This window comes from Lissotriton vulgaris, chromosome 1_2 (assembly GCF_964263255.1).
Source record: "Lissotriton vulgaris chromosome 1_2, aLisVul1.2, whole genome shotgun sequence".
NCBI classification, from domain to species: domain Eukaryota; kingdom Metazoa; phylum Chordata; class Amphibia; order Caudata; family Salamandridae; genus Lissotriton; species Lissotriton vulgaris.
The window spans coordinates 213,011,051-213,083,139 of NC_141686.1; the positions used below are offsets into that span (position 1 = coordinate 213,011,051).

General features: G+C 45.5%; 2 protein-coding genes and 1 pseudogene across 2 annotated transcripts in view; 2 read left to right on the forward strand and 1 right to left on the reverse strand.

Moving 5' to 3' along the window:
* Positions 1 to 3,614, forward strand: part of LOC147735018 (olfactory receptor 5AR1-like) — a 5,722-nt gene extending 2,108 nt beyond the window's left edge. Inside the window, exon 2 of the mRNA XM_086953742.1 lies at positions 2,683 to 3,614. Coding sequence (XP_086809868.1) covers positions 2,683 to 3,614 — 932 coding nt within the window. The remainder of the gene's footprint in view (positions 1 to 2,682) is intronic.
* Positions 3,615 to 14,332: 10,718 nt separating this feature from the next.
* Positions 14,333 to 16,468, reverse strand: LOC147735019 (18S ribosomal RNA; annotated as a pseudogene).
* A 26,084-nt stretch (positions 16,469 to 42,552) lies between these two features.
* LOC147735020 (olfactory receptor 5J3-like) lies at positions 42,553 to 43,503 on the forward strand. Its single transcript, XM_086952566.1, has one exon. It carries the CDS (start codon positions 42,553 to 42,555, stop codon positions 43,501 to 43,503), a length of 951 nt encoding a protein of 316 aa, XP_086808692.1.
* The last annotated feature ends 28,586 nt before the right edge of the window (positions 43,504 to 72,089 follow it).

The window sequence follows — 72,089 nt, forward strand, 5'->3', positions numbered from 1 at the left end:
TGAGGACATTTTCGATTTACTCCTGGACAAGCCTGATAGGGAGAAGTTGAAATGTGCATACTCCAGGAAATGTGGCCACTGGCCGTACAAAAAAGGATAGAAGCCATAGAAGCCAATACTACTCTTTTTGGAGATACTTATTTGCTTCTTTTTTAGGTCGTTTCATAATGACGTTAGTTGCGTAACACACATTGTAAACTTAGTGATTGTTCAAGGTAGTGATGTTTCTTGTTTTTGGAATAATGAATGATACATTTCATATGAATCAAAAGTAAATCCTTCAGAAGAATGCACATCCCTTCTAGACATCAATTTAGATGATAGTTTACATTTTCAGTTGTGAGGCATGTTGTTCTAAATAACTCACAAAACCATGAGCACTAAAGCGTTTATTATTCGCAGAAAAACAAAAATTCCCGAGTCACTAACAGTGGAAAATGGTTGCTTAAAAGTGCTTGTCACACATGAAATTAACCTTGAAGCTTTTCTTACACTTCACAAGTAGAAATAAAATGATAACTTGGGAAAGAATCACTTCAAACGTATAAACACACGTAACATATAAATATAACTAATATACATACAAAACTCTTGAGGTTCATTCTAGAATAGCTTTCACCTCAAAATCTGTCAACAACAATTATCGCTGCATGGCATAGGTTGCCAACTATGATTTTGAAATTGCTCATTTATATAAATAACCTACCTTTGTCTAAAAAAGCATATGAAATTCAGATATGTCGCTTCTCTGTGAATGAAATGGAGTGTGTCACCAGCCTAATAAAAGGGATGGCATGCTCTTAGGGCCCGATTCACAGAACTAACTTAAGACAAAATCCTAAACTTACTACCTTTTGTTTTCACAGAAGTTAGGAGTCTGTCTTAAGTTTGTCTTAAGACAAACTTAAGACAAAATCCTAACTTCTGTGGTTCAGGATTTTGTCTTAAGTTAGTTCTGTGAATCGACCCCTCCGATACTGGTAAACGCACTGTTTCACACAGACAATCAGTCAGTAGACTAAGATAGAGATTCTCTTAGTCTTTAAATTTCCCTGTTTGTAGTTCTTACAGGTTTTCAAACCAGTTGTGCAATAAGTGATAGTGAAAATGCGTGGTTGCCTCGGAGCCACCTCTTGTTTTATCAATGTAATGAAATTGATATCCTCTCATTGTCATTTTGTAGATATAATGAATTTTTTATGTATTGTGCTGCCAAGTATGGATGCCCATTTCACAATTATTTGCAACCATTTGAATATATATCAGTTGTTCAATATTTCTATCTGTATTTCTATCTATTTTTGGACCATTTTCTTGGTACTTATCCATATTTATTTTAAGTTTTGAGAATAAATGGAGTCATAAAATAGTATATTTCCACATTTATTTAAGTGCTAAACATGCACTACTTTGATTCCTGTCGCGTCTTAGCAAATTAGCAGCCAAATATAACAAAACACTACACTGACAGGTAAATATTAGCATTATATACAAATGTATCTTAACAGATGCCTGTATTTAAGGGATTATCAGCTTATTTTTAAATCCCCTGGGTGTCTATCTGCTCAGCAGTTGGTCCTAAATCTTTGAAGAACAACAGGGAGAGCCACTGACAAGAAGCACACTTTTCTGTATTACTCCACTTTTAAAAATAAATACAAATGGGAAATAGACTGTTTTCTGTCTGTATGTAGAAGTAAAAATCAGTAAAAATGGGAAACTGGAAGCCTTAATAATAATAATTTTTTTTAATAAAAAAAAATACTGTTTGGTGCATGTTTGCATCAAGTTGACGGAGCCCTGTAGCAAACAGTGATTTCCATTGCCAGAAACCACCATGATGGTGGTTCCTGCCAATGCTTTATAAAAGACCACCAAAACATGAATCAGGGACTGTTTGCTGATATTACTGGACTAGATGATGTACAACATTGTTCAGGTTCTGGAGTTCTTGGAGCAGGAACTGGTGAAAGGGAAGCAGCACCCATCCTCTCTCTTATAGGAGGTGTCAGGGATGATAGCAAGGTAGGGCACGTGGTGGGCCTGTCAATGCGAACATGGCATTGACCAGTTGGATGCAGCAGTTAATTACTTTTCCATCACTGGAAATCATCTAATGTGAATGTTGTGGTCGTAGCAACAATCAGAGAATAGTATACCTTTGTGGGGGGAGGTTGGCAGCATTTGGTCAATTGTAGTTTCAAACCACTCAGAAAACACAAATGATAGTGAGAAGCGTCAGAGAGCAGCATTAAGGGAATAAGGAGCCTTAAGTATGATGCATGCACGTTCAATGTAAAGGCACACATTTTTTATTGTGACTACCACGTGCTTAGGTCATTTGCCAATAGTGCCTTTTAGTGGCAATCATAGGCATGTCTGTACTTTAACTGAAAGCATTTCATGAACACAAGATAACTTCTACCTGATCACTAAATCATATCTTTTCTCCTTTTCATTCTGTGTTGTGTCTTAGTAAAGCTACCCAAAAACAGAAAATATATACTGCAAGGTAGTGACTCACACCCTCTATGGTTTCCACAAAGATTCCTTAATACCTGGCCATCTTCAACAATCTGATCATCTTTAATTCATTGAAGAAGAACTCTGCTACTCTGGGGATATCTGGAGACCTATTCAACTGCACAATCCTGGATTGTAAGTGGCCTAACTAACATCAAGCAATGGAAGGTGGGAACCAAACATGGCTGAGGGAATTCATTCTCCTGGGGCTTACTGATGAACCACACATTCAAGCTTTAGTTTTTGTGCTCTTCTTTGTGATTTATGCTGTCACAGTGCTGGGCAATGCTGGAATGACTTTTCTAATAAGGACTGATTCCCAGCTCCGGTCACCGATGTACTTTTTTCTTGGTAATCTATCATGCGTAGACCTATGCTATTCCACAGCAGTAACTCCAAAAACTATGGCAAATATTGTCACCTACAACAAGGCCATCTCTTTTGCTGGCTGTGCTGTCCAGCTCTTCAGCTTCTCCGTGTTTGCATCCTCTGAATGTTTTCTCCTTGTTGTAATGGCCTATGATCGATATGTGGCCATATGTAACCCTTTGCATTATTCGGTTATAATCAATGGATACGTCTGTGCACTGCTAGTGTCTGTGGCTTACAGTGGAGGCCTTCTCCTAGCAGTCATGCATACTGCCTGTACCTTTAGTCTGTCTTTCTGTGGCTCAAATGAAATCAATCATTTCTTCTGTGACATGCCCCCTCTCTGGGAGATATCCTGCACTGACACCTCCAGCAACCAAGTGCTTATCTTTGTCATTGCCACCTCTCTAGGTGCTACCTCTTGCTCCATCATAATGACCTCCTATGGTTACATCATCAGCACAATCCTGAAGATTCGCTCATCTGAGGGCAGACGCAAGGCTTTCTCCACCTGTGCCTCCCATATTACAGCTGTCTCCATCTTCTTTGGGACCATCTTCTTTATGTATTTGCGACCATCCTCCAGCTATTCTGTCACTCAGGATAAGGTGGTTTCAGTGTTCTACACAGTGGTCATTCCCATGCTCAATCCACTGATTTATGGACTCAGGAATGAAGAGGTCAAAGGAGCTCTCAGGAGACTTGTGCTTTATGGCAAATAGATTGGATCAAGTGATAATGTCAACCTGGTTTAAAATGGGGTGTAATATGTCAAATAATTAGGAAAAGGAGTTTTTCTTCTGCAAATAGGTAAAGTTTAAAAGGCTATCATAAGGTGAACATTGCGGCAAGAGCTGAGACAATGAAAACATCTTATCAAATGTAGGAATGTAGTAATAAACAATAGTTTGCAGAACTCAGCATTTGAGGGTTTAGCACCTGAGGAACAATTCATTCAATTACTTTTAAAACTGATCTGTAATTAAATTTAATCTGATTTGATTTTACGATTTGTAAAGGGCGACTGTCTCTCCTAAAGGAGCATCCTAGTGCTATGCGGAGGAGGTAAAGTGGCGACTGGCAGACATGTGAACCATCCTAAATAAATGAGTGAAAAACAAAGTGCATCAGAGGACCCAAAGATCCAGGTTCTCTGAGCTTTCCTATAATGTGTTTCTGATTCTATCAGCCTTAGTTGTGTTGGCTTGAGGTTCAATGTTCTGGTTCCTAGTACTGCCAAAGATGTACCTCCTTTTCTTCTGGATCTGTAGGCAGGTGGTTTAATGAGGTCCACTGAGCTGGATCTGGGGGTCCTAACGGTGGTGTAAGGGGTACATTTGGTTGCTAGCTATTATTTAAAAGCTCTGAAAGGGATGTATGTCGTTACAACGCATACTTTTACTCCGCGTACCATTACAACGCGGTATTTACAACGCATACCGCTACAACGCATAGCGCTTTGGGGTGCTGGATAGTGGTAAGTATAATTTACTATTCTAACTCCAGTCCCCGTGGACCCTAGGGAAGGTGTTGGATAGTAAATTAAACTTACCTCTTATCCTAGAGCGCCCCCCAGCGCAATGCGTTGTAACGGTATGCGTTGTAATGCCCGCGTTGTAGTGGTAGTGCGGAGTAAAAAATGCGTTGTAACAGGTGAATACCTCTGAAAGTAATGAATAGTACCTTAAATAAGATTCTTTTATGAATAGGCAGCCAATGAAGGCTTTTAAGGGCTGCCGAGGCAAATGATTTGTGGTGCAGTTTTAGCACTACTTGCGCCGCTGCATGTTGTTCAACCAGTAGTTTTTTTAAACTTGTTTATTAGCTACTGCAAATAGGCTGTTGTAGTAGTCTATTCTGGACAGGATAAGTGTTTCTGCAAATTTCGTTCTTGTAGTAAAAGGAATGGAATCAAAAGCTTCTAAAGGGTTTTAATGAGGTGGAAGCATGTCCTAGCAACTGCAAGAACCTGAGGCCGAAATGAAAAAGAGGTATTGAATTTTACCCCCAGATTCTTAGCCATTTCCACTGTGTTATGTGGAGCAGGAGCGTCTTCAAGGCCACCATTGCATTCGTTTAAAGGGATTGTCCTTCCCTATTAGCAGAATCTTGGTTTTGAGATGATTGAACTTCCTCCAACAGATTATCGCTTTTAGGTATAGCTTAAAGTTGTGTGCTTTATTATCATCTTTATCTAAGGACAGGATCAGCTGTGTGTCATCTGCATAGGATGTTGTTTTGATGTTAAAGGAAGATATTAGCGAAATAAGCAGGGCAAGTAGACGTTGAACAAAAGATGGCTAAGGGATGAGCTCTGTACGATGCCTGAGGTGATGGAGCATTCGATTGAGAGGAATGGACCTTGGGCTACTGCTTGTCTACGATTAAAGAAAGGATTTTATCCAGGCCAACGCAGTGCCTGATATGCCTTAGTTTTTTATCTGGGTAAGGAGAATGTCGTGTATAATAGTGTTGAATGCGGCCGACAAATCTAATAAGATCAGCACCGCATTTTTCCCTTTGTCCGCGGTTAATTTCAATGTGTCCACTATTTCTAATTATATTAAATGCTTGGGTTGAAAGCCTGACTGGCGGGGTGAAATATCTTGGCATTCTCAAGGAATCTGTTTAGCTGTTTATAGACCAGTCTTTCTATAATTTTGCCCAGGATAGGAAATAAAGATGTTGGGGGAAGGTTGGAAATTGTTGACGGGTCAATTGTCTGTTTTTTCTGAAGGGGTTTGCCGATTGCCAGTTTCCATTGTGCAGGAACTGTTGCTGCGGCCAGAGATGAGTTAACTATATTGATAAATACTGGATTGATGATGTCCATGACCTTATGAATTACCAACGGAGGGCATGCATCAAGGTTTACATGAAGTAATGGCTTGATGCGCCCAGTCAAATCAGATTTCTTCAAAGACCTGAAGGAGTGGTCCTGTATGAGTGAGATCAGGCTCAAAATCTTGGGCCAGTGTGCGTAGGGTGGAAAATTCTTTTTTGAATGGTGAGAATTTTTTGCTCGAAAAAGATAGAAATCTGATTGCATAAAGTCTGTGATGGGGAGATTTTCTTGATTAACATTTTTGGGTTAGTGAAGGACTTTACAATTGATAAAAGCATTTTCTGGCCGTTTTGCACATCTAAAATCTTTTTTGAGAAGTACTCCTTTTTTTGCTAACTTTATTTGATGATGGTATTTTTTTCTACTTATCTGTTGATAAATAACGAATATTATACAGATTCTAGACCCAGCCCCCACTTACCTGTGACCAGTCTTTTGACCAGTTAAGGCTCGTTATGGCCCTGCATCTGCTTCGCTCATGTGGCTTTTTCACACCTACTACCTCTCTCTCTCACTCCTTCTACTCATCCATTTTTTCTTTCACACCTTTTTCTTCTGCACTCTTTCTGGGCTTAGCTCAGGTTGTTTTTCCCATGCTACAACCCGTTTTCTCCTCTAGCCTTCAGTGAAGCTTGTTTACCCTTTTCAACTCACATTTTGCCTCCACTGTAGCTCTTTTGATCTTCCTTCACCTTGCTTTTAGCATCCACTAAAGCTCTTTGTCTCTATTTTCACTCCTCTTTTTGTCTCTACCGAGAGATCTCTATTTCACCCTGCTTTTTTCCTCCCCATAAACCATTTTGTTCATCGTTATTCCCTCTTTTTGCCTCCATTGTAGCTCTTTTGCTATTCTTTTACCCTACTTTTATGTATCCGCTATATATCACATATGGGCTATATACAGGGCTTGGGGTTTGTACTCACATAAGACTTGGGCTTGATTAAGATCTTGGTGGTACTTCCATTGTCCCTCAGCGGTTGAGTTTACAATTACTCCATCAAGCTGATGGATTTCCGCCCGCCATATTTTGATGTTGGTTGGCTGAACCACCGTCAGCATTGGCAAACTGTTTCACATAAATGGTACGTCGTTGTCAATGCTGTGGATGCTCTTCCTGCTAACATCACTCCATCGCCATCAGCGTTCAGATTTCACAGTTATGCTGAAGTTGTCCTAGCAGCGGATTGCTGACAAAATAATTTCGTTACAAGAGGCGTTCAAAATTGTACTATTCCTGTGGCTTATGAATGGATGCTAGCATCACACACATGATCTTTTGTCTAATTATTTTCACCTGCAAAGCACACTCCAGTTCATCAGAACTTTGTCAATGAAGTCAGAGAAGTGTGGCTCACTGGTTAGAGCAGGCAGACCCTGAAGCAGAGGTCAGACCCGGGACCAGGGTTCAATTCCCGACGCGGCAGGGTCTTGAGCTCAAATGTCCATGGACTCGATAATTCTCGCTTCGGTGCCTGACCTAATCATGGGTTCACACTCTGCAACTCTGGGCATTAAACTTGCTTAATCTCCACAACGGCCCCCCCGTGGCGGGATGCCTGGCTTTCACCTTGGGGATGCCCTGTAGGGGCTATCTCACAGGGAAAAGCCAGGACGGGTTCCCAAGGCAAGCGCGGAGATACCCCTTCGGGGGTCAATTCTGGCGCTATATAAGAAACATAATAATAATGATAATTTTTGCTTTCTCTATTTCTTGTCCCATTTTTTTTTTGTTTATCATAAAATGTAGTTCAATGATTAGTTTTATAATGGCAGGGAGGAGAAATCTCCATTTTGCAGAGGGAGAATAGTCAGCCATGGTGGATGAAGTCAGTGGAGTTGAAACTCGATAGTTTGTAGCCCAAGTACAAAATACAACCATAGTCCAAAAGGGCAATTGGGGACAAGAAAAGTTCACAGAGTAAATGCTGTAGCAAACAACCTACGCACAAAGGAGGAAATTATGAAGAGGTTTAATGACCTATAGGGGAGAGTGTGTTCCCTGGCCTCCAAGCATCACCTCGAGGTCCATAGGACTGGTGGTGGTTCCCTCATTTTCCCTGGGAGGAGAAGGTTTTACAGATTCTACATCCTGCAGGCTTGACAGGAATACTTTCTTTTAGTACACCACTGAAAGTTGGTTGTGACATTCCACCAGATACTGCCACCGTGTATTGGAATGTTCCTGTTGGCACAAAATCAAATGCTGACAAGATTGTCACTATTGGTGTTATTGCTGTGGGATTCCAATTGTGGGGCAGATCTGGCTGTAGCCGATGGCACACTGTTTTGCCTATTCAATCGGAATATTTTTATAATATCCTGTTTTTCCATGGTCAGAAGTACCGGAAATGGTTAAAACACTTGAGGCTGATGTTACCTCTCTCTCTCTGGATTCATATATCTGCATTAAAACATTTTTAACTTTTTATGACATTTACAAACATATATTTTAGGATATATAACACAAATGCCATGTCATTGAAAAATATATGATATGTTTCTTACCATAATTTTACACAACATTAATTACTGTCATTTTTGCTGTAAAAATATAATTTTTGACATGGCTGTTTGTAAGAAATGAGTAACTAATACAGAATCAATTTTATTCTGCCAGAATTTCACCCATAAAATCAGCATACAAATAATAATAAAAACATAAGATAAAGAAACTTAATAAAATAATATGTATCAGTTAAAAACAGCAGCATAAAGTGAGACAGAGTTAGCTGTATGATTATGATAGCAATGTGCCCGGGCCCTCATGGAAAATTTTGAAAAAGGAACCAACATATATTGTGACTTCTTTATATGAACATTGTAATAAAAAAGTAAAAGCTGCCCTGCAGTGCCTGATGTTATGACATTTCTTTTTTTTATGGAATTAAGAACAGTCTTCTGTATTTAAACTAAAACGTGCGAAAAACCATAAAGTGCATTATCGATTGTCCTTTCCCATCGCACAAGACATGAGGTACCATCTAGATTCTTCTTAAAACCAAGAGGGAAGCACAACAGATATTTAACAGTATCAGCTCCTAGGTGAAACATTAATGAATGTTTCCAGTGCCTCTATGCTTGCCAAAAGTAACTAATAGGGCTGTTCAGTGCTATCAAGGAGTGATGCACCGTATTCTAAGTCTTCTATGCGATGTTGCTTAGTGAAATCCCTTTTTATTGAGATTATTACTTGTATCTGCCTCACCAAAGGCACTCTGCAAAGCAGTTTTACCAAATACAAATTTGACATTCGCCAGCCAGGGAATTTGATGGCCATTATCGCAGAGAGGCAGTCCGATATGATGTATTTAGATGAAACAGCCTCCATATCACTCCAGTTGCCAGCCATAATAGTGTTGGCTGGGTTCTAATGCGATACTTACATGACACAAACCCAGCTCCTCATAGCAAATAAAATGAAAGATTGAGATCAGAACTGAGAGGAGCTTCCTGCAGACCTGTTTTCTTCACATTGTAACAGGTTGTAGTTACAATGCCCCACACGCCAGCTCCTATATTCAATAGAGGTGAATTATAACATATATCTGAAATAAAGGTGCCAAACCACCCCCCCACCCCAATATTGTGGAGGATTAAAAAAGAAACCAATTGCCTATGAAAGTTGTGTTCTGCAATGGGCAATGTTGGGAGTCTAAGGTTTTCTGTCAGAGGGCCTATTCTATGGAATTTACTCCCCCCATATATCCGGAAAGAGGAAAGCTACATGAACTTCCGTAAACATGTAAAAACCTGGCTGTTCCAGAAACAACTGTGTTAATACTACCACTCAGCATATTCCTTCTATCCAACTTAATGTCACAGGCGCCGGGAAACCCTATTTGGGGAGGTGAGCGCCATACAAATGGAAAATATAATAATAATAATAATAAGGCCCAGTGGCTGAAAAAGTTACTGGAAATAAGGGAAGCTGCTTACACAAGTCAGATGGTTGGTACCAACTGACAAATGTGAAAGCTGACTGCGCTTAGGGCCACATGCCATGATGTGAAATTTAGAGAATTTGGTATGTAGGTCCCAAGCAGCCATAAACTCCATAAAACCAAGCTCTAGTTGAAGCAGTCGTCTGCTGTGCGAGTACTAAGCACTGCAATGTCTGCATATAGAACCATGGGTCAAAATCTGCCCTTAATATTTGGTACATTATGAGATATTTGAGTTAAAAAGGGATGGAGCTCGTTGATATATAAAATAAATAAAAGAGGGGGCCATCACACACCCTTTTCTCATACACTGGTGAATATCTAAGTAATTAGATACCTCGCCCTTGTAGCTAATTCCGATCCTGGCTCTCATATCTATGTGCAAATATGCAAGAAAGTGCACAAGTGCTACATCCAGCCCTCGTGATGAGAGAATTTCAATATCTTGGGGTGGCTAACATAGTCAAATGCTGCAGTCAGGTTCATAAAAGCCAAGTAAGGAGAGGTTTGCTTGGCAACAATGTACTTATGAAGCACCAAGTTCACATAGTGCAACTAATACATTTTAAATGTATTTACACATTATCTATCAAATCTTCGGTCAGTGGAAGTATAAACAAAACTGCATAACTCGTGCATTTAACCACAGTAACTCACTACATAATACAGTTTTTGTTTTAAAAAAAGAGTAACAGCATTGTGTATATGCAACCAAACTGGCCACCATTTTGAGTGGTGGTGACGCACTTAGCATTTTAAATGGTGAGCACCTGACCTCGTCATCATGACATTTGGAATTAGATGCCCCCGGCAAAAGTTGACCAGGTAGTGGATGTAAAACTCCATGACTGACACTGCCATAGCCTAACATGTGTGAAAGCAACATATGACACATTGATGTGTCCTTTTCCATTGGCAATCACATACTTCATGTACTTGTATGCAGCATTGCAAAAAAAGCTCACTTGCCTCCTTGCACTGCAGGCAACAATACCTCCTCAAATTCTGCAGCTGTTTCTGACCTGTTGGAGCCACGATGCCCAGGAAAGCAGGTAACAGGGCCCAAGCCGTCTCACCAGAGGAGCTGGAGATGCTAGCTTTGTAGGTCCTGTCCTTGTAAAGCCAGCTGTATGGCTCACCATAGGAATTGGTATATTTTTAAAATTAATATGTAACAGTTTCAATTAGTCAATCAATCAGGGGCTTGTAAAGCACCACTACTCACCTGAGAGGGTCTTAAGGAGTGGGTGGCTGCTGGTCCTTCTGGGTGTAGGATCATTCAAAGAGCCAGGTCTTGAAACCCTTCTTGAATTGGGTCAGTGACAGGGATTGCTTGAGGTGGAGGGGCAGGGTGTCCCAGATCTTGACGGCGAGGTAGGAGAATGAATTTCCACCGGTTCTGGTCTTGTAGATGCAGGGGAGGGAGTCCAGGGCGAGTTGGGCAGAATAGAGTTGCCTGGCTGGTACTCTAGAATGGAAGGCGATGGTTCAGGTGTGCTGGTCCTTTGTTGTGGAGAGCTTTGTAGGCATGTGTGAGGCGCTTGAATGTGTTCTTGTTGACTGGGCCCCAGTGGAGTTGCCGGATGTGTCGCATGATGTGACTGTGGCATGGAATGTCTAGGACCAGTCTGGCTGCAGATTTTTGGATGTTCTGTAGTTTCTTGTGCTGTTTCTGGGTGTCACGAGCATAGAGTGCATTGCCGTACTTGAGTCTGCTGGTGATGAGTGTGTGGGTAACCGTCTTTCTGGATTCTGTGGGGATCCATCTGATTGTCTTTCAAAGTAGGCGGAGCGTGTTGAAGCAGACCAAGGAAACTGTGTTAATTTGGCAGTTCATTATGAGCGAAGGGTCCAGTATAATGCTGAGGTTACGAGCATGGTCCGTCGGAATGGGAGTGGGTCTCAGTGTGGCTGGCCTCCAAGTGTCATGTAGTTCCTACAAATGTATATAGGATCTGCACGTTTAGACAACATAAACCAAGGGATTGATGTTCAGATCGATTCCAGACATCCCCAAAAGATATGTTGGTCTGTAGACCAGCTATCTCACAGTGCCACTAAAAGCCCCCATACCTTGATCGTGCAAACCGTACAGCACATTTCACTCAGCTACTCGTGCTCACTTTGTCTCAGAGAGATACACAGAATAAAGAGTGGGAACATTTTCAATAAGTATTTATTGAACCTGCGACATTCTATTATAAAAAAGTGTGCTGCAACAACCCTTAGACAGAAACATATATATACGATTACAAACACCAACAGAGTAAAATAAAGGGTAGAATTCTACCATGGTGCTAAAACATTGAATATATGCAGGTATAAAGATACGTATCATGCGTACTCCTAAAATGCTAATCCTAGCTAAGTGTACCACCATGTATGTAGATGGAAAGCCAAGAATCCCCCGAGGAAAGAGCCAACCACATTACCCGACGGGAGAGAACAAAGATCCCTGTCTTGGTCTTAAGTTGGACACCCCACAAGGGATTTCAGACCACTGTGTGCTGTAGTGTCTGTGTGCAGGGACTTCAGGGTCTTGTGTCAGCATGAAATCTTCTCCGCTGGTTTGCCCAGCGGTACTTATATACCCGAAAGGCACTCTCAGGGGTTTTACCTAGATGTGTCATGGCACTGTGGGCCTATTAACCAAGAATAACAAGGGGGTGAAGGATCTATGAGTATTCTTCAGTGGTGCTAGATGGCAGGGGGCATGGCATCAGGTTGAGGGCGAGAAGGGTGCTGGCGTCATACTGGTGGCAGGTCCGAGAACAAAGGAAAAACACCGGTGTGGGAAGGGACACTGGAGGTGGTGGGCCGCGACGGATGGCAGGGGGCAACGAAGGGGAAAACAGGTGAAAAATGGAAAATGGAAAGCCCAACACAGAGGCAGAACAATTAAAAAGAAAAGATGAAGCAGAAGGTTAGACCAAAAAAGCAGAAAGAGAGACGTAGGGCAGCCAGGAGTTCTCCCTGTGGTAATGTTTCTGACACCTCCTGCTTGAAACCCAAAAAGTCAGAAAGGATCATGAGGCCCCGCTTTCATGGTCTGTATTCATACTGAAAATCGAGATCAAGCGAGCTCTTGTCCTTCTGCTCTGCAGGAGATTTCTGTCCTCCCTGAGCTCGCCTTAGGACACCAGCGTTATTGTTTGACAGGAGTACCGCCCCAGTCAAACTGCCCACCTGCCACTGTCCCCAGAGCGGGGTCTGACTTCCCTTACCTACATTGTTCCAACATGCCAGAGGCTGTTCACCTTGGAGAACTGCTGCGGATATGGGTACAGTCTGGTGCAAGATTTACACCATCTCCCCCGGATTTTCAAGGACCAGCGAGAGCTCACCGGACGCCGCCAGAACCGCAACGCTTTCCAAGGATCAGGCCCCTCTCTCGGGGCAAACCCATTCAAGGGCACCCTGCCCTTCACAAAGAAAAGAGAACTCTCACCGGGGCTCCCAGAGGCTTAACCGGGATAGTTTGCAATACTACCTTTTGATCGGCTGAGAGCAACGGAGGCCATGGCCCGTCCCTCCCGAAAGACGCTCGCCAATCTCCCAGGATGTCTGACCCATGTTCAACTGCTGTTCACATAGGGGAACCCTTCTCCACTTTGGCCTTCAAAGTTATTGTTTGAATATTTGCTACTACCACTAAGATCTGCACCTGCGGCAGCTCCACCCGGGCCCTCGCCCGGGCTTCTGTGCTCACCTCAGCGGCCCCCCTACTCGTCGCGGCTTAGTTCCCGCGGCTCTCAGCGCCAATGACGGGCAGGTAAGGGCCCGACGCTCCAGCACCATCCATTTTCAGGGCTAGTTGATTCGGCAGGTGAGTTGTTACACACTCCTTAGCGGATTCCGACTTCCATGGCCATCATTCTGCTGTCTATATCAACCAACACCTTTTCTGGGGTCTGATGAGCGTCGGCATCGGGCGCCTTAACCCGACGTTCGGTTCATCCCGCAACACCAGTTCTGCTTACCAAAAGTGGCCCACTAGGCACTCGCATTCCATGCCCGGCTCCACGCCAGTGAGCCAGGCTTCTTACCCATTTAAAGTTTGAGAATAGGTTGAGATTGTTTTGGCCCCAAGACCTCTGATCATTCACTTTACCAGATAAAACTTGGGGCTCCGAGCACCAGCTATCCTGAGGGAAACTTCGGAGGGAACCAGATAGAGCCAGGAGGCTCTCCATCCTGCATGCCTCCCACCAAGAGGAGCGGGGTCCCTTCGCAGGCCCTTGGCCCCTTCTCTTCCAGGGTGCCCTGCCACGTGAGAAGGGCAGCTCCTCAGTCGCCCGGACCCAGTGGGGCTGGGATTCAGGTGCGGGACGGCCCAGCCGGTGCCAAGGCCTTTTGAGGGAGGGGTGGTACCAGCCCGGGATGCATAGCCATTCGGTTCCGTCTTGGAGAGGAACAGGGGACGGGGGCTGCCCCAATGCCCAGTCCCTCACGCGTCGCTTGGGCCCTCCTGCAGGGTAGGAAGAGGCCCACCGAAGTCCCGGTCCTTACCCGAGCACCCCATGTGGCCGCAGAACGCTCCACCGGCCGGGGCGCACCAGGGCAGGGTCAGGCCCTGTGCCTAGGGTATGTGCTTGCAGGAGGTGGCCGAGGGTTTCCGGTTGGGGCTGTCGGTCGCTTGGGCCGCTCCATCGTTAATGATCCTTCCGCAGGTTCGCCTACGGAAACCTTGTTACGACTTTTACTTCCTCTAGATAGTCAAGTTTGATCGTCTTCTCAGCGCTCCGCCCGGGCTGTTGCTGGCCCAGGCCGGGCCGATTCGAGGACCTCACTAAACCATCCAATTGGTAGTAGCAACAGGAGGTGTGTACAAAGGGCAGGGACTTAATCAACGCAAGTTTATAACTCGCACTTACTGGGAATTCCTCGTTCATGGGAAATAATTGCATTCCCCAATCCCCATCACGAACGTGGGTTCAGCGGGTTACCCACATCTGTTGCGGAAGGGTAGACACACACTGATCCGCTCAGTGTAGCACCTGTGCAGCCCCGGACATCTAAGGGCATCACAGACCTGTTTTTGCTCGGTCTCGTGTGGCTCAATGCCACTTATCCCTCTAAGAAAATGGACGCCGACCGCTGGGGGTCGCATAACTAGTTAGCATTGAGGAGCCTCATTCGTTATCGGAATTAACCAGACAAATCGCTCCACCAACTAAGAAATGTAAATTGATGCATGTATAGCGCACTACTCACCCGCAAGGGTCTCAAGTCGCTTGTACGAATACCACTGTGGAACCCATCCTGGCTTTCCCTGTGAGGCGTCCACTCCTGGGCAGCCCCAAGGTGGAGGCCATTCATCCTTAGCGTTGTGGGGGCCGTTGTGGAGATTAAGCAAGCTATTGCCCAGAGTTGCAGAGTGGGACTCCATGATTGGAATAGGCACAGAGGCGAGAATTATCAGGTCCGTGGAATTTTGAGCCCAAGACCCTCCGAGGCGGGGAATTGAACCCTGGTCCCGGGCTAGGCCTCTGCATCAGGGTCTGCCGCTCTAACCATTGAGCCACACTTAACATTGGATACCACAGAATCGAGAAAGAGCTATCAATCTGTCAATTCTTTCCGTGTCCGGGCCCGGTGAGGTTTCCTGCGTTGAGTCAAATTAAGCAGCAGGCTCCACTCCTGGTGGTGCCCTTCCATCAATTCCATTAAGTTTCAGCTTTGCAAACATACTCCCCATGGAACTCAAAGAGTTTGGTTTCCCAAAAGCCGCTCAGCGGGTCATGGGACTAACGCTGCCGGATCGCTAGTCGGCATTGTTTATGGTCAGAACTACGACTGTATCTGATCGTCTTCGAACCTCCAACTTTCGTTCTTGATTAAAGAAAACATTCTTTGCAAATGCTTTTGCTTTCTTTTGTCACCTCTAGCGGCACAATACGAATGCCCTCCCTCTTAAACATGGCCCCAGTTCCGAAAACCAAACAAAATAGAACCGGAGTCCTATTCCATTATTCCTAGCTGAAGTATTCAGGCGACCGGCCTGCTTTGAACACTCTAATTTTTTCAAAGTAAACAGTTCGGACCCCCAGGACACTCAGTCAAGAGCATCAAAGGGGCACCGAAAGGCAGGAGCTGGGACAGGTGGTAGCTCGCCTCGCGGTGGACAGCCAGCTCGTTCCCAAGATCCAACTATGAGCTTTTCAACTACAGCACCTTTAATATACGCTATTGGAGCTGGAATTACTGCGGCTGCTGGCACCAGACTTGCCCTCCAATGGATCCTCTTCAAAGGATTTAAAGTGTACTCATTCCAATTAAAGGGCCTCGAAAGAGTCCTCTATTGTTATTTTTTGCCACTACCTCCCCGAGTCAGGAGTGGGTAATTTGCGCACCTGCTGCCTTCCTTGGATGTAGTATCCGTTTCTCAGGCTTCCTCTCAGTAATTGAACACTGATTCCCCGCTACCCATGGTCACCATGGTAGGCACAAAAAGTACCATCGAAAGTTGATAGGGCAGACATCCGAATGTATCATCGCCGTCACGGGGATGTGCGATCGGCCCAAGGTTATCTAGAGTCACCAAAGCCGCTGGGCGAGCCCAGATTGTTCTTGGTCTGATAAATGCATGCATCCCAGGAGGTCAGCGCTCATCGGCATGTATTAGCTCTAGAATTACCACAGTTATCCAAGTAACAGATGGAGTGATCAAAGGAACCATAACTGATTTAATGAGCCTTTTGCAGTTTCACTGTACCGGCCGTGTGTACTTACAAGGGCATGGCTTAATCTTTGTGACAAGCATATTCTACTGGCAGGATCAAACAGGTAGTGGCACAGGATCCGCGTGCCCATCTCCCCGACTGGCAACCTTTGCGCGCCCCTCCATCTCTCACTCACCTGGGCGGGAGGGCTCGCTGGAGGGGTGTGGAGCGGTGCGGTTGCACGGGCACCGGCAGGCCCAGCCTTCTTACCAGGGAGGGAGAGGAGGTGGCACCATTCCGAGCTGCTGTGGAAATGTACTGGGCAGGGAGAGGGGTGATGGTGTGGCGCGCACCCGCCTACAGACCTGCTGGGCAGCAGCATCCGAGGGCCTGGGGCCACCCGACCCCTCCTGCTCGGGTAAGACCACTGGGGGGCACGAGCTGCCGGGGCCACTAGGCCTTCGCTCTGCTGGGTATAGGGCCTCCCGCCAGGCAGCAGGCCGTCGAGACAGACGGTCCATGCGGGGTGGAAGATCTTTGCTTGAAACAGCAGCCAAGGCTGCCAAGCAGTCCTTCCCTAAAAGTACAGAGAGTGCCCAATCAATCAGAGTACAGCCGGGGCATCCCTTGCAGGCCAGCCTGCGCAGGGGGTATGGTGGCTTAGCATCCCCTGCCTGCCTGCTCCCAGGACAAGCAGTGTTGCAAAGTCATCCTGTGCCCTGGGCACACCCCAACTTTTTGCTGACTGGAACTGGTGGTAACTGACTCTGACTGACCCTGGGCTCTGTTTAACCAGGCACAGTGCCAATGCCAAGCTAAAAAGAACACATTAGAATACAGTTAGGACAGAGGATTGAAACTACCTAGAAGTCTCCAGTATCCTGGGGTAGGGCAGTTTAGAGGCCAGCAGATTTTCTGCACTGGCACTAGCATGTGTGAAGTGCTGAAGCCTGAGGTCAGTTTAAAAGCATCTCTTGTGGCAAGGACAGCTTTTAAACCTTAAATTGTGCCAAACTTGACTTTGGGGTAGGGGCCCTTAAAAATGAAAACCTACCAAATGTTTGCATATTAGGGACCCCAGGGTCACCCCTAGGTATCCCAGGGGTGGGGGGTCAGTTATCTATAAGGAGCGCCCTTATAAAATGAGTTTTTATATGCCTGGGTAAAGTGACATTTTACATGTCACTCCCCATATTGTGCTAAAGAGCTGCTCAAATTTGACTTTGATGCTAGAAGAATTGGGTAAGGATAATCTGCATGATTTCTTCAGATTCAGAAGCCCTGAAGTCTCCCCTACTTGCACAGGGGGTGGGGGTCCTGTAGAAATTAGGGAAATACTTATTAAATATGGTTTTATAAGTCCTGGTTCTTGAAAAGTGGACCAAGTCATTTTTCATTTTCCCCATTGCAAACCCCATGGCCCATAGGTTAACATGGTGGGAAATGATTGATTAATAAATATTGATAGGAGAGGACTAGCCGGACCATTCAAAGATTTCCTAGAATGGTAGTAGTAAATCCAACAATATTATATTGTAGAATTTCTCCTAAAGTGTACATACAAGAAGTTATGAGACGTTATTGTTTGTAAGTCCAAATTCAGCCTTTCAGTAGTCTGCCCTGATTGGTCAGAGTTCAGTGGAGTAACCAGGCTCCTGGGAGGGCAGTGTGCTGGTCTATAGGAATGCCAGGCCAGGAGGTGGCGTCGTAAACTATGCTCTTCAAAGGCAGTGGGGAGGTCTGGGTTTCAGTCCACTCTGACAACCTTGACCCAGAGTGAGGGCTAGGCTTAAGGAAGGTAGGTGCAGATGGTAGGGGGAGAGTCCATGGAAATAAGCCATCCCAGGGGGTGTGTTTAGCCAGTTCTTACCTCCTTGCTGGAAAATCAGCCATTATGGATTTTGAAAAATGATGCAATCTGGGACAAACTAATGCCACACTCTACAGGATATGGTCATAACTATGAGGAGTTGCCCTGCTCTCATTGGTCAGCAGTGACCTGGTGCTTGACCCAGAGAATTTTGAATATGTATCTGAGAGAGGCAGAGCCCTCCAGATCTGCTGCTTGAAACTGAATGAAGCAAGAAGTGCCCTGCTGAAGATTTTGCTGTGCAAGGAACTCTAAGGCCTGACCTATGAAGACTACACCATCTGAAACTACAGCCCTGTGGATTACCTTGCTGCCAAAAGACTCAAGAGTGGAACTCCCTGCAAGCTACAGGTTAACAGAGCTCACCTGGACAACCCCACAAAGAATTTAAAGCCTGGAGTGCCAGTGAATTTGTAAGGGTTTTGTTCAAGTGGATTGCAGAATTGAAGTTTCACACTTTCAAGGACCCTCTTGGAGATTCCAGAACCTTGGATTGTGTGTTGGATACTTTGGGACCCACAAGCAGAACGCCAGGAAGGTGTTCTAACTGAACCCTGCTTGCTGAAGAAGGCGGCCCACTACAGTGGTGAGAATTCTTCAGAACAATTTATAAAGGTGTGTCCCTGACAGAGAAAACGAAATGACTTAAAGGGGTGCTGTTGGTTTCTAAGCACTAGAAAGTGACTAATCTTTCAAAATTCATATCTCCGGTTCCCTAGAGTGGATTAATTTTGTTTTGGTGTCTTTTAAAAGGTAAAAATACTACCTATTTTTATAAATTGGTGTTGGATTTTTATTTTGTGTTGTGTCTTAATTATTTACTGAAATGGTGTTTTTAAATGATTTACATACCTGTCTTTGAAGTTAAGCCTGTCTTCTCGCAGCCACGTAACACAGTCCTATCATGTGTTAGTGGCCTTATTACCAGTGGCTGACCTACATTTGCCCCTACCAATAACCCACTTTCCGACAAGCAGACTCATAGAAAAAGGATCATCAGGAAGGGGCCCGAGAGGCAGGTGCGTACCCAGACCGCTGGGGGGCCCAGCAGGCGGGCCCGGGTGTTGCCTTCCCCCGTCTTGGTAGAACCAAGCTTAAATTAGGTCCCAAAATTGGACAAAATAGACCCTAGAACACAGGTGCTCTTTCCTCGAGTCTCGAGTACCATCTTTGACCTCTTTCCTGGCTAGAAAAGTAAATTAGCTTGAGGACAGTCAATGCAGTAATCTGCCCTTGCCCTATTCCATGGTGACAGAATTTAGTAGGACTTTCTCCATTTGACGTACTGTTTATTCTGCTACATGTACCTTATAATCACTGTTTGATTTAGTTTTCTGAGGATGATGCACTGTATGTGAAAGTTTCTTTGCATTGTACATAACTGTTGGGCACATTATTTTATGTAAAAAAAGTCACCAATGTATATATACAGATAAGAGAAGGCAAGGAAGCCTTTGTATAGTTTGTTTACTGACAGGTATGAATGTTTTGTAAATCAAATATGAAAAAAGAAGAAAAATATAAATGAACATATCCCAAAGATAATTAAAAAATCATTTGGGAAAGAATTACATTTGTTTGATTAATGGTGGCAGAGGCAACTTGTTTTTTGTTCATGTCTTCCTCCGTCTCGGCATCTCAAGGAGGTCTGCCTGAGCAAACTCAGAGAAAAAAGGACTATTGGGAAGGGGCTGAGAGGCAGGTGCATACCCGGGACACTGGGGGCCCCGGCGGGTGGGCCCGGGTGCTGCCTTCCCCCATCTCTGCATTGCTGGACCTCACGGAGGTATGCCTGAGCAAACTCAGGGAAAAAGAACCATTGGGAAGGGGCCAAGAGGCAGGTGAGTACCCGGGCCCCTGGTGGCCCCGGTGGGCGGGCCCAGGTGCCGCCTTCCACTGTCTCGGCATCGCCAGACCTCATGGAGGTCCAACTGAGGAAAAAACCTCGAAGAAAAAGGACCATCGGGAAGGGGCTCAGAGGAAGGTGCGGACCTGGGCCCCTGTGGGCCCCGGCGGGCAGGACCGGGTGCTGGCTTCCCCCGTCTCAGCATTGCCCGAACTCACGGAGGTCTGCCTGAGCAAACTCTGAGAAAAAGGAACATCTGCAAGGCACGTGCGTACCCGGGCACCTGCCTTTCCCCTGATTCAGAACCTCCGGACCTCACGGAGGTCTGACTGACCCTCTCCCTAGTAATCCAGAGGAAAATTACCCCCCTTTCTTATAATCCGTGCACACGAGGTGACAGAGGAGACCCAAAGCGCAAAACCTCCTGGAGCCCTCGCTGGGATTGGGGAGGCAAATGATACCTGATCGGGTCTTCCAGGGAAGTTCGGCCATCTGGTCACCCCCTAGGAAAGCATTGGGTGTGACCAGATGGCCGAGGGGATTGGTGCGACCAGATGGCCGGGGGAATAGGTGCGACCAGATGGTCGAAGGGTATCGGTGCGACCAGATGGCTGAGGAGAAAGGTGCATCCCGATGGCCAGGCATGAAATGGCCCCAATGAAGGAGTGAGCGGACGCCGGGCATGGGGGACCAGAGGCCCAGGGCTCCAGCTAGACCCCAGCCATGGAGGCTGCGAGGGGGACCCGATGGGTCCGCTGACATAGGACCCACGGACACCTTCACAAGCAGGGGAGGCCTGCAAGGAACCAATGGACCCCAGTCCTGGGCCCTTGGTGGAGCAGCAGGCCGACGGACTGGGCCTGGGGACGGAGCTCCTGACCCGGGCCCAGCGGGCCCCTGGACCCAGCCAGGGCTCCCAGGCCCAGAGGCGCTGGGGAAGCCTCCCTGGGCCTGCTGGACACCATCCCGGGCAACCTGCCATGCGGCGGACCGAGGACGGAGCCCGGGGTGGGGAGGCCACACTCTCAGGGGCCCTCAGGGGCCCGGATAGAGCTCCTGAACCCAGCCAATCAAGGGGAGGTTCCCCGGGCACCACAGAACCCATCCTGGGCCTTTGGCAGTACGGCAGGCCGGGGGACATGGCCCAGGGCCAAAGCACCCGACCCAGGGCCCAGTGGGCCCTGGACCTAGTCAGGGCTCCCAGGCTCAGAAGCACAGGGAAAGCCCTGGTCCCTCTGGACCAAGGATGGAGCTCAGGGTGGGGAGGCCATCCATCCCCAGGGCCCCCAGGGCTGGAGCTCCAAAACCCAGCCAAGCAAGGGGAGGCTCCCCAGGCACAACGGAACCCGTCACAGGCCATTGGCAGTGCAGCAGGCTGGGGGACTGGGCCCAGGTCCGGAGCACCCGACCCCAGGCCCGGTGGGACCCCTGGAACCAGCTGGGGCTCCCATGCCCAGAGGCGAAGGGGGAGCTCCCTAGGCCCACCGGAATCAATCCTGTGCACCCTGCCATGCGGCAGGACCAAGGACAGAGCTTGGGGTTGGGAGTCCACTTTCCTGGCAGCCCCTGGACCCAGCCCATCAGGGGAAGGCTCACCGGGCCCGCCGGACCCCATCCAGGGCAGCCTGCCACGCAGCAGGCCCAGGGACGGACCTAGGGCTGGGGTGGCATCCTGGCCCGTCTAGCTGCCAGCTGAGGGCCACTAGGCCGAGAGAGGTCCCAAAGTACGTTACGTTACGTTAAAATTATTTATACCGCGCACTTTCACCAACGGTTTCATGGCGCTCTTTGACAGGTGCAGTGATCCAGGGTGAAGGGATTATTCGTAGGCAGATTGAAAGAGCAGGGTTTTTAGTAGTCTGCGAAAGCAGTCATAGTTGGGGCATAGACGAAGTGAAGGTGGCAGGGAGTTCCAAGTGGAGGGGGCCAGAACAGAGAAACTCAAACCACCGTGCTTTTTCTGTTTAAATTTGGGGACCACTAGGAGGTTGAGAGATGCTGAACGAAGAGCTCTAAGGGGAATGTGACGAGTCAAGTACCTTGTCCCAAGTAATCCAGAGGAAGGCTACCCCCCTTTCTGGGAACCTGTGTGCACCGTGAGGCTCAGGGGACCCTAGGCGCGAACGTGCCCAACCTCCAAGAGCCCTTGCTGGGATCCAGGAGGCAATTGGCCCCTTATCGAGAAGCCTGGCCATCTAGTCACACCATAGGAAAACATTGAGTGCGACCAGATGGCTGAGGTGAAAGGTACGACCAGATAGCCGGGACCCAACGGACTCCCAGCTTCCCACCCCAAGCCTTCGTGGTAGGGCTCCCACATGCCCGCGCAGGGCAGGGCTCGGGGGCCCCGATTCCAGGTGGGGGCTCAGAGACCCTGGCTGGGCCTCAGGCACGGGGAGGACCACCGGAGCTCTCAGGCCCGGACGCCTGTGGGAGGACTGCCTGGGACCCATGGAGCCTGTCCCGGGTACTTTGCCACAATGTGGGCTGGAGCCCCCCTGGACGGAGGAGAGGTGTTATCCCAGCATAGCCCATCTGGTCACCGGGAGAAAACCGGCAGCCCGGGAGGGAAGTCCCGGCATGCCCTTCCCTAGTAATCCGGAGGAAGGCTACCCCTCTTTCTGGGAACCCATGTGCAACAATTGATAAAGAGGACCCAGGGCGTAGAGGCACCCGACCTCCTGGAGCCTCCACTGAGATCGGTGAGGCAGATGACCCCTCATCAGGACTTCCAGGGAAGCCTGGCCATCTGGTCACCAGATTGGAAAGCAGTGCGTGCAACCAGATGGCCAAGGGGAAAGGTGTAACCAGATGGCCGGGACCAAAATAATGCCAATCTGCCTGCCCCGAGCCTTCACGGAAGGGCTCCTGCCTGCCTGCCCTTGCTGGGCTCTTGGACTGCAGGGCTTCGGGGCTGCAGGGCTCCGGGGCTACAGGGCTCCTGGGCTGCAGGGCTCCAGGGCTGCAGGGCTCTGGGGCTGCAGGGCTCAGGGGGGCCCTGAAACCCCACGCTGGGCCTCAGGCACGGGGAGGACCACTAAAGCTCTCGGGCCCGGACGCCTGGGGGAAGACTGCCCGGGACCCATGGAGCCCGTCCCGGGCACTTTGCCATGCTTTGGACTGGAGCCCCGTAAAGGGAGGAGAGGTGTTGTCCCAGCATAGCTCATCTGGTTACCAGCAGAGAACAGCCAGCCCGGGAGGGGTGTCCCGGCATACCCTGCCCCTAGTAATCCGGAGGACGGCTACCCCTCTTTCTGGCAGCCTGCGCGCACTGAGTGATGGAGAGGACCCAGGGTGAGGAGGTGCCCGTCCTCCTGGAGGCCTTGCTGGGATCGGGGAGGTGAATGGCCCCTCATCGGGACTTCCAGGGAAGCCCGGCCATCTGGTTGCCCCATTGGAAAGCATTGTTTGCAACCAGATGGCCGGGACCGAAATAGAGCCAATCTGCCTTCCCCAAGCCTTCGCAGGAGGGCTCCTGCCTGCCCTTGCAGGGATCTGGGGCTGCAGGGCTCCGGGGCTGTAGGGCTCCGGGGCTGCAGGGCTCTGGGGCTGCAGTGCCCAGGGGGGCTCCAAACCCCACACTGGGCCTCAGGCATGGGGAGGCCCAGCCACCCGGGGGAGGACTTCCCGGGACCCATGGAGCCTTGCAGGTCGCCAGGGCTCTGCACCAGGGACCCTTGTCCCGGGCAAACAGACCTTCTGGGCGTGCCCTCGTTTTCCACACATTTTTCCTAAATTCTGCTTAGTGTGCATACTGGCACTACGCAAACTACGCACAGCCCTAGTATTTTACTGACCTCTAGTGGTCGATTTCTATCAAGACAGTTCAATTGAGACAATTGAACAGAATGAAAAGTCCCTATGCTGAAGCAGACAAGCCCTAGGGCTGATCTCCAGAGCCCACAAAGTACATACACATATAAGTATATACTAAGGTATATACAAGAGGTCTTTAATGCTAAACCTAAAAATGTATAGCCTCCTAACAGACACCATCAACAGAACAAAGCATCTTTAAAACACCGTCAAACGCTCACTCGAGCTCCAGTCTGCAACTGCAACCCTGACACCCTGTGGATAATAAAAGAGTCGCTGCAAGCACAAAGATTAAAACCCGATGGTTAGATGTGTGCTATACAAATGCCAGTAATATAACATAATTTAAAGCAACGATCCGAGCTCACCATTACGGCAGCAGGATCTGAAGCAAGTCTTTTAAGGCATGGAGCACAAGGCATGTTCTTTCTGATAGCAGTTCAAACACCGAGAGCCTTCCTTCGTGATGGTGTGCACTCTGAAATTGCGGTTTGCATCGGACTATAAAATAGCAGCATGTATTCAGATTCCAATTTCACAGCCAATTATGTGATTATTGAGCTTCGCATTCTGGGCAGTCCACGGTGAGTAATTAAGTCATCTAAATCCATGAAAAACCTTGAAAAAAGACCCTCCATGCAAATGCAGAATGGAAGCATGCTACACCAAAGCCACAATTACAAAAATGTTCAAACGATGTGGTAGAATCCAATGAAAATTTTGGATTTTTGCAAAACAGAGTTGAACTTGTAAAACGTAAAAAAAATTCTCAAGCTTTCTCTAACAATAGTGTACAAAGAAATGTGACAAATATTGCCCCGATGACTGTAACAGCAACTCATGCAGTGTGCTAAAGTTTTCAAAGTACAAAACGACCTTCACAAAGGGTGATTTGACGGGCATCAGCTGCATTGCATAGTCTAAAAATAGTAATGTGGTGGGGTTGGGAGGCTGCCTCTCTCTAGATTGTACCAGTCAGTAATGTGGTGGCATGGTAAAGTTCTATGGCATATTTGAAGAAGATTGGAATAACATAGCCTGGGTTCCATTATTTATATTACAACTCTGCTCTTCTACTGTTCCTCAGAATCTATCCCAGAGCTCCGGTCTATTGTCTCAGTAGTCACACCCCTGTTGTAACGGCCCTTTCCTTCATAATTCACATTAGACGTTATTTAATAGAGGACGTCCTATCTAAACACCAAGGTTCAACTTTCCTAAATCGATTTAGTGATATTGCGCTACTTCACTAAGACATCAGCTTATGTCCTCATTGTCTGCGTTTTAAGATATGCCAAGCACTTTATGAATAAGAGGTGGCTGGGATAATAATGGGTGCCCACGACCTTCTGCGCATAAAGTTTTATTTGTACAACACACGAGAAATGTGAGGTTAGCGGCTTAGTTTCCCTGACATTACCGCTGACTTGACACAGGTGGATACAGCCAGTGAGGTGAGCGGTCTAGTTCCCATCCACTACACCATCATGTGACTATGCGTCATATGCTCACGCCCCACTAGTCTGAATTGCCTTCTGGTATATGTACAATGCGAATCGGATTCCGGGTTAACATTCGGGTCCACGGAGGGCAACCAGTAGGTGCAGAGCGGGCACGGACCTTCAGAGAAGTAATTAGCATGGGTTCCTGTGATGTGGCCACTTTTGATTGCCTGAGTGAGTGCACTTCGTACTCATTTTCTTTCGTTATTTACAGGGTTTGACATGACGTCAAGCGCCCCCCCCACAGGATAAATGTTGTGAAGTCTATTTTACTTCACGTAAGCCCTCATTTTCCATGTGTTTATATCTTCTTATAACACTTGCCTACTTAATGATCACCAATACCGTGAACGTGAGTTCCTGTTACTCTCGCGTCCTGACAATAGAGTCATGTTCTTTACTTTAACTAATAAATCCCAGCAATACCAGCAATTAGCGTGCATGATCAAGAAGCGCACCACTGTTTTCAGGGATAGGGTGATTGAGCACATTAAGAAAGCACCTGGTTGGCACATTGTGTTAGTGTTTAGTTGCCACTGACATAGAATCCGCAGGTGAAGTACTGAGCGCTATGTACCATTTATTGGAGGGCACAACGACAACAGCATGAGGCACCAAAACAATTAAGTAGCAATGAATACTCTGCAATTTGTTGTGTGTGCTTTCATGTCTAATTATTCTTATAGATCCAAAGCGGCTTTCGGAAATCCTGAATGTTTGATCGGATAAACCGTGAGTTTGCTCAATATATATCCCACACAGGTCAGGGTGCGCCTTAGCCTGCGCATACCGCCCTGGTGGGTTGGTCCTGATGAAAGCTTTGCAAATAGCACTTTGAAGCAGAAACATGTCGACCACTTTTTAGTTCCCATAACAAATTGGACGCGTCTGGTCAATTTAGCCAGATCGATCACATCCAACTCACATGTTTTACTGTTGCCTGGTTTTCTACCATTAAACTTTTTGGGGAATTAACCGAGGCATCTTTTGAACTCACTATTTCTCACAATCACACACACGTATCACATAAAAAACCAGCTCTGCTGTAACCAGGCGTTGTAGCACACCAGCGAGGTACTCGACCTCTCTGGTGGGGACCCAATGATGAAGCATGTCACCAACTAGGTTTGTGAGTGAGGGTTCTTTTCAAACAAGAGTGTTTCCTTGTGTTGTTTTCCCGCCCTGTCCATTGTTTGGCCTCACTCTTCTGTTGTATTTTGATATTGATTGGGGGACCAAGAGTGGTTCCTTCTTTTTTCCCTCCCTCTCCTGCGGTTATAATTTTATAATTGAAAGAAGCACAGGTCACTGCCTTAGGTGAAGTCCTGAAGACACTAGCTATTCAGATAGATCAGGTGAGTTGGTTATGGTGGACATCTATGTCATGTGCTAAAAGTGTGGAGTAGTGGTATAACTCAATTAGGAAAAGCACAAGTCACTGATCTTTCTCATGCAGATAAGGCCCATATTAGGCTATTGCAAATCCCTGCCTATTGAGTTGGCTTAGTTGAGTTATTTTGTGCTGGTACTATAGCACGGTTGGTCAAGGAAAATACTAGTGGGCACCTCAGCCTGTTACTCTGATGCAGGGAGGCTATTGAGGTAGGTGGGTAGCTCCTGTGACATGACTGGTGCTCAGCTTACAGGATGGGGAGGGGCATGGTATGTTTTGTCACAGCCCAAGTGATGCTTAAGTAAGCCGGCTCTCTTGTTGTTAAGATAGCACTGTCGACTCTGGCAAATGCTAGGAGAAAGCCCATTTGGTTTGGACAACGGTTTCAAGTTAGTTCAAGTGCTTAAGAAAGGCACATATGATGCATTTCACCTGGTGATAACATAGCATGATGAACTGGGTCAGTTGGTCGAGGATCTAGGTTGTAGCATCTCATAGTTTATTTGGGATCAACAGAGGACAAAACAAAAACTCAGTAAACTAGGGTACAGGCTAGTTACCAAACTAGTCTGTAAACAAAACTAGTGACTCAAAGCACTGCATTAGCCAAGTGCCAGTCCTTGCTTTCTTAGACTGAGGTTGTCCAGAGTGGGGTAGAGCTCCATTGGTTATTTCACACCATGCAGACATAGTTACATTGGAAGGTAATGTTTTAGCTGTGTATTTGGTTTGTTTTACTCTGGCTATGTAAGGTGGATTTACTAGAAAAGATGTCACGTCTGTTAGGAGTGCAGGCAATCACAGCTTCTCCTCTCCCCTTCAGCATACCTCCGTCCCACCCTCGCCCTCTCCCCGGTGTTTTCTCTCCACCACCTGCCTCCAGGTGTTTACAGCAGAGGAACCTGGGATCTGACCAGTCCTGGGAAGGAGATCAGTGTGTACCCATCCCCCTCGCCCGTTTTCCTGGAGTTTACCACCGAATACATTTTATAAGGGAGGAATTTGGAGCCTGACTCCCTGGAGGATTTGTGTGGGCACTGCTTGTCTTAGCCTTCCATCCCAGTGTGTATTCCCCCATAGGATGAAGTTGAATCTCAAAATCTGCCCAGAGGAGCTGAGCAAGTGTTGCTCTTGCTTACCTCTCTTGTGGAGAGTGCTCCCCTCAGAGTCTCTGTGGGGAGAAATATGTGACATGATGCCCACAAGGGCTGAGTGAGCATTGTTTACCCTCCTCTGTGCTTGTGGGTACTCCCCAGAAATACTTCACTGGGGTATGCACCAGAAGGTGCTGTGTACAGCTCATCTCCCCTCACTAAACCAGGCGTGTAACCCCAACTTGGTTCTTTACATGTGATCAACTCCGCGTGTCACCAGATGGAGTTGTGTGCACCCCCTGCCTCTGTGCCTTCGAGGCGAACATGAGGGAAACGGGGTGATGGATGAATATAGTGGATCCGTAAAGGGGACTGTGGAGAGGCAGATACTGAGACAGTAGGGGAGGGCTGATGCGCATCTCTCACCTGTAAGGGATCCAGTCCGAGTGGTGCCTCAATGTCATCACTCACTCGCCGGCTGCTGCAGGCCCCTGAGCAGGAGATGAGAAGCCGTTGCTGCCCACCTCACACCTTTGGGATGCAGCCGCAGCATCCTCTGGGCCCAGTCAACTGGGGTGAGGAGGGCAGCTTCAACCTCAGCGAGGGGGCGGTGTGCACCCAGTGTCCCCCGAGCTGGTACCTGTCCTCTCCTGACAGGGCTTACCCAGTGTGTCCCTTTTGCGGGAGCAGATACCGGGGAGGGAGAGCCTGTGGTGCACAAAGCTCTGAGTTGGGCTAACGCGCACTGAGCTCCGCTCCCCATCAGGGCCAGCCAGCCTCCCTCTGTAGCAGTGGCTTCAGCAGCACCATCATGCTTTCCCACTGCACTTCGGAGCCGCAGAAAAATATTGGGCTCCTCCTGTACCTAAGGCAGCAGTGGCACAACAGCGCTTTGCCTACCTCCCAGCTGCCGCTGCTACAGCCCTGCTGTCATAGCAGAGAAGAGAGCACCATCAAGAAACACTCTCGAAGCAAGACGGCAGGAGACAGGCAGCATCCTTTACAACCCAGCAGCCTCGTGCAAGAGGATGTCAGAACAGGCACAGCGACAAACACCACCTCAAAGAGCAAATGTGCCGCCGCCTGTCCTTTACCACTTGGCAACTGAAAATCTGGCAGCAAGGGTCACTGGGTGAATTAAGCCTTTGGTGTCTGTGTAACGTGTCAAGGAAAGAGCACTGTGCCCCTCCCAAAACCAGCTACAAGAGGGTAGGGGAAGGAGTTGCTACCAAGTCACTGTTTGGGATTTGCTCGTTGTCTCCCGAGAGCCTCTGTATTTTTAAACGGGAGTGCCGGCAGGGGAAGAAGGGGGCACAAAGGAGTGCTCACAGTCCACGTACGGTGTAACACTTAAAGTAAAGGGGTCAGTAGCCACGTGAGGTGACAAATAATGACATAGCTGTCATAAGGAGGGACTAACAAGCCCCAAAATGAATCAGAAGACAGCATTTAAGGAGGACAAAGACACAAGCCAATGGGCGGGGAGTGGGTGAAGCTTCCACGAAGCTTCCACTCCGTACTGAATACTGCATGCCTCACAACGTGAGCAACGCATGTGTGCTGCTACTATAGGCGCCACCTAAAAAGCAGCAGAGCACTGTACATGAATTTAGCTAGTAAGAAGAGAAAAAGCTGTGTTGTGGATGGGTAATGCATTGCATGTGAAGAGGTGAGTCTTCAACTCTTTCCAAATTCGAAGCAACGTTGTTGTGGTCCTGATGGATATGGAAATGTTGTTCCAGATCCTGGGTGCACAGATAGAAAGGCCTGTTCTTCTTTTTTACATTTCCAAGTCTGCAGTCTGAGATACCGGCAGTTTTGCTGAGAACCCCAAAGATGGTGATCTTGTCTGCTGATGCAGCTGGTTTTGAAGATGATGTTGACGGCAAGGGGAAGCAAATAATTTCCATCTGGATGGAGTAAGGTGATCATCTTTCTTTAGGACCTGAATGAGACGTGCTTTAGCATATGGGATGGGAGGCCTTAGAGTAGGCCATTACCACTTCGAAAAGTACGAGGACTTGAACAGCAGTTCTTAAATTTCTTTCTCGAAGAAATAATTTGATTTTCTTTAGAAGACAACTGGTACCAAGCCTTATTTGTTTTTGTGGCAATGTGTTACTCGAGGTGAGGAAGACATAGTTCTGGAAGAAATGGTTTGATTTTCTTTAGAAGACAGCTGGTAGCAAGTCGTCTTTGGTTTTTTGTCAATGTGTTTCTTGAGGGTGAGGTTGGAGTGCAGGGGGAATTCAGGTGTCTTTGCATGTGGTAAAGGGTAGGATTCAAAGCCACCAAGTTTCATGTCATTGGGCCACGTTTGTACTATGTGTGTTTTTGCTGTTCTTGGCACATACAGGAATTCTGTCTTGGTAGTATTGAGCTTCAGCTGTGTGCTGGACAACCAGGTATGGATGATGTGGAACCAGTGTTTGAGGCATTGGATGTCTGAAGAAGAGGATACCAAGAAGGTTGATGAAAAAAAAGTCTGAAGATGACACAATGACAGGATACAATATAGATCCCTGGGGGATCTTTTGGGACCTGAAGGTTCATTGACATAAAACTGACCAGGGAGAGTAATTTCAGGCACTTCATAGGACAAATTCCAATCTTTACCCACAGACTGTGTGTAGAACCTGAGGGTTTATGATTATGTTAGATGGCACCAAATGTCACAATGAGAGAGACCAGAAAATAAAAATCAGAAGTGGATATAAAATACACATAAACAGCACTTCCACTATGAGATGAATGTAGGGCAAATTCATCATCCAAAGAGGGATATGGACTAAAATGGAGAAGGAAAATCTTTTGATGAAAGCAAAAATCAGAAAGCACCTTGAAAATGAAAAGTATGGAATGATATTAAACAAGACCCTTTTGGATAAAAACAGGAAAAGGTGCAGCGGAAAGTAGAAGGAAAGCAGAGCCATGATTTGCAAAGACACCACTTTAAACAGTGCTATCAAAAACACCACTTTAGCACAGAAAACTTTCTAAAATGTTTCCCTCAATTGACTTGGGGAAACAGAATGTAGTGATTGAAGAACTAGAGAACGGTCCAAGGAGGGAACAGTGGAATATACTCTGAGTCTGAGAATGCCTTAAGAAGGAGGGACTGGAGGGAAAATACATCCATGACAAACTCTTTTGGAAAACATTGCGAAATCTTAATGAATCACACAAATGATGTAAAAAACCTCTGGAATGACACAATTTTCAAAGACCCCTCAGTGCCTAATAAAGGACTCCAATGTCGACTGTCTACAGAGCATCTGAATAGCTAATTCAACATCAGGAGAAACACACAACCCACAGAAAGCAAACTCTCAGTAGCCAAACTTTAAGTTAAGATGGTGTGTCATGTCCTTTAGGAGAGTCCCATCATGTACATACCAATCACATACATTTTTGTCCATCCACACAACATAACAGTCCTAAACACAGGTGACCGTTTACCTAGTAGCTTACTTCTGTCTCTGCGACAACCAGGCTATTGGTATCTTATCTTAATCCCTGTACCTGATGTACATAAACATGTCTCCAGGAATGGTAAATTTATTCTGTATAAGGGTCACCACTTTTTCCATCCATGGCCAACAGCCTGTTGTGCATGAGTGTTTTTGTTTAAAAAAGGATTAGCAAAGGATTAGTGAATGTTATAAAAACATTGATTCTGGAAGAAACCCTGTAATGATGACTTTAGTATAAAAGACCCTTACTCTCCCTTTCAGACACAGAGGAGAATTCCTTCCAGGCTAGACCGAGGCTCTGCAGGCTGATCCTTCAACAGGCAGAGATCTGACATCCCTTGCGGGATGCCATCCTCGACGCAGCAACGGGGTTCTTCATTCAGAACCATCATATGAGGCATTAGCACTTCCCCAGAAGATTCTTGGCTCCATTAGGATCTATCCCGACATTTACATACACAGGCTTCACCAACAAACTTAGGCTAGGTACATTTAGGTAGGCGACGCATTGTATGAGTACGCCACTGCTAATGCGTTATATTATATGCTTTATTCTTCTTATTAGCACTGTGGTAGAAAGTATCTACTTTTTACGATATTGGTACTAACAATTACATTTGTCTGCTGCTGTCTTTTGATTGTCGCAGCTAATATGTTTCATACTAGACTCACGTTTGACCAATAAATAATTATTTAAACCATTATTGAAACTGTTCCAATCGTCATTCTATTTTATGTGTATCCTGAGAAAAGATACAGTATTATTTCCACAATACCTGAGAAATCGGGGTTGTCATGTTCAGTGGTTCCAAGAAACTACCTACACCTCTCCAGAATACAGGGGGATGTTAGTGGCATCGAAGAGATAGCTGGTCTAACGGCTGACTCATCCTGAGGGGGTGTCCAGAGTCTGTCTGCACAGCAGGCCCTCAGTTTAGGACATACAAAACGTGGAGGTCCTAGGGGGTCCAAAGAACTGCACGACAGTTGTAGCAATTACAGGGGACAATTGGTTAAAGGAGTGAGGACTGGAACATAGGTAGATCCATTCTGGACAAATTACCAACTCATGAATATGGGCAAACCAACATTTACTCATGCTAACACATTTGCATGAGTTCCTTTTCTGAATTGGAATCAGGACTTTCTGAAGCAGAGAGAAGCAGAGAGAGATAAAGACAAGACCTCAAGGCCCAGAAGAGGTCAGGGCTGCCCTGTGATCCAACGCCCTGGAGAAAATAGAGCTGAGGGAGTATGTAACATATCTACCACTGGACTCCAAATTTGAGAAAAAAAATCCTGCAAGAGCTCCAATCTTACTTATGCTAACACATTTTCACGAGTGCCTTTCCTGAATTGGAATCAGGACTTTCTGAAGCAGGGAGAGATAAAGATGACCTCAAGGCCCAGAAGAGGTCAGGGCTGCCCTGTGATTCAACACCCTGGAGAAAATAGATCTGAGGAAATTTGCAACATATCTACCACTGGACTCCAAATTTGAGATAAATATCCTGCAAGAGCTCCAATCTTAGAGAGAAGTCTGACAAGGACAAAAAGATCCTAAAGAAAGATCCTTCTCAGAGTTTATCTTCCTGCTACCAACCCCTGAAACATAACTGGCTGTTAGTGAAAAAAGACGAACATATACACAGGCAAAAACTAGTAATAGTTTCTCAATTCGCAGCCCAATTAGAATCATGTGAGTAGTCAAACAGGGGATACATCTTAGATCAATGTCTTGGGAAAAGGCCTTCTCCGCATCCTTTCATTCCTGTAAACATACCTACTAAACACCATGATGGAAGAAAAGGCCTTGCTATTCCAAATGTACATACTAATCAAAGTCATTGGATTGGCTTCCTTCAGATGTGGAAGACATAGGTTTAGGAAAACCTATATTTAGATCGAGATGTTCAACAACCTCCTCCAGATTTATCTCTTAATATAGCATGCATTTTCCGCAGTATCAGGATTTTCATCTTGATCTGTTGTAAAGACTGAGGGGCATATTAGCAAGCTGAAGTATCACCGCTTTTTTGGGGAATTGTGCCGAGAAAGCGGCGATACTTCCGGCTCCCTATTAACAAGGGCAGGCTAACGCCTGCCTCAAGCCCACTTTGCATGTCAGTGAGAAACATCGCTAATGATATACAAAGTGGGCGTTCCCACGTCCAACCATATGTAAAATGTGGTTGGAGGTGGGAACACCCTATTACCAAGGCAGGCGTTGGGAGAAGAAGACCTGCGATAAACTCGTTTATCGCAGGTCTCCCAACGCCTGCTCTGACCAGGTGTTAAGGCATTGATAACATGGGGGTGTGGATCATAACGCTGAATCCACCCCCCCATATTATCAAGGCACACATTAGCGCGTGAAAACAACGTTTGTTTTCATGCGCTAATGTTCCATATCGCCGAATTTAATTTCGCCTTACGTGTTGCATATTGATAATTACGCGCTAACACGGCAAAAAAATCCGGCGATAGCCGGCGATATGGAAATGTGCGATGTGCGTTATATAACGCACATCTAGATAATATGCCCCTGAATTCTCACCATTTCCTTATCACTGTGTGGGTGATCTGTGTGAGCAGGAGATACAGCAGCAGCAGCTTGACCCAGAGGAGACAGCAGGGAGCATGGGAACTACAGACCCTGAATCATGGCAATGACGTAGCTTGTGCTTCTTATGGGAATGGGAATCTGGAGTGGTAACAGCCATTGTCCATTCCACTGAACCAGAGTACAGCATTTTAGCAACCATTGGCAAAGCCAGTAAGTCTGTTCTTGATAAGCTATTGTATTTTATTGGAATCATATGCCAAAAGAATTAAAAAAAGAAAACATGCTGCGTAAATTTGGCAGCAGTGTGCTCACAATAAAAATTGCCACTACATATAATGTTAATAGAGGCATTTTGTGATTCCTAGCAGGCATTGTGAACAGGTTCACAATGCCCTTGTAGTGTTAACATACATCCTGGGAAAACCTGATTCATATTGCCTGATTACCTGATTATAGTGCAATATTACTGATCGTTTGAATAACTGGAACCTGAAGATATAGTTGAATGGGATCAAAAAAGGACAAACAATGAAAAGAAAAAAAACATTAGCAAAGTAAAGTATTTTTCCCACCACCTCTGCCTCTAAAAAGCAATGACTAGGCTAGGTAGTAAAGTAGGTTGACCACTAACACTTGCTACATGGTGCATGGAAACAAAGGGGTCCATTAGGATATCGGGCGGATTGCCTCCGCCAGGTAGGCGGTGGCCACTGCCACCCTGGTGGAGGCAATCTGCCCGACAACCACTTTTGTTTTCCCCTCCGCCAGATTAGGATGACGGAGGGGACAGCGGCGGACGGAAAGACCGTCCGCCACTTTACTGCCGCGGTCGCCTTGCGACCGCGGCGGTAATAGATTAATATGGTGGCGGTGTCCAATGGACACCGCCAGCCATATTACGATGGCAAAATGTGTGGGCCTTTCTGCGGTGTCAATGCCGCCACGGAAAGGCATGCGGAGATTGCTGCGGGGGCCCCCTGCAGGGCCCCCCAGGTTGGCGCCACTGTTGGGGGGGCACATGGGGGGTACCTATGGTACCCCCCCACATGTGCATATGCTAAGCAGCAGGCACCGCGCTGTGCCTGCCACTTTGCATGTGTGAATGCGTCATCTTATGTTTTACATTGTGGCGGGCAGTGCAGAGAGCACCGCCCGCCACAATGTAAAACATATAGGATGTGCCCGCCACTGTGGCGGGCACATCCTAATACCCACAACGGGACCCCCGCCCTTATGGCGGGCGGTCCCGATATCCGTTAGGGTTGTCCGCCTGCCATCCTAATGGACCCCAAAGTGTGAGATGCAGGTGAACAAATCAATGAATGACCAGGTTTGACCCAAAACCTGTCTATCTATGTATGTATATGTATATATATATATATATATATATATATATATATATATTTTTTTTTATTTTTATTTTTTTATTTTTTTTTATTTACAAATGAACTGGATTACATGAAAACAGTGAAGCCACTATAGCTGTCTCTACACTAAACCTAAAAAGGGATGCTCCAGCCAGACTTGCTTGTGCAAAATTCTCCCAAGTCGCTGATAATGTTTTTTTTGTCTGCAGGGATTAAGGGCTCCTGGGGCATCTCTCTATGAATGTCAATTAACAATATAAATATAGGAGCATTTTTCCTCTTCCTCAGCCTACATAGACTGGGGCACCTTTTTCTACTGACATTTCATGGCATGAACAATAAGCATGATTTCACACCAATAGAAGCAAGCAAGCGATTTCAAGAATTTCTTGTAAACAGTGTGTGAGTAGATTGTTTCTTTAAATATTACATGATAAACTGGGACTGTAAATAATTTAGATTGACGAAGACACTAGAAATCGAAAGGATATACCGCTACTTTAATATCATAAATCCACATATATAAGTAATTTTGTGAGGAAATTATAGGGTAGCAAAAAAAAGTTTCGTGAAAAGAGGTGGGAAAGTCGGGTTCTGCTTAGGATAGTAGGCAGAGGTTGGTTTTAAGATCTTCTTAGATTGCACCAGTGAGAAATTCTGAAGCACAATTGGAAGTTATTCCAAAATCCTGGCTTTGCTGTCTTTGTGAGTCTTTCGGATTTTCAGCCTTTGAGCTAGGCAGTCATGTTTTCTCAAATGCAATGGTTTGTACATCACAAAGCTGATTTTAAAAATGGATTATGGCCGGAAATGGGAGCCAATGCTGTTCAAACTGTGAGAGATGTGCTTAAATCTTCCCTTTCTTTAATTGCTGATTAGTCAAGCTATCACTGGTGAATCAGAGAGACCGATGAGTAAACCATTGCCACTGTTGTGATGGAACGAGGCCTGGACAGTGGCTCAGAAGTTCATAAAAGGAAGCAAGGGTCCATACTTTCACCCCAGAAGGGGCAATAATACATTAGTCTGAATTTGGGTTTCACATGTAAACTGACCCCTCTTCCCCACAGAGAGGTAGAACGCCCAGTGGGGCAAAAAAAATGAGTTGGGGGGTCCAACCCTGGCATTGGACCATACCCGGACACCAAAAGGGGCAACACATTCTTTCTGCCTTAGGAGAGCAGATAGCTGGGTTGTACCAATTTGTCCCCGTGGGGGTCAGCAATCTCACTAGAAGAAGAAGAAGAAAAATCTTTATTGTTGATTAATAAAAATCATTACAATCAAGGAGTATAAAAATGCATTCATTTGTACACAAGAATAAAATTATATAAACTTAGTCGAACAATTGTGTTTTCTTCCAATGACAAAAACAAGACAATACATTGCTAGTTTTAGAATGATTATGGAGATAACATTATATTTCACTGTATTTGTCATTTGTTATTATAGCAACACTTTTGTACATTAATAAAATCTTCCATAAAGCTATCAATACTATTTTGCTGATTAAAATCCTAAATTAAAATGTCATAGATAAAGTGCCATTATATCTTTGCTTTCCAAAGTGCCATCCTTACTTGAATTAACGTTCTATTTTTCAATATTTACAAATTTGAGTGTTTCACACTGGTCAACATAAAGCAACGCTTCTTTATATATATTAATAAAACCTTCCTAAAACTACCAACACTACATTATTTTTTTAAATTTATGAATTAAAGTGCCATGGTTAAAGTGCCATAGTTAATGTGCCATTATATAATTCCTTCAGAAAGTGCCTTTCTTGCATCGAACAACATTCTATATCATTATTTAAAAGTATAAAAAAATTTCTCGCAGATCAATCTGCACTAAAACAATAAAGTCATTGATAATTCGGAATATTATTAATTACTAAAGTCAAATAGAACCGTGTAAAATTTTCACTCCTAAGCCGTACGTGCGTTTTGCAATTATAAATCAGCAAGTTTGGGTTTAGTAACATCGTTCAACAGCTGGAATATCAAAACAGATTATTAGTTGTTACAGAATACATCAATTATCAGGTAAAGCACTCAGAAGTTAGCTTTGTTTCTACAATGAGAATACACTTTGCAAACTGTGTAATCAAGTGAGCAGATTTCCTAGAAAGACAAGTTATAATTGCTTGGCGGCATGTCCTCACCCCATTTTCTTTGAGAATGGACTTTAATAGGGCTCTCCTATTAAATGAGTACGATATACAATAATGATTCATTATAAAAAACGCATAATCTGCAACTGCTTGATGGCCAGTTTTGTACCCATGAGGAAATTCCATCCTTTGCGGGATATCGCCCAAATCGTAACTTCAAGAATTTATCTCTTATAAATGGTTTTAAATGGGAAATAAGGTAAGATTGTGGCTCCAATGTGATAAATGAATTAATAACTGTTCAAACATGCCTTTTTTTTTCAAACTCCTCCTTATCCAATATAATTGATAGGAAGTTGGCTGATTAATTTAAAGTCTGTCTGAACACCACTTTATTTCCAGCTTAATCTTCAAAAGGCTGAGACTTAGAATTATTTAGGCTCTCCGTTAGATAAGATCTCTAACAACTTGTGTACTAATGCCTCATTATTTCCTACCAGCAATGGTTCGCAAGTGTGCCTGAGTCAAAGTAAAAGAACGACAATAGTGATTTTAAAAATGAAAAATTGTATTATTAAAATGTATCTTCTAAAACCGAATTCCAATCTGAGGTCCGTGTGCCCGATATTCCTTGGGACCCTGAAGACCGATTTAAAACCTTTATTTGTAAATTATCAAGAATTTTTGAATCTTTACCTTGAAAGATAACTTACCCATAAGCCAGGGTAGAAATCAAATTTGATTTCATTACCTTGATTAAATACTTGTAGTTCAGACATACCAACGTTTCTCTCAACTATCTAAAAGCAAAAGACAAAGCAGTAGCTTTCGCATTTAAATTGAGAAAATGCTGTTTAAAAGACAATCTGTCATCAAATGTAATACCTACATATTTATAAAATGTTACCATTTCGATCTTTAACCCATTAATATTCCATATTCTCATTTCTGATTTAGTCGAACCTATCATCAAATTTTTTCTTATTCATTACTAAACCATTAGCTAGCATATAGTAATTCAATGATTCTATTAGTCTTCATCGACCTATAGCAGTATGACTTAGCAGTATAGTGTCATCTGCATAATGTAAATATTTTGTATTTCATCCTGCAAGGTTAGGCGAGTGGGCATTAACGTTTTTAAAAGAAGATGGTAAATCGGCCATAAAAAGGTTAAAGAGACAGGGGGCTAAGACACAACCTTGTTTGAGACCACTATGAGTTTCAAATCACAGAGTTGTACATCTACTATCCCCCATTTTAACCTGGACCCACGTATTAGAATATCGCAATACAATCATATCTAACAGTTGGTTTGGAATGGTCTATGCCGATAACTTCTCCCAAAATAATATTGCAGGGGACAGAATCAAAAGGAACCTTAGGGTCTACAAAACAAATATATAACTTTTGTCTTTTATACTTTGCTCTTTCAGCCACTAAAGTTGTTGAGGTCAAGTGCGTAATCGTTGACTCTCCCCTGCAAAAGCCAGTTTGAATTATCAATATGATTTCTTCTTTCGCGGCCCATTCTTCCAAGTCATTAAGCAGACAATTAGAAAATATTTTTGCCTTAACATCTGTTAGGGCAATTAGCCTGTAGTTAGCTGCATTGTCTAATGGGCCACTTTTATGAATTGGCTGGATTATACTTCCCTGCCATGATTCGGGAACCATTTTTGATTTTACAATGCCACTGGACAATGGCGTCAGGATCTTCGACCAAAGATCTATATTTTCCTTAAGGGCGTAGTTTTGAATCCCATTAGCGCATAGCGCTCCATTTGATCTAATCCTGCTTATTACCATGTTAACTTGATCTTCTTGCCATATCTCTTTGACTAGTGGTTTGACTTAATGGTGTAGTTTGAGTTTTTAAATGTTAAAACGCTCTCAATGATATTTTGTTTAACTTCCTGTAGTCACATAAGATTATATTTATTTAGCTGTGAACTACACACCCGTATTAAAGCTTGGCTTGGTTTGTCGGCTCGATTTTTTGAAAAAAAAATGCATGTTAAAGTCTCCTGAAATAATTAACATGGTGGCACGGTATTGATGATTCAAGACTTTAACTATTTCCCAAAGCGCAGTAAATTGGGATGTCTTAACTGTTCTCTTTGTGCTTAGGTAGATGTTTAAAAATATTGTAGGTTTTTAAAATCTAAAATCAGAAAGCTAACTATCCTGGGATTTCAAAATAGTGTAAAGAGCAAAAATGTGGGACAACCTACCCTGGCATTGGTCCATACCCGTACTCCTGGCATTGCTCCTTACCTCCAGCCTAGAACTATTAACCCCTTCCCTGCTGGCCCGTTTCCGCCCCTGTGCGGTAAACAAATGAACAGGGGCGGGCCATGACGAACCCCAGCCGTCATCAGCACACGAGCACTGTAGTGCATGACGGCTGGGGTTCGTCATCAGCATGGAAGGGGTTAATAGAGTCGTTCTGCACCCCCAGAGGGCACATAGGAAGTTTGCCTTGTGTGGGGGTTCACCTGTAATCTGCCCCTGGGTGAAAGTGGTGTAAACCCACTAAACACATGGGATTTTATGGCGGTGAAAAAATGGGGTGGGGCATCCCATCCACCCATTGGGTTACACCCCCACTCCTAAAGTGGTAATAGAGAGCATATTACCAACAACTAGCAAAAATTATCGCTAAATAGGTTTAGCGACAATTTTTCAATCGCCAAGCATCGCCGGATTTTATTGCTGAGATAAAGTACTATTAGCAACGTTTATCTCAAAAGTGATAAAATACCTGGCAATAGCGGCGAAATGCGTGAATATCTCTGAGTATACAGCGATATTCACGCATTAGTGACAAAATGCTCTTATCCATGTTATCCACCTCCCATTGGATAACATGGCTAAGAACTGGTCTGGGTAGGTGTTAGTATTTGGAGATATTCGCGCTTAACGCGAATATTTCCATCGCTACGCCTGCCTTGCTAATAGGCGATAGCGATGTTAGCGACTGCTTTCAGTCGCTAACAGGTTGGGTACGCCCACTTTGCATGTCACAGCTTGCTAATAGGGCAATAGAATTTTTGCCGCTTAGCGGCCGGTAACGGCCGCTAAAGCGGCGAAAATTGCCTATTGCCCCTCTTGATAATATGCCCCAGAGTCTTTCTGTCTCAAGGAGGGAGAGGGGGAGTTTCTCTCCAGTCTGCTCCCCAGGTCAGGTGGCAGAAATCCCACTTAGTGCCAAAATAATGGGATGGGGCCAGTCCATCCTAATCTGGGTTCCCACCTTTAAAGCCACAATAGTCATTCTGTACACCCTCGACAGGAAAAGATAAAAAAAAGGACCTTGCAAAGCATATCTGGTCTTTGGTGGTCCCATTTTTATCGAGACATGTGGGAGTGGCAAGAATTTTGTGGATCGATACAGATTCCAGAACATTCCTTAACAGAAATCCGAGGTAAAGCTGTGTAAAAAATGTTGTGTGATCCATGCAAGCCAGACTACCCTGGACTCTGCCAAAAAGCGCCAAATATCTGAAATGTTCCTTTAAAGAAATATGCGGAAAATGCATGTTTTTAGGCAAAGTGTAAAGTCTGTAAGGCCTTCCAGCCAAAACAATGTCTTGTGACTCATGCGAGCTAGAGCATCCTGAATTCCATTGTATGTCTAGTTTTCAGAAATGTCTGGGTATGGTAGGTTTCACTGGGTGTTGGTTGAGCCAGCGCTCAAATTCCACAGCTACCCACAGCACAAAAAAGGATAGGTTTCTATTGGTGAAAGGGATGACTCCCCGTTTTGTTTTAGGGTGGTTTGTGCTGCTCGCACTAGGCCCAGCCAAACAATCCTTGGAGTCTTCTGATGTGTGCTGCAAAGATCAGGAGCATGACCTGACATCTTTTCTGTACAGGGAGCCAGTGGATGTCCCTATTGTAGGGGGTGATGTGGGTTCATCTAGGGAGATCCAGGTTGAGTCCGGCTGCAGCATTGTGTATCGTCAGCTTTGAAAAATGAACATCTGACCCATGCATCATCTCTATGCTGCAGATTTTCCTGGATATCAACAATACGCTTACCCTAGAAACCCAAGCTTGTTATTGCTCATAAATAAATATTCCAAGACAAGATCAGGATTCTTGTGTCTATTTGAAATAAGGACATTGTTGACTGCTTCTCTTCAAGGAGATTGCTCCAGGGGCCATACAGAAGGAGCTGCAAACGTGTGTGTGTCTTCTTCGTTAATGAGAGGGCATTCCTTCATTTGCATGAGCCACACCCCAGGCAAATAAGGGAATCACTTTGCCTCTGAGCCCGTGCCACATTACCAATGTGGACGCAGAGGCAAACATGACTTTAGAATGTGCACTTAAAAAATTTCATAAAGAGTTGGTGCACTTTCTGTGTGGCTCATAGCCGGCTGCCCTCTGAGACACAAAGGTGCAGTGGACCATCACAGACATCCGCCTGCGGGCATCACTCACTGCACCCGCCTGCAAGGGGAACTCTCTCCCTTCTTGAAAGTGCAGGTGGCTCTTAGCAACAGCAGCTTTGTATTTCACTTGAATCTGCTGCCCTTAGGACAGAACCCGTTAGCGGCTGCTCTGGGGGGTAGCTCATTCTACATAATAGGGTGCATTTCCACTTTTTGTGACCGGCAAACCATTAGAAAGGTGCACTGTGGCACAAGCAGGGAAAGTAAGCTATATATATATACATAATACAACCCCAGATGTGCACATTTTGTGATTAGCTGCTTCTCAACTTTACACCATCTATTTTGAATATTTCCCACTTTCAGCTGCCTCTTAGAATCTGATTGCCTTTCTTTACTATTGTTTATTGAATTGAGGTACTTTTTTTATATATGACTTATTACTAATCACTTACTATTTAAGAAAAGAAAGGAAAGCCAGGTAAAAAAACAAATGTTGCATTACTACGCTCTTCTCATCCTTAGTTTAAATGGCTATTTAAATACAAGAGCAAATTTCTTCTTAAAGTTGCCAAGGAATATTTAAAGAAAATTGTCCGTGGTTTTGTGAAGGGAGCATATGCATTTGTACAACAGTATCTTACTCATGCATTTTTGAACTTCATTGCAATATCTGCTGTTTTGATACTGTATTTGATTTGCACTACAGTTCCAAATCAGAAATAATAGCTCAGTTAATATCTATTTTATTATTCCAGCATATGAAATATGGAAAGAGGAGAAAATACTACTGTGTGGGTAGATTTTATACTTTTAGGACTCACAGATGATAAAAATCTCCAGGTGTTCTTTTTTGCTGCATTTCTGATGGTCTACACCACCACCGTGCTGGGCAACATTGGCATCATGGCCCTCATCAGGATCTCACCCCGTCTACAAACACCCATGTACTTTCTACTCAGTAACCTGTCTTTTGTAGATCTTTGTTATTCTACTGTCATTACCCCTAGAATGTTGGCCAACTTCTTGTTGGAAGGGAAGGTAATTTCATATGCAGAATGTGTATTGCAGATATTTTTCTTTCTCATGTTCGTAAGTGTCGAAGGACTACTTCTAGCCGTAATGGCCTTTGACCGCTATAATGCAATTTGCAGTCCATTACTCTACCAATCTATAATGACTAAGAGACTCTGCAACTCTCTTGTTCTTTGGACATATGCAATTGGTCTTTTGAACTCCCTGGTAAACACATGCTGCTTTCTCAAGTTAACCTTCTGTGGGCATCACAGGATCTCCCACTTTTACTGTGATATCCCCCCACTTCTAAAGCTGTCCTGCTCTAACACCTCCCTCAATGATGCCTTGCTGATGTCTTTCTGTGCTCTCATAGGAGTGGGGTCACTCTCTATAATTGTTGTTTCTTATCTTTATATCATCTCCAACATCCTCAAAATCCACTCCTCACAGGGAAAACGTAGAACATTTTCTACCTGTGCATCTCACTTTCTCTGTGTGAATTTGTTCTATGTGACTGGTCTTTTTATGTACCTTAGACCTAATTCCAGTTACTCCTTGTCTCAGGATCATGTGGCCTCAGTGATCTACACAGTGGTAATCCCGATGTTAAATCCCCTAATTTACAGTTTAAGAAACAAAGAGGTCAAAGAAGCACTTAAAATAGGAACAGCAAGAAATCTAAAATTATTATCTATAACGTAAGATGCAAAACATAATCAGATTGCACAGTTTTACATTAATTAGGCACTTCCTGAGTTTCCATGTTAAAATGGTATATTCTTGGATCCAATAACTTCTCTATCATTAATCTAAGGGAATTAATTGTTGAGTCCCCCTCTAGTTCGACTTGAAAAAAGTAGTTTTCTTCAAAGTTCAGCGAACAATGAACATTGTTCTGAAATACAAGGTTTAGTTTTTTTTTACCTTTCCAGAACACGTTGTCAAATTATTATGGCTTTACTTCAGTTGCCGCATAGTTTGTCACAAAGGGCCCTATTATGATGGGGTCAGACGAGTGTCCGACCGCCAATCTGTCGGGAACGAGACCGGCAGATAGGGAGTTGGCAGTCCCGCCAGACAGATTAGGATCCGACTGCCGAGGAGGTGGTCGGAAACATGACTCTCAGCATTGAGGCTTGTGCAGCAGCCCGAAAAAGGGCTGTAGCACAAGCCTCAATGCTAAGAGGCATATTTGTGAACATCCCAGCACCGTGTGGCAGGCACTAGACACCAAGCAGTGCCTGTCACATGGTGCAGGGATGTTTAGGGGGTTCGCCCCTGGTATCCGGTAACTGTGTTCTTCCCCCTCTGTACTTTGCGGTGGATTGTATATTGTAATTTGTATTTTTTGTACTGTATTCTCAGGCACTCCTTGCGCCCCTTACCTCTGTGTCCTCCCCGCTTCCCGCTGCTGCTCCCCGTGGCCTGCCCCCTTTTCCCTTCTGTTTCCCCTGCCCTCGCCCATTGGCCGCCCCGCTCCCGCCTCCCAGCTGCTCCTCCCTCCCACGTGGCCTCTTATGGAGGCCGCGCGGCGAAGATGAATGTGACCTGACCCCAAGTCACCCCCCACGCCGCATGGCTCCTCGTGATTGCCCGAGTCTCTGCATTCTGCTCCGCCGCTGCCCAGGGTTAGCCCCTGGTATCTGGTAACTGTGTTTTTTCCCCCTCTGTACTTTGCTGTGGACTGTATATTGTAATTTCTATTTTTTGTACAGTATTTCCAGGTGCTCCTTGCGCCCCTGCCCTCTGTGCCCCCCGGCTCGCCGCTTCCTGCCACTGCTCCCCCACTGCCCCGCCCCCTTTTTCCTTCTGTTTCCCCTGCCCTCGCCCGTTGGCCGCCCCGCTCCCGCCTCCTAGCTGCTCCTCCCTCCCACTTTGCCTCTTATGGAGGCCGTGCGCAGCGGGCGCGCCGCTGGCACGCCAAAGGCAAGCCCGTCTGCGCCCGTCCGCGCATGGATCGCGCCCAGCGCCAGAACCCCTGGACCCCGCGCCCCTCTGCAATGCCAGACTGCACTACGACTCCAGCACCCTCCACGCTCTTAACACCGAACGAGACCACCCCTGCTACCAGGCCACCCCCAAGCACACCCAAGGGCCCTTCGCCTGCCGGAACTGCAGATTCGCCAGCATCCATCCCACCAAACAACCAATCAGAGAACCCAACCACCTCCGATGCATCCTCCTCAACACCGGCTCCGCTCGCAAGCACGCCATCGAACTCTGGAACCTCCTAGACTCCATCGTCCCCGACGTCGCCTTCCTGACGGAGACCTGGCAGAATGCCACCTCAGAGCCAGACATCGCCATAGCCATCCCACAGGGCTACAAGATCTCCCGCAGATACCGCACCAATGTAGTGGGAGGGGGAATCTGCAAACACAACAGGTGATGGACCGAATGTGGATCAATGTCACACACTCACCCCAGTCCAAAGATCTGGGCCCAAATCCATCGTTTTTTTGCACTCCACACCACCCTGGGTTAGACAATGGCGATATGCAAATCAGCTCTGACCCTGTGCCCCATGGGAACAGTCCAGTCCGAACTACAGGGGGAATCGCCATCATCCACAAAGACTCCATCAGAATCTCGACCAACACCAACAACACCCTCACCACTGCTAAGCACATGCACTTCCAGACCCACACCGACCACAGCACCACCTTCAGAGGAACACTCGTCTACCGACCTCCCGGACCACGACCACAGTTCAGCAACACCATCGCCGACCTCATCAGCACGCACGCCCTCGCCTCCACGGACTACATCCTCCTCAGGGAACTAAACTTCCACCTCGAGAACAACAACGACGCCAACTCCACCGCCCTGATCGACAACCTCGCCAACCTCGGACTCAAACAGCTTGTGACAACACGCACCCATACAGCTGGACCCCATCTTCTCCACAAAGCCCCCACGTCTCCTTCAACCACACCACCGAACCCCACTGGACAGACCTCAGATGCGTCCACTTCACCTTCAGGAAACCCACCACACACCACCGCACCCAACAGCTGCCACGCCGCTGCTGGGGCAAGGTCACCAAGGACCAAATGACTACCACCCTCGCCCTGAGACCACCCGCCGACCCCACCGACCCAGACACCTCCGCAACCAACCTCAAACAGTGGATCAATGACTGCGCCAACACCCTCGTTGGTTAAGACCTCCACACCCAACCACACTAACAAGAAAGCCGCCTGGTTCACCGAAGACCTCTGGATCTCCAAGCACACCTGTCGGGAGCTGGAGAAGAATTGGCTCCATGACTGAACACCTGACAGCCACTCAGCCCGCTCAGCCCACAAGAGCGCCACCCGCAGACACCACCAACTCATCAGGGCCGCCAAGAGGACCGCCTTCAAGGACCACTTAGACAACAACGCATACAACACCAAAGAGCTCTTCAACATCGTGAAAGAACTCACCAACCCGTAGCTCCAACACCAACAACATCCCACCATCACAAGACCTGTGCGACTCCCTGGCCACCTTCTTTCACCGCAAGATCACCGACATCCACGACAGCTTTAACCCTGACACCCTCGCACCCACCACCGAGTCAACTACCCCTGCGACCACCACCCGCACCAGCCGCCTGACCGCCTGGTCCAACGTCAGCGACAAAGACACCATCAAAACCATGAACTCCATCCACTCCGGATCCCCATCTGGCCCCTGCCCTCACCAACAAAGCCAGCACAACCATCGCGCCCCACCTCCGAAAAAAAATCAACAGTTCCTTCTAGACAGCAACCTTCCCGGAAAGCTGGAAGCACGCCGAGATTAACGCCCTTCTGAAAAAGCCCAAGGCGGACCCCAAGGACCTCAAAAACTTCCTTCCCATCTCCCTGCTCCCGTTCCCGGCAAAAGTAACAGAGAAGATTGTCAACAAACAGCTAATCCGCTACCTCGAAGACAACAACATCCTGGACCCTTCCCAATCCGGTTTTTGCAGCAACTACAGCACCGAGACCGCCCTCATTGCCGCCACTGACGACATCAGGATCCTGATGGACAAAGGAGAAACGGCCGCCCTCATTATCCTGGACCTATCAGCAGCCTTCGACACAGTCTGCCACCGCACCCTATCAGCATGCCTCCTTGACGCCGGAATTCAAGAGAAGGCCCAGGCCTGGACCTCATCCTTCCTCTCCGGCAGAACCCAGAGCGTCCGCCTACCACCCTTCTGCTCGAAATCCACCGAGATCATCTGCGGCATTCCACAGGGATCCTCCCTCAGCCCGACGCTGTTCAATATCTACATGGCACCGCTCGCCCACGTCGCACAACAACATAACCTCAACATCATCTCTTACGCCGACGACACCCCGCTGATCATATCCCTCACAGAAGATCCCCACACCGCCAAAGCCAACCTCCACAGAGGAATGAAGGCCGTAGCCGACTGGGTGAAGGACAGCAGACTTAAGCTGAACTCAGACAAGAAGGAGGTCCTCATTCTCGGACCCACCCCATCAGCCTGGGACGACTCTTGGTGGCCCACATTGCTAGGCACAGCCCCGGAACCCACAGACCCGCACGCAACCTGGGGGTCATCCTCGACTCCACCCTCTCCATGACCAGGCAAGCCACTGCCATCTCCGCATCCTGCTTCAACACCCACCGCATGCTCCGCAGGATCTTCAAATGGATCCCTGCTGACACGATAAAAACCGTCACCCAGGCCCTCATCTCCAGCAGACTCGACTACGGGAACGCCCTCTACTCAGGAACAACAACCAAGCTCCTGAAACGACTACAACTAATCCAGAACACCTCGGCACGACTGATCCTCAACGTCCCCCGACGCAGCCACATCACACCCCACCTGAGAGGCCTGCACTGGCTTCCCGTCAACAAGAGGATCACCTTCAAGCTCCTCATCCACGCATACAAAGCCCTACACAACACCAGACCTACATACCTCAACAACCAACTCAGCTTCCACACCCCCACCTGAAGCCTCGCTCAGCCAACCTCAGCCTCGCCACAGTTCCTCGGCGGCAGATCCTTCTCCTATCTCGCCGCCAAGACTCGGAACACTCTCCCCACCAGCCTACGACAGACTCAGGACCTGCTGGCCTTCAGAAAGCTCCTCAAGTCCTGGCTCTTCAATCAGTAGCCCCCCCAGCGCCTTGAGACCCTCACGGGTATGTAGCCTGCTTTACAAATGCAGTGATTAATTGATTGATTGATTGGCTAGGGTCTATACCCCAAATTCCATGCAAACCATTTTCCTAAAATTGTTCTTTACTCTTGTGGGTGGCTTTGCAGAGGGTGACATTATACTCATGGGGGATTTCAACCTTACTTAGGGCCCGATTCACAGAATGAATTTAAGACTCAATCCTAAACTTACTACTATTTTGGTATTCACAGAATGAACTTACTACTTTTGGTATTCACAGAACTTAGGATTTTGTCTTAAGTTTGTCTTAAGACAGACTTAAGACAAACTTAAGAAAAAATCCTAACTTCTGTGAATACCAAAAGTAGTAAGTTCATTCTGTGAATGCCAAAAGTAGTAAGTGAATTCTGTAAATACCAAAATAGTAGTACGTTTAGGATTGAGTCTTAAATTCATTCTGGGAATCAGGCCTTTAGGACCAACATCTTGATAGCAAGCACCAACAACAAGCTGTCACAAGCCGTTTCATGAAAGTGCTTAAGTCCAATCAGTGTGTTTGATTGCTGCTTCATGCATCAAATCAAATCAAATCAAATCAAATCGAGCTTTATTCAGTTGTAGGTAAAAACATCCATAAAAGCACAGTATATTTACATAATGTTAAAAGGAATTACATTTAAAAATGCTTCATGCATAGTGTAACCAACCATCAGGGATAACACTTTCTTTTCACACTCCCATCACTCTTACTCAAGGTTGAACTACTAGTTTATTAGTCAGTCTTTAGAGCAGGCCATTTTGGTGACTGTTTTCCACCCAATCGCACTGTCTGACCCTGCACCTGTGGGATTGACATTAAAATGGGATTCACTCTTATACACTGTCACTGCTTTTTCTCAGGGACTCTTACTAGGTACTGCCTTTTCTGTGATTTCATACACAAAACCATTGAGAATTTTTCCATTTGAATAATCCCAAAGACACTAATATATCTAATACCTGAGAGGCCTTCAAGGCAATAATGTGGGGTAAATGAATGTCCCTATTGTCAGCGCTAACCAAACAAAAGGTCCAAGACAGATTAGCTCTGGAAACCGCGCTCCATAGAGACACAGCCACTTTCACACTGCAAAGAAACATCCCAGCCCTGAGAGGGTAAGTGAACATGACATATGTAAATATGGCAGAATTCATCTTGCCACACCTTGAACACATGACATAGGATGAGGGAACAAGGTGGGGAATCATTTGATACGCCAGTTGCGAATAAAAAATTAGAAGGATTACATTAGCCTCATCCACAAGGAGACTGGGAAAGTGCCAACATCTGAGGGCGATAAAGTAAAAGTCTTCCACCATGTTTATAGATCACCATATTTTACACCTAGGAAGTTAGAAACATTTGGTAGACAGGCCAATGACAAAGTAGAGTATCGGTCTGCATAAAACTGCATTTTTGTGTACAAGGACCTAAAATTAAAATGAAGATGCCTAAAAGCAATTCATTAAAATAGATAACATAATAGAATTCTGGAGGGATACAGTCATAAGATTTATGAGATTCCTGGAACAACTTCTAAACTAAATAGTCAACAAATTTCACAGAATGTCTGTGTTTTGATTGATCAGACGTATTCAATAAACTCTTACAGAATAGAAAGCACATGCCAGAAATGTGTATTTGATGAAATAGCAATTGATCACTTGTTACATGTTCAATAACACATCTTCAAACTGAAATGAAAATAGAGTGCCTGCACTGGAACTCATGTTCCTTATGACAAACTAAGTGAAGTTAGCAGCCTGCAGAGGGTTGGGTTTGGTGTGAACATCCGCTGCACATGGCTGACGGTTGTGTCAATCAGCTGTTAAAATATCAGCCAGGAAAATGTTGTGTTACAAAAATATGGTTTACAAAATATCAGCAACCAAAATTTGACGTTTCATTCAGATAATGAAAAACTCAATAATATCTACCACCAAAATATTTACAACATATATGTATATCTATTTTCTGTTAATGTAAAGTGAAGAAAACATTTGTTTGAAAAAATGTATTATATACTACAGAACAGAAATATATGTATAATAAATAATATTTAAACACAAATTTAAAAACGTATACCGATTGCATAAATTATTAAATTGATAACTGTAACAGACACTGTTCGGGGGGCACAGGGCAAGCAGGAACAACTGGGCCTCAGCCTTAGATGTAGTGATTGTTTGCTTCTGATGTCCTTACATCTGTCTTGCTATGCCCCAATAAACTTGACTAGTTTGATCCAGTTCAGACTCTGACTGTCAATGGCTGTATGGCAAACAGTTGCATTGCTTCTGAGGGTTAGTGTGTAGGTATTCAACTTCAGGACTAAAAAATCAATCAACAATGGAATTAAGCAAATGTACTACCCAATGTGTATATTTCAAGAAGAAATGCACTTTATTATACAATACAAAGAAATACTAAAAATTAATTTTGTCACAACACAAATGTATAGTCGTGGGCATCATTAGGCAGGGCTGCCACTCCATCATCTGTCCACATCTGGTGTCCCTATTCTTCTTGAGACTGTTTGTCTAGCCCTATAGGTTTGGATATTAGATTCAGTATGGTTCCCCTTGTGCTCATTGTAGGATGCTGGCTCTCTATAGAGTGTACTAAAATGATGTACAGGAAGGTCAGTTGGCAGTTAGGCTTATACAGGGTAGTGCCAAGCATCTGTTGTGCTCAAAGAGGCAATAAATGAGACACGCTCAAAAATACATCGGAAACCAATCTATAAAACAAAATCGAATTTTATGTATTTTTTAAGACCAAGAACTTCCATCTATTGTAAGTACTTTAGAAGTTACGATTTTTAAAAGTTTGGAAAATATATCACTTTTGTGTGCACATACGCACCATTGAAGTCAATGGGGAATAGCTTAAAAATGCACATAAAATCGGGCAATACTTTCACGAAGTTCACCTTCTTGTTTTAGGTTGAGAACATGACCAGGTCCTAAGTTCAAGTAGTAGAATATATGGAGCTTCCTGGATTCAGCCATGAGCATACTGCTGAAGGTGTTTGCAGCTGGTGCGCTAGACAAAGGGGTCACCTGGAAAGAAAGACACTGCACAGGAGCCTTTAAAGGTAAGTCTGGTGGGTCTCACTTAAGGGAGGAGGTTGCAAGGGTCACTGGACCATGGAAGCATGGCTGGTCAATTACCGGGGCCGAATGCAGAGCATATAGGTCAGCCGGGTGCCTTCAAATGAGAAGTCCTTGCACTCAGGAGCCGGCAACTTGCAGAGGCAATTTCAGAACAGCTGGGCCACTCAGGACGTGGGTCTCAGGGGCCTCAATGTATTGGTATGATGCAGCTCTGTTAGGTCCTGGTGTCGCCAAACTTGTGTGGGGGATACAGGTCTGACTCTACAGAGCTCATGTACACATTTTGGTGCAGATCAGTGCCTGTGGCATGCAGGCAAATGATACCTGCACACCAAGGGAGGTTATTGCTGGGAGAACTTCAGGGTTCTTGGAGCCTTCACGGGTTGGGACATCATGACACACCACGATTGTCAAGTCCTAGAGGCAATTTCCTCTGCAGCAGGATTTAAGGTCTTGGGCAGCAGGTCCTCTTTGTCCTTTTCTCCTTCTTGTCCATTGAATTTAGGTTCAAGGTCTAGGGACGCCACATCAGGACTGAATTTAGGGGTGTTACAAGGGGAGACAGGGAGTAGTCAATGGGCCATGTACCTTTAGAGTACCTTCACTCTCTAAGTGACCACTTCCTGTGGGAAGAGGCACTACCTTAGCCCTGATAGGTTGTTTCTCCCTCATCTCAAAACAGTGGATTTTCAGGAGAGGGGTACACATAACCTGCCACACCTTTGGGGTGGTGCTAGCTGAGTCTGGACACTCCTTCTCATCGAACTAATGTTCCCGCCAGTCCTCCCACCAAATGTGGTGCTGGACAGGGGGGTTGGCATTCCCTACTAAATGGGGAACCTGGGGCTGAACTTCAAAGGTGGCACCACCTTTGAAGGTTCCGTCTCTGGAAGGCCATTCCGGACGGTAGGAGGTGTGAAGCACCACTGCCCAGAACAAGCTTTGTTTCTGGCCTCTGAGAGAGCAGGTCCTCACCCCATGTGATGAGAAACAGGTCAGGTGGTGGCCAGCTGGCTAATATTAGTCAGAGATAACACCAGTGCTTGGTAGGCTTTCCGGGGACCCTCTAAAGAGTCTTCTATGTGCATTTTTTAATAAATCCCACACTGGCATCAGTGATGATTCATTGAGACAAAATGTTTGGGACCAAACATCTTAGGCTGCAGTGAATCCATCATGGAGTTAGGAAACACGTAATGAAAGGTATCCTGCCCATGCATTTTTTATGGCGCCCCTGGGCACTTACAATATCCAAGAAGGTCTCAGATATTGCAGGGTCATTTCTGCTCCTGCAGACATGTCCCCACATGGATATAGTGCACCCTGCCTTAGGGCTGTAAGGCCGGCAGTAGGGGTGACTTACCTATATCTCATGCAGTGTGTGCAGGCATGACACACAAGGCTGTGTGCCATGTTGACTCTTCGGTTTTCTCTACACCAAGAGGTGTGTCCTGCAATGTCAGAGTGCATGGTCTTGGTGAGGGATCCTGAGGGTGGTACAATTTGTGCTGCAGCCCCTGTGGACCCTCTACAGTACCCATTCACTATGTACCAGGGGTACCATTTACTGGCTAAAGTAGTGCCAATCATGGTACAGTTCTTGCACTACGATCCTGGTTAGCAGGGATTTAGTGCACTTACAGACCGAAATCACATCAGTCATCAAGCAAAAAGTGTGGGCTAACCATGTAAAAATAGGCACTGTCATACACTCATTATCTCTCAGTTTAGCCTTTCATAGTTTCTAATCACCTGCACTGGAATAGGGCATTGGTCATCTGCCTTGCTTTTGTCTCAGTGAACTTGCCATCCCTCTCTCTTCTGAAAACATTGTAAAAAGCCAGATCATCTGGGATGTGCATTTCTGATGTTGGATTGCCTGCTTGGTGTGGGCTGAACTGTGCTGGGATAAGAGGCAGTGTGCTTAAAAGGCATGTGTTTAAAAGGCTCCCTTGAGCCAACAAGCTGACAAGCTCATCTGGGATGCACCAATGTGCCTGTGAAGTGGCACTGTAACCTGTGAAAACTTGGTTAGCATTTCAGCAACCCCAGACGACTTTTCTCTGCTTGCTACTACTTTTGCTCTCTGCTGCTGAAGGGCTAATCCCAGAAACACATGTCTAGCGATAACAGCACTACCTGCACCGACTTTTGTGAAAAGCTAGAGCAACTTTGAAGTAAGCATACTGCATTTACCAGAATGTGTGCTGCGGATGAGAAGCAGTGTGCTCCATCCCTTCTTATGTATAAATAAAACATTGGAAAGGTGGCACTGTACTTTCCAAGAAACACTTGGAAAAAGCCAAGCTATACTCAAACACATTCTAGAAATACTTAAATATGAAAAACACTACTTTAAAAAAGGAACATTAGCAAAAGCTATCAATGGAAGAACACCTAACCCAGCTCAGATCAAAAATCTCTAAACATACTAAATAAATGCATTAATTCCTAATAAACAAAGTAAGACTCCTTGCTAACAACTAATGCTACCATATCTACACTCAATAGCAAGAAGCCTACTTTAAAAAAACAAACTAAACAACACAATTTAACATTCTTCAAATAAGAACACTCATACTTTGTTAATATTCATTTCTAAACCTTGTTAAGGCAAATTAACATCAATCTGAATAAAACAAATCGAAAGACAAAAATTAATAATAATAATAGTGATAGTTTGACTCTAGTAAGCATTTGAAAATAAATAAGCATACAATAAAAAATGACCAACATTATTTTAAATCAACAAGCACATTCAATCACTTACAAAATATGCTAACACAATAGAAATTCATATATATTTATATACAAAGAGAAATTAGAAAGCCGGCTGTTTAGAAAGAAGACATCAGGTAACAGCCTACTTCACTCTAACAGCTGTCATCCAAGGAACCTGGTAAACAGCATTTCTTATGGGGAGCTGTTACGTGCAAAACGTAATCCAGTACAGAAAAAGGTTTTCTGGATGAAATGAAAATTATGTCCATGCACTTCAAAAGTAGAGGATATTCAGAAAAGATAATAAAACAGGCCTGTGATAAAATTCAACTATTAGATAGAAAAGATCTGTTAGTAGACGAAGATGAAGACATCAATTCTAGCACTCCGGCACGTTTTATCACAACGTTTAGTAACCAGGCTTGGCAAGTACAGCGTTGTTCCAAAAAGTTTTGGAATGTCTTGGAAACAAACAGTACCCTAAAAGAGTATGTAGGTGAGAATCCGTAAATCACTTATAGGAAATGCACAGCTCTAGGAGACATGCTATGTAGCAGTGAGTTGAGGGACAAAAATGAGAAATCATTGGTAAAGGGATTCTTTACCTGTAGGGCTTGCAAAGCTTGTAAAAACAGCAACAACATGAAACAAATTGAGTTATCTATACATCAGAAACCGTTTATAATTGTGAAACATTTAACTTGCAAATCTGATTTTTGTGTCTATGCCCTGATTTGTCCCTGCCCGAGAATTTATATAGGAAGCACCATACATCAGGTGAAAAAACGTGTTCTCGACCACAGAAGAGCTATTACAAATGAGGATAAACAGTATCCAATAGCAAGGCATTTCAAAGAAATGCACAATAAAAAATGTAGATCTCTTGAAGTATTGTGCAATAGACAGGATTCCGAAAGGGGAAAGAGGAGAGAATCGTTTAAAAGAACTCAGGCGCCGTGAACCCAAAATGATTATAAAGTACAAGATGATGTATCCCCTAGGGTTAAATAAGGATGAAGAACTTTCAGTCCATTTGGGATAATCATGTGCACTGCCTTATGAATTTAAGTAGCCTGTAATTTGTTTGTATAGAATTTTTTATAGATGAATACTGATCACTTGTACATGTATACTTTTATTATAGGAGACAGAGACACCATCATCTGTTAAAAATGGGAAATTGATAAGAAGCCAGTGTTGCCAACTACAGTTACAAGCCTACAGGGGCAGCATTGTAAATACTGTATATAAACAGTCATGTCTCGCCGAGCGCTCACATGCACACACATGCCTCTACAGACACTCTTCTGCCAGGTGGAGGAATCATTGGTGTAGGTGGGACTTTCCACGCAGAGCCCAGGCTCTGAGCAGCTGGGTTTGGTGGAAGGGAAGTATCCTTGAACAGGATTTATAAACTGGGATTTTTTCAGAAAGCACTGCCTTTGAGAGGGTTGCTGCCCTGATAGCTGCTCAGAGTGAAAGCATTCTTGCGACTGGCATCTTCATTCTCTATCACCCTCTGCACATTTGGCACATACAAAACAAAGGGCACGTCTGCAAAGAGGGTGAACGGTGTCCTTGGAGGGTGACATTACAATGTCTAAAGCACTGAATGAAATGTGCGCTTGTGTATGGAAAAGTAGAAAACACCCAAGTGATAGTCATGCAAACAAACCAAACTGACGCAGTTTAATTGATCACAGCTTGGCTTGCATTTACATTACTCCGACATAAGGAGGCAGTCTACCTTATTAGAAGCACTATGTTCTGCCACTGAAATTGAATTTCTTATTTAAGTTGTAAGGCGGGTGTGCAGTGGAAATGTTTAAACAGAGGCTCGTGAAGGTTGTGGAGTCCTGCTGGTAGGAAAACTTTAAAATACTCAGGCCCAAGTCTGACAGAGACCTAACAAAACGTGAGAGGGCCCCCCTGCACGATGTGCTGAAGGAGCCCCTCACACTCACATGAGTAGGGGCTGAGGGGGGCCCCCTCCAGTGTGGGAAAGACTGGGTGCCCCCCCGCACTGCGGGGGCCTTTGTTACGCCCCTGCTCACAGTACTACAGTCATAAATCAATATGACAGGGTCATAAATCAACATCACGGGGCATAAATCAGACTTGACAAGGACATGAATCATAAGCGCTACAGGTCATAAATCAATCCAATGACAGGTAATAAATAATTCCTGACAGACCCCTAAAACATGTGTGCATGAAGGGAAACAGTCTTTTCAACGCAACTGTTACAACGCATGCAATTACATCGCATGACATTGCAACGCAAAAGGTGTGCAGCAATGGGTAGAAGGTGTTGGATTTAACTCCAACACCTTCCCTACTGTTGCACACAGTGGAGTGGCAATAGAAAATAATCTATTCCAACTTCCTGCGCTCCCCGGACAGAAAGTCGGGGTAAAGTTTTGCGTTGCAATGGCATGCAATGTAATGGCATGCGTTGTAACATCACATATTCGTACGTGACAGGTTTTATGGGGTCATAAATTCCCTTGTTGGTTTTGCTCTGATTGCATTGGCGGGTAATCTCTTACTTGGCTTAGGCCCCAACTCAATACTTTGTCTGTCCATTTTCAGCCCTGCTGTCCCTTTCGGGATACTCGCTCTGCCGTTAGCCATCACGGCCGGACTGGGAATGCAAACCTGCTCTGGCAATCAACTCAGACCTCTCCTGGGGCGGGAGGTGGCGGTGCTGGTGACAACACTGCTGCTGCTACACTGTTGCTGTTTTTGTTACAGGGGAGCCAATATTGAAGCACTGCTGCAAAATCCCTCCCCAGTAACGAAAACGACCCCCACAGGTCCAAAACCATCCCCCACCCTTCCCACCCACCGGGAAAATGCCAGGTGCCTGCTACGGCCAGTCCAGCCCTGTAAGGCATCACCAGGTAAGTGGTCTTCCTTCTGCACACCTCCCTGCTGGTGTGCCCCCTTTTTGTCCACTTTGCCTGCTATCCGGCACTACGGCAATGCTGCCGCTGTTTGGGATGGGTGGGTTACAAACTGTTGATCGGCACGCTGCCCCTACTTTCAAAAGTAGCCTATGCAGGTTCAGAGCAGTGTTTATAGTGCCCCATTGTCCCCTTCCAGCATGTGGCGGCTTTCTCTCATGGGGGAGGGGGGGTTCAAAACATTACCTAGGCACCTATTGGTCAGGTATTTGCGCACAAACTTTTGCAGGCATCCTTGACTTGAGGGAGAAAGCAGGGGCAACTCCCCCCTTGTTAGACGTGCAGCCAAGGCAGAAACTGGAAAATTAGGGTCCACGGAGGTCGTTATGGCGCCAGTCCGTGAGGCCCCATTCGGGGACGGCATCTGCTAAACCAGCAATATAATAAATAGTAAGGTAAATCACATGTTGCAGTAAGTTTGTTCCTTTATTAAAACAAAACAGTTACAAATCATTCCACAAGATATCAGACTCAAAGGTATTACCAACATTTAAATCATGCATGCATAGAGTTCTCTTGGTGGAACAGCGGTTTCTCAGCAATTCCGCTGAGAGGACACTGCAGCTGGGGCAAATCACCACCTGCAGCCGGGCTTCACAGCTATCCGAGCATTGTCCCTCAAGTAGTTGAGTGAACCTCTGCTTTGGTTATGTGTGGAACATGATGGAGATTTATTGGCATGAGATAAAATGGACTGTTTGACGACAGACACCTTCAGGTGCTCCTAATATAGGACAACTCGGTGATGCAGAGAGAAAATCGGCTATAAGGGAACTGTTCAGTGAAATGCAATGAAATACAAAATGCATGCTATCTCTATAGAAATGCTTAAGTCTTCAGGCAACCTTTAGTGTACGATAACCACCCCTGTTTTCCGTGAGTTGTTATGTGCCCGAGATGTGTTCCAAAACCCAAAAGGGAAGGAGGGGCTGTCGTAATAGTTCATGCCACTGGCAGGTGGTGGGTGCGGTGAACGACTGTCTCACTAAAGTAAGCCTAAGAGGAGTACCCCTTGAGGCAAACGAAAGGTGCTGCAGAACGCAGGACCAACTACGTTTTCCTCAAAAAGCGCCCTGCAGAGACGGCTCCTCTGTTGGAGTGGACGAGCGTCACCCCACTTAAAATTCCCCCCCTTCCCAAAGACCTAGAGATAAAAAATAAAATGATAATTTATTACCTTTTTATTTTTCTTCCCCCGTTACGAGCCAAGCATCAGGACAGGGATGGTCCCAGGATGGATGAGGGTGGGCTGGCTAAAGCACTGTCTTAAGTGCGCATGTCAATTTAGCCAGCCATATTGCAACGGCCAGCCACACATGTGCACTTGACCTCTAAACACAGGACTCCAGAGTGCTGTGGAGGGCCGAGTGAGGCGGTTCCCACCAATCCTGGTGCTGCTGACATGCTGCATGTGATCAGCATCAGGATTGGGCAAGGGAGTGCCAGCATTCAGTTCCAGTAAAGAAGAGGTACAGAGCGAGGACGTCACATCAGATAGGTTTTATTTTTATTCTTTTATAATATTTCGCGTGCCCCACTCCTCCTCCTCCTGGTAGATGCCTGCCGCCACTGGTGTCCCACTGCAGCCCCGGCCCACCAGGTGCCACTGCAGTTTTAATCGAAAAGAACTTTAGGGTTCCAAGGCACCTATAGCTTGCAGATGAACCTGACTCTGATGAGGACGGTGCTATATGCCCGAGTAGGTTGCCGTGCTCAGGGACGGATGCCTACCCTTAGGATCGTCGGTTGACTCACTTGACAGCTGGTAGCAGGTAACTAACTGCATGTGATCTGCGCACCACCGCTGTATGCAAGAGACGTTTATGATCCGTGTACAAACTGTTGTTTTGTCTCCCTCTATTCCAACCTCATGTTTTTTTTTCAAAGTGCACATTTCAGAAAGGAAATTTGTCTTGCTTAAGAAATTCCAAATCTCAATGCCAGAAAAAAAGCGCAGGAAGTGTATGCATATTTACCAGATTAAAGAAAAACTATTCTGTTTGGTTTATTGAAAAAAAGTTGGACACCTTGCATATGTGGCGAGTGGAGAGAGAGAGTGCATTAGCGTCTCGTTTCAGGATTGCCATTGCTAACATAGTAGTTTTAGCTAAAACGAAGGATATCAATGTCTTTCTTGACTTGTGACACGCCTGCCTGCTTCACAGTGGTTGAGTTGTAAAAAATAACTCGCCATGAGGCAACTTCGACGGAGGTGTGGGTAAGACTGGGGTCCCCATGCACTGCGGGGGCTGCGGGGGCCTTTGTTACGCCCCGGCCTGCGCTCTGTTTTTACTGGTAGCGCTGAAATGATGTTTGCTTGACTCAATGTCCTGTTCCTCCTTGAGGATCCAGGCTTCAGATGTTCTCTTGGCAGCAAAGGGAGCGAGAGACCTCTGTCAAGAAGCAGAGAGGCTTCTGTGTAAAGAGCAGGGTAAATTCTCCACCTTTCTGCCTACAGCCTCTTGCTGTGAAGGTTACTTGTGCACCAAGGCCTGTTGTTATGCTTTTATTCGAGTTTCTATAAACTCTGAGTTCCATACATAAATACTCACTCACTCTATCAGCAGATAGATTTCAAGCAGCATTACTCGACGTTTACATTGAAACACAATTAGGAATACTCCTCTGTGAAAATCAATGTTTCAATGCTCCTGAAAAAGTCAATAATCCTGTTTTTACTTTTTTAATATCTCTAGTAATAAAAAGGAGAACAGAGGACCCACGCTTAACTCACACACAACTAAAAGTGAAAGTCCGCCATTGTGACGCCGCCAGCTGCTTTAAAAGTGAAAGCACGCATGGTACGCTGAATTGTAACTAACAAGACTCATAATGAATCAGAATACAGCATTTACAAAGGACAAACACAGAAGCCAATGAAAAATAAGGGCGGGGAGTGAGCGAATCTTCTCTCCGTACTGAACGACCACAGCTCTTCACAGAGCAGCACTTTCACGCTGGCTCTCGCTCCACCTAAAAATAAGGAGCTCCTAAAAATGAAAAAAATAAATAGGGGAAAAATACCAGTCTGAAAATCCAATGAATCTATCCAAAACCCAAAAAGTAAAAATTGAAAGAATAGGAGCTCTAGGATAATCAAAACATCAAGGAAAAGGTAAAAATGTGATTGGTTAAAAAACAACAACTCTTTTTCCTTGAAAAACAAAAGTAACAGATCAAACATTTAAACCCTCCCAAAAATAATCCCAAGCCTATTATGAAGTAAAGCAGAGTAAATGGGCATTAAAGGCAATCTTAAACACACAGAACACACATGTGAAATAAATATAAAAATAACATTTCCTGATGAGGCCCACCACAATACTTCATGCTAACTTCCAAATACTGCACTGAAAAATACACTAAAACATCACTTAATTACAAAGACAAGCCTCACTATGTCTAAACACCTCTTCCCTACCACTATTCCCTGTGGGGATGAAAGTCCTGCTCTTTCCAAAGTCCAACACTTTCCACTGGCAAACCTTGGATAGAAATTCAGGAAGCAGCCTTTTTGCAAGTGGTTGTTCTCATTTCAACTTTGATTTCCAGTCACCCATAATGAAGGCGCAAAGATGCGTACAACGGATGCAATTACATTCCAGACATGAGCCATAATTGCACCCTCTGCATTCCTGGTTGCAATACTGTAGTTAACACAAGTGCACCTACAATTCCCAAAGCCTGGACAAGAACAGCTACACGTGAAAAAAACCTTCTATCAGACAGCACTCTTTCTTTATGTAGTGGCTGCTTTGGACTGTATCCATGTGACGTGTGTCCCTCCTGCAGACACTTCTCATCTGTCCCAGAATCATATTCATACATACTCCTTCAGTATTTAAGGAAAATGTGATGAACCTAAAAATTGTAGGGGCATATTTACTACGTTTTTACGCAATGCAGCGCTGCCACCAATCCAATAGTCCTTCAGCACAGAGGCACTTAAGGCAGCCATGCACCTGGGGTTTTCCCATTTTTGTGATGCGGACCTGGTGCAAAGAGTTAGTTATTCGGGGACATAGTAGCTAAATATCCGAGGAGTACATCTTCAAACACTCCACCATTAATCATATCAAAAATTGGAGAATGGTCTTTAGGGAGATGGACTACTATGTGTTAAATTAATTTCTCATTTTGCATTCTCACACAAAATTCCATACTTATGTATGTTTGTTTAAGTACACGTCACGGCATTCTTTGAACTGCCGATACACGCTCTGCTTAATTGACGTGTTGTGAGCCACCCGGCCTTGCGTCAGGGGACGTGCCGCCATCTTTGGGAGTCGCTTTTTTCTACAAAGTAGGATGTGTTTGAGTGCCGTCGGAGATGCGAGGATATCGATTATTCACGACCAGTGAACCTACGTGCAGACTTTGGAGCTATAAAGTTAAATCTGAGTAAAGAAACTCGTTGATGGCTAAACAGAAGAATTCACTTTATGAATGTTTTGGACTTTCTCATTCATCTATGGCTGACATCATTGACTTTCGGATGATCTCGGTGTCATCATTTGAGAACTAACTTTCTTAACGATCTTCACGAGGAAGGTACTGTTTGTTTATTACACATATTTCCATGGAGATGTTTACAGAGCTGCTGTCCTATTCCATGACTACGGTGACTACTTTATTTATTTTAATTTATTGTTTTCATGAGACTTGATTATAGCTCTGCTTGTCATTCTTTGCTCAAGTTCTATTGTTTTTAACTTAATTAATTATACGTGATTTTCCTTTCACAGTGCCATTTATCGGCTGAAAATTTTCTGTGTGTTTTTGAGTTATTTATACTATTGATAACTCTTAACCAAAACACAAGGTAGGCAGGGGTTATTTTCTAATGGTATTTTACTTGTTTTCGTTGGCAGGTTAGACTGTTCAAATACTTGATGTAATTTCCATTTCTCTTTTTTGTGAGTGGATGTTCATGAGTATCATTTGCAGGTTAGGTACTACTTAAAGGTACTGCTTAAACTTTGTGATGTAATTCCATATCTCTTTTATGTGAGTGGATGTTCTTGAGTAACTTTTGCAGTTTAGGTAATGTTTAAAATACTGCTTAAACTTCATGATGCAATTTCCAATTCTCTTTTGTGTGAATGGATGTTCATGAGTAACAGTTGGAAGTTAAGTACTGCCTAAACTACGTGATGTAATTTCCATTTCTCTTTTATGTGAGTGGATGTTCATGAGTAGCACTTTTTGTGTTTCATACTTTATGTTACTGACATCAGTATGTGCACGGAGCTTCTTCCTGTGATTCTTTTTCAAAAGTTCTGTATGAATTTTCTTCAACAGTTCTGAATGATTCTTTTTTTAAATGTTCTGCCAGTTTCTATTTTACCTTGCGCAAGGGTTTCTTTGTAGAAATGTACTGGCAATTGTTTGTTTTTTCCTCTCTTTCAAATTGTTCGTACTCCTGTTTGGTGTAATTTTTCACCTTTCTTTATGTTTTCTTTCTGGGAGATTCTTGTGTTTTCTCCTGTTAGAGGTACTTTTCTTGTAATCTTTTTTGTGTTTCTCTCCATTGTCTTCCGTTCGTCGGTTCATGTCTTCATACCAGTCTGGCCAATTGGTGTGTTTTACTGTAACCTTGAACGTTTTGAGTAATTCTCTTTTGTCCTTGAAAGAGAAGATGTGTGTTTTTTTGCTTCTGCCTTTTCTATTCTTTCCATTATATTCTACATACTTTTGATTGTCTTCTTATCTTATTTTTGATGTTCCTTCTTTATAGTTTTCACCATATTATTTCTTCATCGTCTAATCTATGTTTATGTTGTTGTGGTTATGCTTTGCATTTTCGATTCCTTTATAAAGGGGAAGATGTGTAGTGTCTTGCATTTATACCCTTCCTTATAGTTTCTCACCATATTCTTTCTTCATCGTCCAATCTATGTTTATGTTGTTTTGGTTATGCTTTGCATTTTCGATTCCATTATAAAGGGGAAGATGTGTCGTGTCTTGCATTTCTACTATGCCTGTCTAGTTATCCTGTGGAATGTTATCATTCATGTGATGTCATGGAATGCTAGGTACTGGACTCTAGGAGTCAGTTGATAACTGGGCTGAGCAAGTAACATACTGCTCCTGGTGGGGTTTTCCTTGACTTATACTTGTAACCCAAACTTGGAATAAATATCTTAACCTTCCACTTCGTCTGATTCCTGATTCCTACACCAACACTACCGGATGGTTCCCAGAAGTGGCTCATGTGAGGAGCACATAGAGCAAGGACCACAAAAGGGAGCTGGCAAAGCTGCACCTCAGGATTAGTAATGAAGCCTCCGTAAAGACGGGAGGCTGGTAATTAAAATCTGCCTAGTAGCTTGCCCCCTTGGCTCCCTGACTTTGATATAGCCTGAGCTCTGACTGGAACAGTGTGGGGCAGGAAGAATGAAGATACGCCTCCTCCCAGAGCCAGACAAAGGGAGGGTTTAGCAGAAATGTTCGCCCAGAATCTTGTCGCCACGCCCCTCAGACCTTAAATCAGTCAGAGCTCTGACTGGGATAGCAAGGAGCAGTCAGAACGAAGGGTGCCACGCCCACCAGAATACAAGCACTTCATCAACATAGGGGTTGGAAATCCACATGTCTCACCCAAAGGGGTGGGGAGGCAAGCCAAAATTTATGTAGTGCAACACCCCCGGAAATAGGACAGGTGGCGTCTGATGAGGAGTAGGAAGGAACGCAGCTGAAGAGAAATTCAGATACGGTAAACAGTACCTCAACTTTGGGAATCAAGGTCGCATAATGAGAGGTTGCAAGTCCTCAGGATGCAGTTCTTGACGTCGACGGATCCACAAAACAAAAGGGGAGGAGTATTATAAAGTAGAATCCACACACTGGTAAAAGTAAGATGTTTATTACAAGTCTCTGTGATCTGCAGTCAGCTTACGTCTCATCAATCCTCATACTGCACATTGTAATGTGAGCTTCAATGCCAACTGCTGGAAGGTTCCAAATGAGGATAAGGAGAGGGGGCAGGAGGTATCAATAAAAGAGGTAATGGAAACAACATTAAGAGAAATAATGATGATTAACAGAAATGTTATCATTTGTAAGATTTTAACAACCAGGATACAGACCAGATCTCTCTCTGGTTGTTGGAGAATATTATCTTGATTTTATCACTGTTGATCTCAAGCAGCTAGCTCATCATCCAGAATGCAACCACATTCATGCAAAATCGAAAAGAATGATTTAGTTGTCATTGGCATATGAGACAAGATTAAAGCTGAAGGAACAACCTCAGGGGCATATTTACAACCCCATAGCACAACCAAGCATCACTTTTTTCAGTGTTCCAGAGGCTCAGTGATCTGGCCCATGTTTACAAGGCCAGGCAATGCCACTTTGCGTGGTTTTATACAGCCTTTTCAATATGGCCCTCTTTCGCGCAGCACTCTGCGTCAAAGGGGCATGTCATGGGTGATGCTGTGGGTGCGCATACTCATGGCTATTTGACACTTCCCCAGATTTACAAAGATTCCTAAATCTGAGGCAGCGCCAAAAACAATTTTCTAGGAGAGGCATTAAAGTGGCGTAACAAGAGGAAAACTATTATTTCTCCTCGTTTTTTTCTCTTTTTATGTGTGATACATTCTGCAGCACACATAGAGGTAGCAAAACGCCTTTAATGATTGTGTTTGTGCAGGAAGGTATGTCTTCCTGCACGAACATCATCTACCCTAGAACTCAGACACCCTTGCACCTTGGTAGTAACCCTACCTACCTAAATTCCACAACGATAAGAGCAACCCCCCAGGCAAGCCCATTGTATCATACAAGGGCAGTACCACTTAGGTAGGTGGTATAGTACAGGTATTCTGGGATGGTCTTTCTTGAGGAAACAATATTCCTCCCACTCCAGAATCCCTTGCTCCCTCCAATTCTTGAGTTTGTCCCAGATTTCCTCTACACCCTGAGAATATGTCTCTCTGTTGACCACTGTGTAGAAACTCTCATCTGAGAGTTGTCGTTCGGCCTCCCTGATGTACATGTCCCTACTGAGAATCACCGCTGGACCCTGTCTTCTCCACAGGCACCCACGTCGCCTTTGACCACACCACCAAACTCCATTGGATCGACCACCACTGCATCCATTTCACCTTCAAGAAACCAACCACGCACCAACGCACCCAACAGCTGCCTCGCCGCTGCTGGAGCAAAGTCACCGAAGACCAGCTGATCACCACCCTCGCCCAGACCCCACCCGCCGACTCCATCAACCCAGACGCCACAGCCTGCAACCTCATACAGTGGATCGACAACTGCGCCAACACCCTCGCCTCGCACAAGAAACCCTCCAACAGCCATGCCAGCAAGAGAGCCACCTGGTTCACTGACGAGCTCCAGACCTCCAAACGCGCATGCCCGAAACTGGAGAAGATATGGCTCCACGAACGCACACCGGACAACCACGCAGCCCACAAAGACGCCACCCACAGATATCACCACCTCATCAGATTAGCCAAGAGATCCTCCTTCAAAGACCGCTTAGATAACAACGCACATGACAGCAAGGAGCTCTTCAGCATTGTAAAGCAACTCTCCAGCACCAACTTCTTCTTCCACTGCAAGATCGCTGACATCCTTGACAGCTTCAACACCACGACCACCCCGACTACGCCAGACTCCACCTCTCCAGTGAACACTACCAGTGCCAACCGCCTGACCTCCTGGTCCATCGTCAACAATGATGAGACACGCAAGGTTATGAACTCCATCCTCTCAGGATCTCCGTCAGACCCGTACCCACACCACGTATTCAACAAAGCAGGCACAGCCATCGCACCCCAACTACGGAAGGTTATCAACATCTCCTTCGAAACAGCGACATTTCCGGAATGCTGGAAATCAACGCCCTCCTCAAGAAGCCCAAGGTGGACCCCAAGGACCTCAAGAACTTCCGGCCCATCTCCCTGCTCCCGTTCCCGGCAAAGGTCATCGAGAAAATCGTCAACATGCAATTTGCCCGCCACCTGGAAGACAACAACATCTTGGACCCGTCCCAGTCAGGATGCAGACGAAACCACAGCACCGAGACAGACCTCATCAAGTCAAGTCAATAATCTTTATTCAGATATTAAATTATCCATAAAAGTACACACATATTTACATACATGGTCAAGTTTTAAAAAATAAAAAAAAATGTAATCACATTAAAATGGGGTAGCATAGCTGAATATTTCCTTATTAAAAACGATAACTGCAAAAAAGTGCAAGGTGTCATTATTATCCGGATCCTCCAATTCATGTCTTTTTCTTTGGCATTATCAAAAAATAAAGTGCATATGCAAGAATTGCCCTTTAAAGTGACACAATATATCCACAGAACACATGTTCCGTGCATCAATTAGAGCGAGAGCTTGCTAGGTCATTTAGCAGCATTATTTAAGGTGCAGGTTTTATAAAGTGCATAGAGCATAAATCCTGGTTGGTAGACCATCTTGATAAAGTGCAAAGTACAATGTCAACCGATGATCATTAAAATTAGACAGAAATCTACAACTCAATATATGCAAGTAGAAAAAAAATAACATCTTTGGATACCAATAAAACATTTTGGCCAGATAGGCATTAGTTCTCGAATTATTTTGATTCATATATTTACAGATAGCAGCGTAAATTAGAATGTGGATGTGCAAAGTGCAAAGTGCAAATAGGCCTCTTCCAAGTGCATATTAATCACGTTGGTCTAGTTGAATGAATATTAATTCATAGAGGAACGGGATCGGGTAGCCATTTTAAAAAAAGTACACACACGGTATATTAATTCATCATCTCTAAGGTGAAGCACAGTCTTATATGCCACTTTAAAATCCTTTATGCCTTTAGCTCTAAAAAACGATATCAGGAGGAGCTTACAATATCTTTGATAGTAAGAGCAGAAGAACAAAAAATGCATTAGTGTTTGTTTACCTGGGTTCTGACATGGGCAAACCAGATTCTCGATATTAGGATGGTAGCCCATGGGGAAACACAATAAAAACTTTATGGATCCTGCTCTGAGACGAGACAGAAGACTACGCTCCCAATAAGTGATCTCTTTAAGGAGGTAACCAGCTGGTGTAGGCGAAGTAGATTCGATGTCACCTACTATTTGAATATACTGCTTCACAGTTGTTTTGGCCAGTTCTACATTATGTCTGGTCTCCCCATAATGTTTATAAAGAATGTTACGGATAGTCTTCCCATTAGTACCATCTAATTCATTTGGACTATCAAATATATGCTCAAGATTGACTGCTGCCAGGCTCACCCGTTCTTGGGCCACCCATGGGATTTTAATACCCTGATCACATTTTAGGCAGTCAGCCAAGATTTCTCTTGTCAAGGAAGCTTCGGGGTTTTTCCAGACCTTGATCCAGAACAACACGGGGCGAGCCTTTATGTAGTCCTCCAAATAAGACATTAGTAGATGATGAAATTGGTAAACCCAATAGCCTCCTGCAAAATCTGTTTTCCTCACCCTGTGCATTTTTTAAGTTTGTATATCCCCAGATTTCGGCCCCATATGTCATGATTGGGACACATTGTGTTCTATAGATTTTTAATAAAGACAGTACCACCTCAAATCTTTTAGGCTTAGGGAGGGTCAATACTGAGTTTATACCTTTAGTAAACTTAGACCGACCGTAGGCCAGGTGTGGGGTCCAAGAGCCGTTATCTGAGAATTATAAACCCAGGTAGGGGAAAGTGCGAATGCATAGCAGCAATTCCTGGTCCAGAGTAATCCTATTAATATGACGTTTTTTAGAGCCACAACACATTAAAAACGATTTTTTAAAATTAGTACAAAGGCCAAGACTGTACATAAAATCCACAAATCCCCTCACTAAAATCCTCAGAGCATTCGGTGTACGACCCATTAAAACCGCATCGTCTGTAGAGAAGGGCGGGGAGTTTAGTGCCATTTATTATAGGGACATCCGGGGTTAGGTTAGACAAAACATTATGGAGTTCGATAATGTATATAATGAATAAAAGAGGGGCAAGGACGCACCCTCGTCTAACACCTCCACCAACCGTTATGTCACCTGACACCGCTCCATCCATACTAATCCTTACTCTTGCTTTTAAATCTCTATGGAGGTAGGCCCTCATCATCGCCACAGACGACATCAGGCGCCAACTAGACAATGGCGAAACCTCAGCCCTCATCCTTCTGGACCTGTCAGCCGCCTTTGACACGGTCTGCCATCGCACTCTTAAGACACGCCTCCTTGAAGCCAGAATCCAAGAGAAAGCCCATAACTGGACCACGTCCTTCCTCTCCGGCAGAACCCAGACCGTCTGCCTCCCACCCTTCCGATCCGAAGCCACCGACATCATCTGCGGCGTCCCCCAGGGCTCATCTCTCAGCCCAACGCTATTCAACGTCTACATGGCCCCCCTCGCACAAGTGGCCCGCGATCACAACCTCAACATCATCTCCTACGCCGACTACACCCAGCTCATCCTCTCTCTCACCAAGGACCCACACACCGCCAAAACCAACCTCCATGAGGGAATGAAGGCGATCGCCGAGTGGATGAGGAGCAGCCGTCTGAAGCTGAACTCGGACAAGACGGAGGTCCTCTTTCTTGGACCCACCCTCTCAGCCTGGGATGACTCCTCGTGGCCGACCACACTGTGAACAGCACCAACACCCACTGACCATGCACCCAACCTAGGATTCATCCTCGACTCCTCCCTCTCCATCTCTAAGCAGGTCAACGCCATCTCCTCCTCCTGCTACAACACCCTCCGCATGCTCCGCAGGATCTACAAGTGGATCCCGACCAAAACAATAAGAACGGTGACACAGGCCCTCGTCAGCACAAGACTAGACTACGGCAACGCACTACGCAGGAATCCCAGCCAAACACCTACGACGACTACAACGCATCCAAAACACCTCCGCCCGTCTGATCGTCAACGTCCCCCGCCGCAGCCACATCACCCCCCACCTGAGAGACCTACACTGGCTCCCCGTTGACAAGAAGATCACCTTCAAGCTTCTCACCCATGCACACAAAGCACTCCACACTGTCGGACCAGCCTACCTGAAGAGCAGACTCAGCTTCTACACCTCCACCCGCCAGCTCAGCTCCGCCAGCCTCGCCCTCGCCGCTGTCCCCTGCATCCAACGAACGACCTCCGGCAGCAGATCCTTCTCCTACATCGCAGCCAAGACCTGGAACACCCTCCCTACCCACATACGGCAGACCCAAGACCTACTCGCCTTCAGAAGACTCCTCAAGACCTGGCTCTTCGATCAGTAGCAGCACCCCCCATCCCTCCCCATAGCGCCTTGAGACCCTCATGGGTAAGTAGTGCTCTTTACAAGTACTCTGATTGATTGATTGACTATGTTGGCCCCTTTGTCAGCAGGGCATATGATTATGTCATTGTTATCTGCTAGTGCTTTCAGTGATTGTCTCTGTGGGATTGTGAGGTTCTGTGGAGTCTGTTCCTTGAAACATTTTTTGTGACGGAATTTCATGAGTTTGTTGGTGACAACCTCATGAAAAGTATCAATATGGTCATGGGCAAGAGAAGGAAAAAACGTAGTATGAGGTCCAAACTGAGTTTTGGCCGTATCGTCATGAATTATGTGTAGGTCATCAAGTACACTATCAATAGCAGTACTACCAGTGTCAATGGCCATGTCTGTTTCACAATGGCGTAAAATGACAAGGGTGTCAATGTCACTGATATTGAGGTCAATTTCACCAGTTCTCATGGGGACTCCTTGTCTATCAGTCGAGCATCCTGCTTTAAGAAAACACCATTTTTTTAGCTTAAATTTCCGAATCAATTTAAAAAGATCTATATGGGTATATGCATAATTAAAGGGAAGGGTAGGGCAAAAGGAGAGGCCTAGGTATAGTGTTCTTATAGCAACCTCACTTAATGGTCTTTCTAAAAGGTTAATAATGGTTTTCTTCACCATGTCCGTGTCCATCATAGTGCTTTTACGGAGCTTCTCGCCTGTGGTCCCATGTGCCCCATTCCTCTGCCTCTTTTGCCACCTTTGTCGGATTCTTTCCTTCTTTCCTGGTTTCACCTCTTCCACTTCCTCTTCCTCTGCCTCTTTGTCCCTCTGGTTTTATTACCGGTATTCCTCTTCGTGTTTGTCGGCCCTGTCGCAGGAGCCTGTACTCGTCTAAAAAAGCCACAGATCATTTTCTGACGATACACTGCTGGGTGCTGCTGAGTATGAGTGGTCATACTTTTTACTTAATGTAAGGATACAGCCATGTTCATAATCCTCAAAGTCCCTGTGCAATTTCCATTGTTTTCTTTCTTTGATGTCGTCCTCATGCTTTCTAAGCTTTTGTTTCATATCCTCCATTTCTTTATTGAGTACCCCTGCTTCGATTGATTTTTCCAATTCCTCTTTCAATATCTTGATATCTTTCAACAGTGTCTCATGACCCAGCCAAGGATACTTCACAAGGATTTCCAGCATCCTCCGTGAGCTTGATGCAGAATTTTCCGACCACTCCTCTAACATCTTAGAGGCACATTTACAAGCCCCTTGCGCCTCATTTACGCCGCTGATGCGTCACTTTTGTGACGCAGCGGCAGCGCAAATCCTGCTCCATGGTGCGGGGGTACTTACAACGTGACGCATCTGGGAGATGCGTCATGTTGTAATGCCCTGCGCCACATGTAGGCATTCCTGTGCAGGGGGGGCGTTCTGGCGCAGGAACGCCTCCTAAAAGTGGCTGAGTGAAATGTACAAGATTTCACTCAGTCACTTTTAGGCCAATGCTGCGTCAAAACCCTGCACCTGCCTGAAGCAGGCGTAAGTATTGACGCAGCATTAACTAGATAGGGCCCCCTGAGCATTGCTCGCGCTGCGTTGCGCTTGCGACGCAACTCCAGCAATGCGTAACTTTTACAGCACAGATGCGTCACGCATCTGTGCCGTTTTTGCCCCATGGTGCACCGCATTGTAAATACGGTGGACCATGGGTGGCGAAGCAGCGGCGCACAATACCTGGCGCATCCCTGCTGATTTTCAGGGTTGTGCCAGTTATTGTAAATATGCCCCTTAGGGTTTTGGTACATTGTAGGAAGGAATGGTGTATATCCTGAGGCCTCTGGGACCCATACCTTTATCAAAGTAATCTTGTAAAGATATGGCTTCCCACGATTTTGACACTTTGGATTGGAGAAGTTTCTCCAACTTTCTGAGCTTTTCCACGTTGCTCCTGTCTTGTGCCATAGGTGTTGGTGTCTTGGTATTGATACCCAGTGCCCTGGCAAACAGCGATTGTGCTGCTGCCCTCCTTTCAGCATCCTCCGCCATGTTAGTGCGGTAGTCACTCACACAAATGTAAATGCCTGAGTCTCTAAATGTTTGTCGATTTTGTACCCACTCGACAAATGTCAAGTTCCTCTTGCCGCTGTACTTGTGACCATGTGCCCCTTTTGGTGAAACAATGGGGTTGTAATCAGATGCCCCCACCCCCAGAGACGTAGAGCGACCTGTGCCCAGGACAACATTGAAAATTAGGGAGGCCGCGCGGTAGCCCCGCGTGTCCACCCCTCTCCCCAAAACAGCCCTTCACAGCCCGCTTAACTCTGGGATGCGTAGATCAGTCCGATCGCCGTGGTGGCTCCTTTGGGTCATTTGTCAGCCCCGGTCAGTTGAAGGTCAGGACATAAATCCACAACAAAAACGCTCCAATCTGACCAAGGACCCCAGAGAGGTGGTGTGTACGCCGGTAGAGCGGCCGGCAGGAAAATTCACCTGCAAGGTCCCGTATTCACGGACCAGTGCACTCTCAAGGCCCAAAAGAAGAAGAATTGCTCAGGGAAGATTTATATCACTTCTCCGCTCCGCGTTTTAGCTGTAAGCAGCATTGCTCATACGTGAGAAACACTGTTCACACAGTGTTGAAATACTTTAATCAAGCAGTGAAAACGGACATACAACCGTTTCTTCTTAATCGTAACATGTCGCTACTATGTTGCAGTGTCACAAATATTACAATGGTAAATACATGAAACGGCAAATGCATTAGATGAGAAAAAATACATTGCATTGTAACATGGCACCCATGCTAAAGTAACAGCAGGTCATGATTAGTCAAGAAGAATAGCTAAAACAAAGTGATTTTGCAATGTCACTATCAGTATACAACAGCCGTCAAAATACACCATTGAAATCCCAACAACGAGGTATCGGTAGGTGGGCATGTAATGCAACCTGTAACGAGGAAAAAGAGGGGGGGGTTGGGTGGTTGGGCTACAAAAAAGGTAAATGTGTCTCTGAAAAGGAATCTAGATGCTAAGAAAGCATCGGTCATCTTGGA

Coding starts and splice junctions, on each gene's coding strand:
- LOC147735020 (XM_086952566.1), top strand. CDS start 42,553: ATGGAAAGAGGAGAAAATACTACTGTGTGGGTAGATTTTATACTTTTA.